The sequence below is a fragment of the Pygocentrus nattereri genome, chromosome 6 (genome assembly GCF_015220715.1).
Source record: "Pygocentrus nattereri isolate fPygNat1 chromosome 6, fPygNat1.pri, whole genome shotgun sequence".
Lineage (NCBI taxonomy): Eukaryota > Metazoa > Chordata > Actinopteri > Characiformes > Serrasalmidae > Pygocentrus > Pygocentrus nattereri.
This window is the reverse complement of record NC_051216.1, coordinates 23,476,875-23,548,963: the sequence shown is the minus strand read 5'-3', so window position 1 is coordinate 23,548,963 and position 72,089 is coordinate 23,476,875. Positions and strand designations below refer to the sequence as shown.

The 72,089-nt window shown below is 40.3% G+C and overlaps 2 protein-coding genes across 3 annotated transcripts in view; both read right to left on the bottom strand.

The window, feature by feature from the left end:
- Positions 1-16,823: 16,823 nt before the first annotated feature.
- On the bottom strand, positions 16,824-45,771 carry kcnj3a (potassium inwardly rectifying channel subfamily J member 3a). Of its 2 annotated transcripts, XM_017692201.2 has the most exons (4): positions 45,098-45,771; positions 44,223-44,909; positions 40,652-40,868; positions 16,824-18,727 (listed from the first exon to the last, which is right to left on the bottom strand). In XM_017692201.2, the coding sequence occupies exons 2-4, from the start codon at positions 44,901-44,903 to the stop codon at positions 18,129-18,131; spliced, it is 1,497 nt and encodes a 498-aa protein (XP_017547690.1). In that variant the 5' UTR covers positions 44,904-44,909; positions 45,098-45,771; the 3' UTR covers positions 16,824-18,128. The 2 variants fall into 2 exon arrangements, with proteins under 2 accessions (XP_017547690.1, XP_017547689.1); XM_017692200.2 differs by lacking the exon at positions 45,098-45,771 and having other exon boundaries at positions 44,223-45,052.
- A 25,046-nt stretch (positions 45,772-70,817) lies between these two features.
- Positions 70,818-72,089, bottom strand: part of galnt13 (UDP-N-acetyl-alpha-D-galactosamine:polypeptide N-acetylgalactosaminyltransferase 13) — a 50,238-nt gene continuing 48,966 nt past the window's right edge. Inside the window, exon 12 of the mRNA XM_017692422.2 lies at positions 70,818-72,089. This exon is cut by the window's right edge and continues 1,193 nt beyond it. The gene's annotated coding sequence lies outside the window, so the exon portion shown is untranslated.

Here is a 72,089-nt window from a genome sequence, read left to right as displayed (position 1 = left end):
GAGGGAGAGAGAGAGAGAGAGAGAGAGAGAGGGAGAGAGAGAGAGAGAGAGAGAGAGAGAGGGAGAGAGAGATGGAGAGAGAGGGAGAGAGAGAGAGAGAGGGACAGAGATAGGGAGAGAGAGATAGAGAGAGATAGATCGAGAGGGAGAGGGAGAGAGAGAGAGAGAGAGAGAGAGAGAGAGAGAGAGAGGGAGAGAGAGAGAGAGGGAGAGAGAGGGAGAGAGAGAGAGAGGGAGAGAGAGGGAGAGAGAGAGAGAGGGAGAGAGAGAGAGAGAGAGAGAGAGAGATGTTAGTTACTGTGCACTCATCTCAGGGCTTCCTCCATCTGTCACTGAGGCCAGAGCCAGAGCTGCCCGGCTGCACTGTGGTCGTTATAACTGGTAAGAAGATGAATGAGAGCAGCTCTCCGGTCTGCTTCAGTATGGCAGCCCTCACTCCACCCAGAACAGTGAAGACACACTTCGCGCACCACCAGCTCTCAGTCAGAGCACACAGCCCAGACGGGTCTCTAAATATCACCAGAGCTATTTCTGATGTAATCAAGGGATTCTATTTCTGTTTGCTACTCAGATGTGAATGTGATTGGAATGTATTCAGGATTTCAGATTGTAATGACAGCAACTCAGTTTCACCATCTACCTTTCTTACAAAAGATCGCTCTGTGCTTACTGAATGTGGTTATCTAATATCTTCTGTATCTGGCAGTGTCGAATGCATATTAGCATCTCCAGACATTACTCAATACAGTTTTAGCTGTTTGCCATTGTTACACGATGGGCGATAATCACAGATAGATGAAAACTGAGTGTGGGTTTGGATCAGAGTGTTATTTGGAACAGATGGGCAAAATTGCTGAGCAGAGTTAGAGGGAGTTTATGGCTGAAAATGATACAGCCAATATTTCCTCCCTGCTCTTCCAACTGCTTGAGCATAGGCATCATTATCTAGATCTCAGCGTACAGTTTCAGTAAGGACTAAAGAATTGGCACAGATTTAGACATAAACTTTCACAATATTACAAAAGCACTAAGTACAATAGTAAAGTAAATGAGCCATTCAGTTATATATAATATAACTGAGTGAAAAATATAGTCTGCTGTATTGAACAACATCAGAAAAGTTGTGCAACACTAAAATTTGAAGCTAAAGTATAGTCCACTGCTACTTTGGCTTCAAAGTAACATTTTAGTTGAAAATATGCAGTGTAATGCCACTGACCTGATCTTTTGCAACACTCAAAGTATTTAAGGCAAAACTAAATGATTTAAGGCAAATTAATCAGAAATACAGAAATAGAAAAGCAGATTTAACTGAACATGAACTTTTCAGTTAGTCTTTCCTTTGAAGCATCCACACAACTGACATTTTATGTTTTTGTTACTAGATTTATTATTAAAAATAATATTTATATAGCCCTGCGATGGACTGGCGACCTGTCCATCGTGTATCCTGCCTTCCGCCCGATGACTACTGGGATAGGCTCCAGCACCCCCCCGCGACCCTGATGGAGAAGCGGCTTAGAAAATGGATGGATGGATGGATGGATGGATGGATGGATGGATGGATAATATTTATATATTTATGTTTAACATTACCTGTCCAGGGTGTATCCTGCCTTCACCCCCCCCGCGACCCTGAGGGAGAAGCGGCTTAGAAAACATCACATGCTTCACACATTTGTGGGTCACTCTGCTGGTCATCAATGTGGTCATATATATGCTTATAGCGTTAGGGTTAGGCTTAATTATTAAATCTTTTTTTTCCTGATATCACAAAAAACACCACTTTTATCTGCTTATCCAGCCTATAGCAGTTTAGTGGCATTTATTTAGTTTGTATTAGGGAGTATTTAAGGAGTATTTTCCCATGGACTGCTTTTAGAATGAGGTGCAATACAGAACAGCCAGTCAGAACCGAGATCATTTGCATGTATGCATATGTCTTAAAGGCACAGTAACAATAAGAGACTAATTCTTAGGTATAACAAATTTACAAAATGAATGATGTTAATAGTAGTTACCAAAGAAGTAACCGTTACTGAGTAATAAGTCTTAAAATGGATAACATAATTAGCTTAATTAGTGGTTCAGCAGGGGAGCTTTCTTAGGGCATCTGAGTTGTAATTTGACACATTGATGTTTATGAGACACAATGAGTTATTGCCTTGTTTATTAATCAAGCCACTCCTGTGAGTTGCTCTTTGGCACAAAGCTAACTTTCCATACACACACACACACACACACACACACACACACACACACACACACACACACACACACACACACACAGTTCCTTTGGTCAACAACTTTCCATTCACACACCTCAAAATTACTTTTCACAAATAAATGTGCCACACACACATACACACACACAAACAGTATATGCTTACAACACACACACATGCACTTCTTACATCTCCCTTCCTCACACATAGCCATAATTGCACCTGCACACTCTAATTTAACTATCTCCAGCAGAGAGGGCGGCAGGTGCAAGACAGGGCATTGACAAGAACCCAGAGATCAATTAGCTCATTTACTCAAGCTGATATGAGTGATTACCTGTGGGAGGCAGCCTGCAGGAGCTTTAATTCGTTTCCTCGCGGCACTGCCTAACTAAGATTATCATTTTGGGTCATGCTTCTAATGAAACTCACCATTAAAGGGCCTCACTTCCCTGTGACCTAAAGTGAACCGCACACTCAGAAACAAGTAGAACTGGATGTCATATAAATGAAACATCCCATTCTGGAAGTGTTAAGTCACGTAAATTTCCCAAAAATGCACAAGAGGGCACTGATGAGATAAAGGTAACATTCAGCACATCAGTTGATGTCCTCAGTATTTTAAATAAGAGATGTCTTAAAAGGTTCCTGACTTTAGTTCTCAAGCAACTACAAACACCCAGAACTGAAAGACTTCTGACTAATATTAACTTTAAACAAGGCTTTATTTTAAAGATTTGCGCTCAATGACTTTGAATTTTTGTCTGAATTATGATTAAATTATTACCCTTTATATTGTGTATAAATTTCACGATGAATGGATTAAAAGAAATGACCTAAAAGGTCTCGGAAAAAAAGTCTGGTTGCATTTACTTACATTAAAAGTAAAGGAGCTTTTTTCCTACTCCTGCAAAGTTACCATTGTGGAGATATGAGGTTTTCTTCAAACAGCGATATATAAAGTTAAGCAAACACTTCAGCCAAGCACATCAATATATCTAATGTGGGATGAAGGAACCATGGGTTCACTTACATAATTTTAAGTGCGTACTCCCAGATTTTATTTGTCATTTCCTTCTTTGGAATTTTTGATTTACTGCTTACTGATGATAAACAAAGTACATAAATGCTGGGCGTGAAAGTAAAAATAATCTTGAGAAAACATTGCATGAGTAAAAGATAAAAGTCCTGTACTTGTTCAGGCCCTCGCCCCTCATTGCTCATTAGCAGCTCAACACAGTCACAAAATATCACAAACAGAGGGCCAACAGCGCCCTACCTAATCTGCTCAAATACTTACAGTGAAAATATTTCATTATATTATATTACATAGATGTAAAACATCACAGTCAGCTAGAGGGCCTGGATAAAGAGGCTACAGCATAAAGTGCTGAGAGTTATTTTAGTTTAATCTTTTTGACTCCATGCAGTAGGACATTAGTTAGCTAGACTGCAAAAGCCTGTATAATGTGTGCTGCTCTATGATTGGTTTATTTCAATCTAAATTGCATCATATTTCTTTTGATGTTCTAGACTTTTCCATTTTCTCTCTGTTCAGATTATTGACACATGATACAAAAAAGAAGGAATTTTTACTTTGAAATGGATATACTTCAATGAAGGACTGATTCTAGAAAAAAGATGCTTAAAAACAATAACAAATTCATGCACCTCGTAAATGATTGACACTCTAACACTAAATGTGTTAGATTTAATCATTATATACTAGGGTAGTCAACCTAAACATTATCTCAATGGCCAGTCCACACGTCCCCATCCATAAGAAACTGCTCTGCTCTTAAACTTATCATCTCTCCACTGTTTGCCTGCTAAGCCGCTCTTATGGTTAATATTTGCTCTGCCCTGCTTTTGATTTTTATGGTCTGAGTTTTAGAAATATCCCTCTAAATATAGAAACAGGACAGATTGAAATGTGGGCTGGTTCGTGACCATCATAGTTGCAGCACTCTTTCAGACCACCATATTCCACACACATGTAACTTTCTTTGCTAAGATTGAAAAGGGAGCTGTGTGTTACTGGAGGTCCAGCAACAGACTAAAAGTTAGAACTGCTGTCTCATTCCAATTCCCCTCTGACGTCCTACTGGTGGCCTGAATAAAAGGTCAGTTCCTTTAACTTCATTACAGAGAGCAATCTGCATGTTTCAGGCTCAGTGGCCTCTATAACTTGCTCTTAGCAAATGTGCAAGTTAATGGTGCTGTGAAAAAAAGAATGGCTAAAAAATGGCAGAGAACATGCTGTGCTGTGCTTCTCAGTTACAAAAAACTTGGGGAAAGAAAAAGTTCAGAAATGGCAGAACGACTTCCAACAGGCAAGCACATGCTCCTCATCTAGAAAATGTTTGCAGGCACAAGACAGGTAAAGTTTAGTCTTTAATTTTTCATCAAAATAGCAGGATTAGGTGTAGCTGCATAGTTAGTAAGGCATAGTTAGGACAGTGAGGCAGAGTTAGATGCAGAAGTAGTCCTTGTGAAAGCTACATGTCTAGTTTTAGACTATTATTACTAGGGGTTCGTCCTCCTTCTGCTGCAGTAACAGCCTCTACTCTTCTGAGAAAACTTTACACTAGATGTTGGAACTTTGCTGTGAGGATTTGATTGCATTCAGCCACAGAAACATTAGTGAGGTGAATGCTGGATCCCAAAGGTATTAATGGTGTTCTATCACTACAGAGAACACGGTTCCACTGCTCTACTGTCACGTCAGTTGTTTCTGGCACTCCTGTCCTGCCTGCTCCAGTCTCTGATGGTAAGAATTTGCTCACGGACTCCAACTCCCGTTGTCCCCTTTGTTCCCTGTTGTACTCGCTGAGTATTGTTTGCGGTTCATTTCCCAACTCTACAAAGCGTTCTGGTTATGATTGTGCATTCTGTATGTATGACCTTTTTGCCCGTTCTTCCATTTATGATTTTTGCCTTGCGTCTGATATCTATCTGCCATGCTTCGAACCCTGGACTGTTTCACCACTCTGGTATGTTTTGTATTTTGCTTGTCTACCTCACTTTGAGGCCACTGCCTGTTTTTGACCACTCTTTTGGATTTTCCCTTTTTAATAAAGCCTCATTTACCAATCCACGCTTGTCTTCTCCCTGCCCAGTTGTGACATCTACAGCCCAGAGCTGGATTAGCTTTGTGCCCCTCTAGTTGATGCTCCACATTGGCCATTGGCCATAGCTACTCTAGAGTGTCCCACATAATAGGCAGTGCTTTTCTATGGAGATTATATGTATACATACCTCCAGACCTTCAGTGTCTGTGTTGTGTTGCCTTGCATCTAGATCTACTTTTTTCTTTGCTTAAATCAGAGGCTTTAGAGTTCACATTCCTTTTTTACCCTGACACACGTGAGTGGGTTAATCAGCCTGCTGCTGCCCTTGATTACCTGTCTCAGGTGTGTTGGGAGCTTGAATAGAGCAAAACTGTTGATCAGCTAGAGGTCCTCAAGGACCAGCTTGAAAGCCTTTGGCTTAAAAGACTATTTATTCATGCACTGTGCACAGACACCCTTTTCCAAAAAGCAATTTGTAAACTGCTTCCAAAATGTAGAATTATGGAATGAGTTCAGCCTTCCGATTAGCAATTGTGTGCCATATAAAATCTTTTTGAAATATTAATCATGTTTTCTTGTTTCATTTAGGTGGATGTGGTGCAGCTTTTAAATGTTTTGATTTTTAAATCAGTTTTAGCCTACAGGTAACTGGAGAGAAAATGTGATAGGTTCAGATGACTTGAAATTTTAGGAGTGAAGCTCATTTTAAATGACATTTGCTTGGATGTGTGATTTGGCCACACTAACCAGCTGGTGCATTACCCGCTTTCAGTGTGGGGTGATGTTAGGTGTGTGTTGTGAGACAGAGCTAAAGCTCACTGTACCTGCCCACCCCGACATACACTGACGGTGTGTTTGCTCTCAGTCTCTGTGCTGAGGCAACAGACAGGCAACAAGTTTTCCTCACAGTAGCCTTTACAGCGTGAAAAAAAACGTAGCAGCTCCATCCTGAACTAAACTGTTTTGTCTAATTAGCTCCCTGTTGATAGCGCCTCAACAACACGACCTGCACTGAAGCTAAAGTATAACTAATGCATTAAAGCGACAATTAACAATTCATACAGAAAAAGAGAGGGAGAGAGGGAGAGAGAGAGAGAATTGGAAAATGAGAGAAAAAAGATAGGAGAAAGAGAGAAACAGAATCAGAGTTATTGAGTGAGTGAGTGAGTGAGAGAGAGAGAGAGAGAGAGAGAGAGAGAGAGAGAGAGAGAGAGAGAGAGATCAAGAAAATGTGAGTAAAAGATTGACAGAAAAAGAAAGCAGAGAGAAAAACAAAAAGAACACAAAAAGGGAGAGAGTGAACAACAAAATAAGAAAGAAAGAGGGTAGAGAGAGAGAAAAAGAGAAAGAGAGAGAGATGGAGAACTAGAGACCAAGAACATGAGAGAAAATAGAATAAAATGTGAAGCAGAAGGAGAATTAGAAGGAAGTGAGAAAGCAAAAGGAGAGAGAGATGAAGTGGAGACCTAGAAGGTGAGAGAAAAAGAGAAAAAGGTGAAAGTGAAGCAGAGAAAGAGACAAAGAAAGTGAGGAAGAAGGAGAGAGAGTACCAGAAGAGAGAGAGAGATAAAGGGTAGAGGGAGAAAAAAAGGGCGAGAGAGTGATGGAGGAGTAGAGAAGAAGAACGCAAGAGAGAAAGAGAAAGAAAGAAGAAAAGAATGAGAGAGAGAAAAAGAGAGAGAGAGAGACAGAAAGACCGAGAGAGAGAGAGAGAGAGAGAGAGAGAGAGAGAGAGAAAGTTGGTATGAATGCATCACCTTATGAACTGGAGACTCTTCACTCTTTTGATTATAAGACAGGGTCATGCTGTTGAAATGCTCTTTCATCTGTTATTCATCGGCCAGCTATGAGTGTGTGTGTGTGCGTGCGTGTGTGTGTGTGTCTGTGTGTGTGTGTGTGGAGTGGTGTGTGGAGTGATCGTGCATGTCTCATAAGCTTCAAGAGGCAACAGAGCACTTGTGTCAGTGAGGTCACAGCCGAAGAGCAGAATGAAGAAGAGCATACACTGAAATAAAGACAGTGAATAATCCTGTATTACACAGGCACAAACAAACAAAGTTAGAAGGTTCATCATGCACATGGACATTTAGAGAAGAAGACACTGCAGAGACAGACGAGGAGAAATAACAAGAAAATGGAAGAGTGAAAGGTCAAGTGCATACTGTATGAGAGAGAGAGAGAGAGAGAGAGAGAGACTGAGAGAGAGTTGTTGTCATAGGATGCCATTACTATAAAAGCTAAGCTACTATTAACTCTGTAAAACAATTGCTATTCTACATGAAAGCTACCCTTCAGAGATGAATGCTAGCTACAGTCGTAGCTACATGGCAAACGTATACTGCAGCTGCTTCATGATTCATAAAAATGAATTACTATTGTGCTGTGGAGTGGCCACCTTGTGAGGCTTTGCGTGTACTGCACAGCTTTCTAATAAGATATTTGAATATTTCTTATGTGTTTTTGTATTTTCTCAAGGGTGTTGTGTGCATGTGAATGTAGGCTCTGAGTATTGTACTCAGTGGTATTGTTGAGTGGTGTGAATGTGATTCGGAGCTACTGTTGTGTAGGTTCATGCTGTATGTGGTAAACTACAGTACTGTAGCCATGAAGAGTCACGCAGGGTCTAGAGCCTTAGATGGAAAGAGCCATTGACTGTATATGGCATTTTCCCCCTCTGTGTAGAAGAGTGATTCCGCCCTCCTGTTCTCTTGCCTTCATATCAGTTGCAATAAACGCTGCATTATGGCCACAAGCTACGACTTTCTGATATCTCTCCTCTCTATCCTCATACACTCTGAATTCGACAGGGTGAAAAGTTTACTGATGTTACAAAATCTGCTCATTGCATACAACTGCAGTTCCACCAGAGAGGTCTAAATCCCCAAATCTTACATAGTGCAGTTTTAAACTAATACACGGATAGCCTGGACTGCTTCAACATACTGCCCTTGACACAGTCATACCAATAAAGCTACCTTGAACTGAACTGCGGGGTGGAGGTGGAGGAAACACAAAATTTTTAATCAAATCCAAACTGGGAGCCTAAAACTCTCCAGTCTTGAAGGAGAGTGACAGCTTGTGGTTGCTAGGTAACTACTGTGGAAAAAGGCTTGATCATGAAGTATTTAGAGCAGATCATTAAGAGTGAATTTCCACTCAGAAAGATGCCAAAGAGTCATAATGAACAACAGCACAAAAGTTAAGAGGAATGCAGTTGAACTCTATTTCATTACTCAGTCATTCAGTCCTGCCGTTCAGTACAGGCCTGGCTTTTCCTAATGCTGTAAAAAATAAGTAACAAAGGGATTGTAACAATACAATCACAGCCATTTATGAGTATTGTTCATTTCTTGCATGACTGATTATTTCATAGTATGTGGAATCACTCTGAAGGGATGTGTACAGAGGACACAGGAATGAAGAGGTGAATTTGTAAAAAGTGAAGCAAGAAAGACGTGTGTTATTAGAACATGTGGACTGTGTGTGAAAAACAGTGCTTTGTCATTTACTGTCTTCTGAAACAGTACTGTTATAGATCTCTCTTTCTATCCCTCTGTTTCTGTTTTATCCCATCCCTCTCTCTCTCTCTCTCTCTCTCTCTCTCTCTCTCTCTCTCTCTCATCTGCCCTCTAAATACAGCCAACAGATGGGGGAACAAATGTGATGTCATGTTTTTGGGTTGAAACGCAGAAATATTTCTCAAGGCTGTGCTTATGATGAACTCCTCCTCATTGCGCGTGCTGGAGGGAAAGAGACGAGAACATAATCTGATTATGCCGTGCTCGTATCGGTTGAATAATGGCACGGATATATTGCGTAATGTGGATTTATACACAATGGTTGAAGATAAACAAATGTTGTTAATTACGCACTGATTAGTTCAGCCTATATATGATAAAAGCACATTCTAAGATAAATGAATTTCAAATGAATACACACTAATCAGTACATCAATTCCAGCTTATGTGCTGATTAGAGTATACTCAGTTTAATACGTTACAATCTACTTTGGTACAGGAAATGTCATCATTCGTCTTCTTATGGAACATTATTACACTGATGTAAACACACAGAAAGTAAACAAATTAAATTATCAGTATAATATAAGCCTAACAGTGGTGTGAGGAGTTCTCTAGCAGCAGGGTTTGAGTGTGCTTTTGTGTGCATGACTGAAGATACAGAAAAGAGAACTATGAATGACAGAGAGGGGGGGGGGGCAGAGGGCTTGTTTTTGTTTATTTTTATTTGACGTATGCACGGATATGTTTGTCTGCCTTTGACCTTGTTTCTAATTATGTCTTCCTCTCTCTGTGTCTGCTGTAGAAGGATTATGTTCTTTCTGTGTTATCTTCTTTCAACCAGATGTTTCTTCAGAGGCGAGGTGATGCTTTAAAAGGCAGCCATTTAGACTGGGCACAATTTGAGGTAAGATTTATGCTCTGCAGGTGAGCAACACAGTATTATTTTTTTCTTTTAAATGACATCACATGACATTGTACAATGCAGTTTATATGGTGTACCCGTTTGTCTGGTGAGAAATTTCAGGAGTCCAGCCCGTTGTAGCTCACACTCGACATGTCATTTGTCTTTCTCATCATATAGCGCTGAGATATGAGGCAACAGAAAGTACCAATTCGTGCTTTTTCTCTGCCTCTTTTATGCTCTATCTCTCTGTCTTCTGTAACTGAAAAGAAAGAAACTCACAGACAATAAAAGCTGGTTCCTAAATATACAGCAAGGCCCAAATCAGAAATAAATTAGAAATGTTAATTTTGTTGTGATGAGATGAGATAGAAAGAGCTTTAGGCATCAACAACCACCAACTATTTCATAGCACACAAACCCCGCCTTCTTTGCAAGAGTCACTCTATTCTGAGCAAATACAGCTTCTTTAAGGTGCACCGATTGAGGCATTCGATTGAGATGCTCTGAAGTTGCTGCACATGAGTCTGAGGTCACCATTGCACAACTACACATGTTAGCTAGAGTGGTTTAAAGCCCGTCTGCACTGTGATGGAGCTGTGAAGTGAAGTTATCTAGAACTAATCTTCCAACACCTGACCTGATAATGCTCTTGTAGCTGAATGCAATCAAATCCTTACAGTGATGTTCCAATATCTAGTGTAAGGTCTTCCTAGAAGAGTAGAGGCTGTTACTGCAGCAAAGGAGAAAAAAACTCCCTATTAATACCCTTGATTTCAGAAGGAATGCTGGAGGAGTGTCTACAAACTTTTGGACATATAATGAATCAATGAGCAAGCTTAGGAAATGGGTACCAGTTCAGAATAAGACCACCATTATAAAGGTTTTATGAATAGTTTAAAATGACTTTATTATTGGCCATTAATAGTTTATTATTAGGTCATAGACACTTTAGAGATCAGTAATAAGTGGTTATAGCACATTCAAAAAGGGGCAAAAGTAACCTCAGATGTATATAAATATCTGATAAAGATGATGTAATCATGCTGACTAATGGAGAAGACAAGATAAGTAACCAATGAGAACTGAGGTTTAACAGTGTGAATGAATGTGGGCTCACTATGAGGCAAACAACACGCCACTGTTGCCCTTCCTGTGACAACTCAAGTCAAGTCAAAGTTTATTTATTTAGCGATTTTTACAACAGATGTTGTCACAAAGCAGCTCTACAGAAAAAAGTCAGGGTCTAAGCCCCCATGAGCAAGCCAGTGGCAAAGAAAAACTCCCTAGAAGCAAAAAAAAGAAACCTTGAGAGGAACTGAGACTCTCAGGGGACCCATCCTCTTGTCGACACTGGATAGCAAACAATAACAGCAGAAAATAAGGTTTGACCATCAGTATAAGATACAGAAGAGGGAAATCAGGAAAAGCAATGGCTATGATTAAAAAATCCAGCAGTATCATCAGGAAATTCAGCAGTATCATCACGAGATGTGATATGCGTGTGTGTTGTAACATTTTATGTCTTTATGATTATATTTAATAATAATTATTAATAAACTACTTTTAAACCATTCAATAAATCATTCATTTAATTATATATATATATATATATATATATATATATATATATATATATATACACACACACACATACATACATACGTACATACATATATATTATTATGGAAGTCGTATTCTTCAACCGTAGCAAAGTGATTGACTCAGCTTCTCACACTAATGTATGTAATATTCTGTAAGTGTAGAAATGATCTGGTCACAGATGTATAGGTGATCTAGGATCAGGAATATTACTGTGTGTGTGTGTGTGTGTATTGGTGGGTTATGGGCCGCAGGTGCACCCCCATCTGCACTCCCCTCAGCGGAAGAGGCAGCTGTTGTGGATGAGATATTCCCCCATGTGTCTGGCTCTGAGACCAAACCTCCACTAATACCATCAACATCACTGCACTGATGATTAGGTGCTTCCTAAGTCTGAGAGGAGAGAGGGAGGGATGAATGTGTTGATGGATGGATGGATGCAGAAGATGGGAAGGAAAAAAGGAAGTACAAGAGGAGTACATGTATATTAAGTATGGTGTGATTTTAATTGAATTAGGCAAAAGGTAAAACTCTAATTTCAGTGAACACAAATTCATTGACATTTCAGCAATGTGTCAACAAAATGGTTTTGCTGTTGTTTTGGTCTGTGCCGCTTTCTGTGGTAGTTCTGATTGTAACAGTCACCTGACTGTGGTTTGAATGGGGATTCATTTCATGAATGTTAAGTTTGAGACTGAATTAATTATCCAGCTTTCATCTCTCTGCTACAAAACATCAGGACATTTATTTGTACCATCAGTGGGCAATAAGAACACATACCCCAACAATACTATAAAGGCTCTAAGATATTCACTGCATTGCAATAATAACTATAATAATAATAATAATAGTGTTATTATTATTAGTATACTTTGTTTTAATGTATCCACGAAATGTATTTTATTGTTATGTATTACCATCTAATTATAAATATTCAGTACTGTACAAAGTTCAGAGACCAAACTTGATTCATTTAATTTCCACTAAAACTGGCCAATAAGTAGAAACTATTAATTTCTGAAGAGATAATTTGAGCAGATTAGATATAAAATAATTCCCTAATAAAAGGAAGAGGGAAGGAAAATGAAAGAAATTCAGGGGTGAAATTATTTTAGAATATGGGAGTCCTAACAAATATACATGACCTGGTAGACCACCAAACTATCATCATCAGATAAAGAGTACTTAAAGCTTTCATCTAAATCAAGCAAAAATGTTGAGAGTGTTTATAATAATTGTAGTCAAAGCAAAATGCTAAAACATGCTGGATCACATCTGTGATATAACACTGAACAAATACCAAAGTATTGAGGTATGAATTATATCAGTGTTACCAAATGAAATGAGGTCCATGCAGGGCCCACATGTTAAAGCACTGCTAAGGCTAATAATAGCAGAGCAAGAAACCTGACATCTGTATTCTCTTCATCACTGCAGGGCCAGCCATGTTAAGTCCATACACTCCTTGAGGACCACATGCATTCTGAATTAACGTCATGTCCTTTCTGAACAGGCTTGACTTCTGGCTTAGGTTATCCAACTAATGGAGAAATCCTGCCTTGTAAAATACACCCCTCAACAGTTCTGAGCACACATGATAATATTAGACTCAGGATGAAACACCACTGACTGTTCCTTTCAAAAGTTTCCAACAACACTACTCTTAGGAGATATCATTTAGGTCACTCAGATTTCTGGTCACAAAATCAAGGGCTTTCAGAAATAAACTGAGCATGTAAAGGTGGTTATTTGGGGCATGACCACTGTGGCGGCGTGGGATCATGATTTACGCAAGGTCTGCTCAGCCAGCAGTCAAGAGGAGAGCAAGTGGGCAAACACTGCAGCATCACAGAGTCAACATTCTAATTATAGCATCCGTGTCTGGCCTATCATCTGTGATATGGAAAACAAAGCTATGATAAGTACACACTGCTGCCCGAGAGGACGTTTTACAGACAGACAGACAGACAGAAACACAAACCTGCTTCAGAGTCAGTCTATTTAAACATTACGAGGAGACCCTGATCGATGGCTACACAGGACTTGTTTGAATGGCGTCTCAGGTGACTTAACCACATTATATGGTAAGTGAATTTATTGGGCTAATCAAGGGGTAATAACAGCCATTTCCTATCAGAGAGAAACAGATATTTAGCATGGCAAATGGCCGGACTCACTCTTAAAGCTATGCTGCCTTAACAAGAGAATGGAACAAATAAACCACAGAAACAATGAAAGAAACACAAAAGGTGAGCACTCAAATCAGAATAGCAGCAGGACTGTATGCTCATATCATCAGGTGACTGTATCTCCAGTGTTGCCATATCAACTGAGTTTTATTTAAGGGTAATTCCATCTATTTTTCAAAATTCCTGCATAATTAAATTGATAAGATGTAAACAAAACTATTGATTTGAGTGATTTTAAATCCATGTATGAGGGACAGGTACATTCGAGGCACTGTGAAGCACTGATATCAGCTATTCTTAAAGCTATTCTGTTTTAGATAAAATGAATATATTTGCATAGTAGACATTGTGACTCCTGGTTTCTGTCGCTATCACTGTAACATCCAAGTTGCTAAGTTTCTATATATTTTCAAGTTAAACCACTTTGAATTACTTTGTTTACATCTCAACAATTAAATTCTGCAGAAAAATGTGAACATTTTCTCATTGAGCTGTATTTTAACAATCATGCCATTACTTACCAGTATAAACCAATCATTTGTAACCTTTTATGGCCATCATGTAATTATATGAAGATTCTCATACTGACAGCATGTAGAGAATACCAGTTGCTACACACAAAGATAATAAACCATTTTATTTGTGGTGTTAGCATTACAGTTCAGAGTTGTCATCAGACTGATACCCAGAGCAAAAGAGACCACCCATTATACTCCATCAGGCCTTGTGTGTACACTCTTACTATAGCCTATAGTTTACAGTACACCACAGGCAGGGTTGGATATGGCTATATATATATATCCTAATGTACACGCTATTTGATAAATATGCTGTATATTTTTCTGTAGATATGGTTTATGTTTATCCCCCAGCCATCAGAAAATATATATAAGTCCATACACTGATGCCCGATCTCCTACACGAAACCTTAATCTCACTCACAAAGCATGCAGGATGGGTTCTTGTGCCTTACATTGTGTATGCAGTACTTGACCTAAATAAACTGGGAAGTATTTGTTTCTATACAGTACTGTGCAAAAGAGACCAGTTTTATTTAACTTACAGTTAAAATAGCCATTACGTTATTCATGCGTCACAACATATTTCTGAAAAGATTAGATATAAGATGATCCACTTGAATAAGGAAGGGGAATTCCCAAGAAAACAAATAAAACAACAGGCATTTAGAAAAGTTACTAGATAATAAGAGTTATAAAGTAATGAGATTAAAACAGAGACAAATTGTGCTTCGTGACAACCGTGCATGACCTGGTAAACCACCCAAACTCCACCCATCAGATAAACAGTGCTTTCATATTTGAGACAGGGGAGAAAAACAAAGCTCCACTATAACTCTAGACAACTCAGAGCTATGAGTCTGAAAGGATGTGTAGCTGTCAAGAAGCTGTTATTGAGTAAAGAAAAAGGAAGAGTTCCAAATTAAAGAAAGAAGCTGCTGGTGTTCTAAAAACAATGAACTGACCACTCCAGAATCGAGACTTCAACATCACTTATAGTGTTTGGGAATACTTGTATAGTAAAGAAGTGGAAAATGTAGACAACCTCTAAGAATGAACTTTGGAGGTGTGGAAAATATCCCTGCAGATTGCTTTGAAAAACTGATCAGTTATGTGTATTTGATCTGTTAAATGTTTCTGGCTTTTTCTGACACTGAAAAAGAAATAACTTGTCTTTAATGGCTGTTTTCACTCAAAAAATCAAATAAGGGGCAGTTTCTAACTTTTGCACAGTGCTGTATATAAGAACTTATGCAGGATTGGATAACGCGATCTTGGGAATCGGGCACTTAAAAGGTCACACAGTATCCAGGGTACTGTTCTAAGACGGACACCAGTGAGCTACAGATTAATTCATCTGATCTGGTTACCAGAAAAAAGAAATAAAAACATTGTGCTTTATCTCACTGTGAATGGCTGCAAACTGCAAAAGAGAGATAGTGACAGAGAGAGAGAGAGAGAGAGAGAGAGAGAGAGAGAGAGAGATGGCTACAAAGTAAGACCTTGATCTCAGACCTGATAGAAATAGATATATATTCTCTCTTTCTGTCGGGTCTACGATCAAGGTCTTGCTTTCTAGCTTTGTACACATACATAGTGATGCATACATAGTGAAGGGGCATACAGAGCATACAGAGCAAGACGTGGATCTTTTCAGTAAATAAAGAGTGCGGCATGGTGGACTGGTAGGCTATATAAAATCTAGAGCAGCTTTACTTGTGCTGATCTTGGTACATGGCCATATGGCGGCCATGATCTGAGGGGATGCAGTGTGAAAGCTTTCATACTTTAGGCCAGGCTCTATCTCCCCTATCATCTCCTCACCGTGGGACAGTAAATGGCAGTAGGTGCAGAGATCTCCATGGTGATAAAGACACGGGCTCAGGGGAGAAAGAGCTGCTCAGTCAGGGTGCATTAACAGGATTTAGATGCCACTTCAAGACTTCAGAGGATCAAGCAATCAAGCACTCTGATGCACTGATCTACCTGCCAGTTCAATCACAGAAAAGAAAAAGAAATTGAGGAAGATAGAGAGAGAGAGAGAGAGATAGAGAGAGAGAGAGAGAGAGAGAGAGAGAGAGAGAGAGAGAGAGAGAGAGAGAGAGAGAGAGAGAGGGAGGTAGAGAAAACAAAAAAACTTTGCCATAATGTGAGCTGATACTTATTTCAGTGGTTATTAAACATAGAACCCTTCTGTCATTTTTTGTTCTAAATATCCATAAGTGCTATTTTATGACTAGCTAATATAATTCTACAACAGTCTGAGTACCAGAGGGCTACAATACCTGCAAACTACCATAATGACTTCAAAGCAAATCTGGAAAATTGATTAAAGTTCTTGTAAAACAGTCTAGCATAAGGCATTGAAGTAATGGTACTGAAACATGATATATTTTAATCTGCATGGCCAGGATCAGGAATGAGTTGTTTAAGAATATGGTGAATGACACAGCTGAGGTCCAGAGAGCTGGGCGTTCCTACATCATTTTGTTTCTGACATACTTAACTATAAGGAAATGCACTGATGCCAATTTAGTGTTTCTGCTTTCTCTGAGATTTACAGTACTGAGCAAAAGACAGAGACTGTCCTTCATTTATTTCATTTCCAGCCAATGTCCATTACGTACAAATTATTCATTTTCAGGAGGTATTTCTGAGGAGATTAGATGTATCTTATGCCACTTGCATGATGAAGAGGAAAGACAAAAGAAAATAAGTGAGTTTACAAAACTGGAGTGCAAACAATTATTAAAAGATGTAGAGAAAATGGGATTCCTAACAACCATGCAAGACCTGGTTAGACCACCAAAACTGTCACCATCAGACAAAGAGTCCTTAAAATATTCATCTTTAAGAGAGAGGAGAAAATCAAGCTCTACTCCAAAAGATTCACAAAAAATCCACTGTGGGTCTGAAAGGATGTGTAGCTGTCAAGAACTACAGAGAAAAGGAAATGCACAAAAAAGAACAAGAAAAAGAAGCTGGCAGTGTTCTCACTCACCCCCAAACCCTAGCCCAGATTTCAACATCACTGATGTGTCTGGGATTATTCAGACTGTAAAAAGCAGAAAACGCAACCAACGTCTAAGACTGAACTTTGGATATGTGCAAAATATCCCTGAAAGTTTCAAGAAAAGAACGGAAGCTACACCCTAAATACTGAAAACATTGATATTATATTTAGCTGGTGACTGGTTGTTGTTTAGTTGTGTGATTTTCTGCTAATAGCTTATTTACCTTTTTATGATTCTGAAAAAGGAATAATGGCTTTTACTTAATGGCTGTTTTGACTGGAAATAAAAGAAATATGTCTCTGATATTTGCAGTTCTGTATGTTAATGAATATTAGTTAAAAGGTGAATAAATCACTTGTAGAACTTGTTCTTCCATAACTCAGACTAGTTCAGGATTATGGATGCCCATAATGACTCACTTTGTTAGCTCATGACTGATAGTTTCAAAATTCATGAAGCTGCACTTAGCTTGGATTTTCTGTGAATGTTCCTTGAACCCCTCTTGTAGAAGAAAGTACCATACTCTGTCTTATGAAATTCAAAAAATAACTATAGACAAACTGAGAAAAGAGAAAGAAGGTAATATATTTAAGGCTAACATTTGTCTGTATTACCTCTCTCTAGCAAAACATGCATTTTAACAGAATCTTAGGAAACATTTTTTACACTAAACAACAAAAACTGAATGAGATTAAAAAATATCAGGCATGTATGAGGAGCCATCCACTGCATAACCTTATGGCTTCATGTTCAGTCTGTGGTCATTTTCTTGGCAGATTTCATTCACTGTTCGAACGTATTTTACACAAATCGTCATGCCTGACAGACAGAGAAAATTTGCATTACCATGCACTTAGAGAGTTTCATACATGCCAGATTGTGCTTATAATCACAACAACCTGAAAGAATATGCTTACTGCATGTGAATCCACACACATGAGCACATGTGCTGCGTTACGTCGTCCTACTGTATAGGTATAGTAGGCAAATGTGTCTACACTACATTTTCTCAGAGTATTAGATTTTTGTTCTTGTGTAAGTGACCTAAAGGAGAAGAGCAGTACTTATGTCTGGGGCGCAGCTTCTTCTACGTGAAGCGGTCTGAGTTCATCTTTCGTAGTTTGGGGGGTAGGTGTCCGTCCATGCGCCCCCCTCCACCGCCCCCTGCTAACCGCTGCAGTTTGGGCGGTAAGTCCGCCACTGATTGGCTAATGGGCTCGGTGATGATCTTGGTGGCCTTGCAGATCTGTTTTTCCTCAGAGACCCCAGGCACTGAGCTGATGCGCTGCAGCTTCATGGGCAGGTCTCCCAGGCTGTAGGTCATCTCTGAAGCAGTGGAGCTCATTCTGAGTAGCTTCCTTGGCAGACCATCCCGACCCGTCATCTTCTGCAGCTTGGCTGGGAGTTTGGTGGTGGTCTCTGTGTCCTCCAGCAGCTCCAGGCAGTCCAGAGAGCTGTTCTTCTCACCGCTGTTGCACAGCGATGGGGCCATGAGTGGGGAGGACATGAGCAAGGCCTCCTCCTGCTCTTTCACGCTGTAGGGAGGTGTAGGAACCTCAAACGTGGCGTGGAACTGAGAGTAGTCCACCTTGAAAAAACCCTCCTCCAGGGAGATGACCGGGAAGAAACGATGGCCCCACAGCACCTCGTCTTCTGTGTACGACGTCCGTGCTTGGCAAGTCATGCCTGTCGGGGAAAAGATAGAGAGAGTGATCATAAAATATACAGATGACAGGGATTAATCAAGCAGAAATAAAAGCCATGTATCCTCCATGCCTTGCAGAGTATTACTGTTTAAAATTCTAGAGGTAGCCACCATCACGTAATAAATATCCTACACAGTTCATCAAACAGAAATTGGAAACTTTCATGACAAACGCGTTCACAATGATAGAGCAGCGCCATTGTTGAAATACTGAATATCAATAAAAGATGTACACATGGGAACACACTCACTCAAATAATCAATCACAGCTACATATTCTTACAACTGCGGTGGACTGCGCGTATGTTCATACAGTCTCAAAGGTACAAAATACCATTACAAGATGACATGAAATTCCACACTATACACAAGCATCTTTGAATGTGCATTACTGTGATTACTGAAGCATTAGCCAAACTTGTCAAAGGAGCTTTTCACTTGACAACCTTCCGCAGGAGTTAGCAAAGAAACACAGGACAAAGAGTCCTATAGAGATCTATAGTACAGTGATGTATCGTTAAAATGTAAATTCAGTCAGAGTGGTTTTATGTGAAATGCTGTTTTTGAGACACTAACAGAGTCAGATTTGTTCACAGTGGTGGTGACTGGAGCCAATTTATTGCCTCTAAAAGCTGCCTCAAAGAAAGTTATTACAAAAATGATAAGGACTATCCATCCATCCATTTTCTAAGCCGCTTCTCCGTCAGGGTCGCGGGGTGATAAGGACTATTCTGGCCTAAAATGTACTTTTTAAAACACATTCATGGAGAGGTGCTGTGAGACAAAAGAAAATTCCCAAAGTTCCCAAAGAAAATGTATTGATTTTTTTCTATTTTGTTTCTACCACTCATTATCAACAGTACATATAAGAACTGAGATGACATGTTGATTAATAAAGAAAATAGCTATATCTGCGTTGTGGCTCTGGTTCCTGTCATCACCACTGAAAAGAAATCTGAGTTGGTAAGTCTCTACAGTGCACCTCAAACCATGCTGAATGCCTCTGTATATATATCACAATAATGGTGATAAATTGAAAAATAGGCGACATTCAAATTCAACTAAGCTAGCACTACTTGTGAAGTTGGACAAATAAAGGATTATAACATAGGCTACAGAAAATCAAGATAGAGAATCATTTTGTAATCCCAACTCGGCATTCTGAGTTAAAATCGAACAAAATTGTGAGGTGCCTAGAGATTCCCCACTCTACTGGAAAGGCACAACTGTGTTAAGTCATTAGGCACAAAGGAAGAAGCAATAAACACACCGATATGAGAAAAGAAATAAGAATTCAGTGAAACTTAATGCATGCAAATTTTTCAAATCAATTTTTATTTCACCACATTTTCTCCTAATTTAGTCATCAGCAAGTTCCCAGCATTATAAAAGTTCTTGTTCACTTTAATGTCAGTATAGCCTTACACAAGATCTTTTCAAACCCCCCCCAACAGCAATGCACCAATGTTGAGTCTCTCAACACTTAGCTGAATGGAGGGAGCTAACTGTCTTCCCTCCCAATGACAATGCAGTTTAATGCATCCCCCTGGACCCACGAGCAGGCAAATGGAACAGCTGGGACTTAAACCTGAATCGCAGCTGCAGCATTATTAAGCAGCTTTTCTTTTTTCTTTTTCTCATCCTTTAAAAAAGGTAGTGTTATGTGATGTTATAGCACAGAATCTAGACCATTCAGGCTGCAGAGGGTCTGATTTTTGCACCTTGACTTGGTTAACTAATACAGCACTTCATATATGCTCTGTAGCGTGAACGCTGGTTTATTTAGGTGAAATGGGTACAATTTGCCCTGCTGACATTCATAGTCACTGAAGTGATGAATTCCCTCCTATTCCTTTTTGAGGTGAAACAATACAGCCTGCTCTCTGTATCTCAGCAAACATTCTCTCACCAAAGAACAAATTCAATTACTGAACCCCTCACTCATAATTGCTTGGGTCACAACAGCCGATGAATGCAAATGCAGCCACTGACAGCACTCTTAATCTTTCACTCCTACAGCCATTGAAGCTTCATCCTGACCTTGCCAAGTCAGAACAAATGGCAGAAGATTAAGATAATCAAATTACTTGAGCGGAAATCCCTAACAGACCTGATGAAAGGCCATGGCTATGAAAGGACTGGCTTTATGAGATTAGGTCAATAAAAACATCACATCATCTTCATTTATATTTGATATTCAGTGCTGGCATCACTAATTTATGCACAGCTGTATGCAACAGTTTGAACACCCCCAGTCAACTTCTGCTCTGTTGATTTTCAAACTGAAAATAAATGAACACATCCTCACTGCATATGACAATTTCTACGTATCTGCTGAATTTAAGATAAAGGCAAAAAATAATGCACAAAACATAAAACTTGCCGTAACTTTTGCACTGGCCACATTTAATGTTTAATGTTTCCCCAATATGTAATGTGGAGCGAGGGGGCGGACACATACGCTGAGATAAGCGAGATTTATTAGGGGCAAATCCAGGGTCAGAGTCAAGACATTCAGGTTCCAATAATTGATACCAAGTTCAGGGTGGACAGACATAAGTGAAAACTAAAAAACAAACCACAAAGACAGTCCAAACAGCATCAAGACAAACCAATACAAAAGACCAGCCAACACAAGGGGCAAACGCAGGGCTTAAATACACAGGGATAACGAGGGACAGGTGGAGGCAATCAGGGGAGGAGTAACCAAACAAGGGGCAGGACTTGAAAACCAAAACAAACGCACATGGAAGATCAAAACAAAGGCAAACATGGAGTAGTGGGAGGAGCCAACCGTGACACAATAGGTTAAAATTCTGCAAGTAAACAATAAATGTGCATTAAAACGTTGATAAGTGTGTTTTTCTATAAGTGCGATCACTTAGTAAAAAAAACAACCTTTGCATACAACCGTACAGTCTGCGATGAAAAAAAATCAAAACTCTGCTTTTCAGTGAGACGGTTTATCTTCTCCACTCACATCAGGTCTTTTCAGTGGCTGAAAGAAAGCAGGAAGGATACTTGGACCTGAAAAATCTAACTCAGCCAAATGAATGAAATGAAACCTGAGCTTTGCAAGATAAACGATAAAATTACACAGGCATTCTTAGACATTCACTAAAGTCAGTCTCGACTTGCTTGCCTCAAACCTCAACACAGAAATACAGAAGGCTAGAAAAATGGAAAAGCTATAAATGGAGAAAGTAATATGAAGGGATCAAATAAATCGCTTCCTCACATGAAGAGCAGCAAAGGCCTTGTCCTATCAGTGCAGTACAGACTTCTTTATTCCTGGACTTTTGCGGATTCAGTGTTATAGCGATACCACTTTCATGAAGTACAAAATTACTTTCAGAGAAGGCAGCCCTATACTCATCAAAAATCCATTTTGCTTTCGTGGCTGTTCCGTCTCGCCGTCTGTAGTGTGAAATATTTCTAAGCGAGCGTCCAGACAGATTCCGCTTGCAGGCCATTCATTTATTCATTTACACAAATTGAACAAAGAGACATTTTATGACAATAACAGATTTCAACAGCGCTAGTAAAAACACAAGCACTACAAATGTCATAGACTTACTCACGGCCATCAGCTTCATTACCTTTTATTGAGCGTGAAAGCTCTCACAAGCCGAAAGCCATTCATAGAGCTGGAGGCGTATTCTATTTAAAGCATCTACGGTAAATGCTTGTATTATATATAAACCTTAATTGTCTTCTTCAGAATGCTCTAGCTTTGAGACTTTGTGCTTATAATAGGCAGCTCCTCAAGACAGTAAAGCTCTCTTTCGAAGGATAACAATTTCCACAGTGCCACTGTGAGGTTATGGCCGTACTCTCAAGGTCATGAGACGGCGAGCTGGGCTAACAGCGCTTTAACACAAAGCCACATATGTGTAAGGATGAGCACACAGCTCGGTTAGGGTGTTCACATCATTTCTGCCTCATTGCTCTGGAGACCAGAGCAAGCAGCTCAGAGCGCACAGAAATATTCTGGGATGACTAAGACGGCGTGTTGATTGGGACTGGAAGCAAATAAGCCAACTGATGCTAAGCGCAAAAAACTCAGACGGCCATTAGCTTTGTGCTGTCTGTTTGCCTGCTACCTGCCAAGGAGAAGGCAGGGATTATTTACCAGCACACTGCCCAGGAATATGACACATCACAGGCAATTTGTCTTTTGCTACATCTAAAGGAACACCTGTCATCGAGAAAAAGACATTGCTCAGCTTGACTCTAGGGACAGAGACAAAAAGGAAAAAAAAAAACAAGACTGTGAAAAAAGGAGAACGTACATGGAAAACAACAAATCCATAAGGCCATAATAGCACACGACTACCACGCTGAATGTGAGGGTTTAACTAAAACAATAACAAAAGCATCTGTTTGACATTTATTATTTATGATGTAACATGAACTTGACAAAAACTAAACCTACACTACAGCAACAAATTAGTACAAATCAAAACAAATGATAATCTCTCTGTCTCTCCCTCTCGCTCTCTGCCTCTCTCTCTCTTTCTCTCTCACACACTCTTTCATAGTTTATAATTACAATGTAAATCAAATACATCGATGCTCAGTCACTTTATGCAACTGATCTATCTGATGTGTATAACGGCTCTGTTAGACTATAGGTGGTAAAAGAAGAAAAAATAACATCAATTTATTTCACTCAGGGGGAAAAGGACTTATGTAATCATGGCTACACCAGTGTGTTTCTATGGAAACCTAATCCTACCAGCATGCACATGTAAAGCTGCTATGATCAGCGATGTTTGGGTCTCGCATTTTAAGGTGGTTTTCAGTAAACGTACACAGAGACACACACACGCGCGCGCTTTGCACAGTTATTTCTTTGAGAGAAGACGGCAATTATGACTATTTACTTTAGGAGACTGGCATTATATCCTCCAATAAACTAACCCAACATAATGTGTTTGTGTTTGGACAGTGCTCTTTAGCGCAAACCCAATAAATCTCTGAAAGGGTAGAGCTTAATGACTCCGCAAGGCCATCACCCCCCATCCTCTCCCCCTTCTCCTTCCTTCTCCTGTGCTGTAGTCTCAGATCACAGTTCCAAACTCCTGAGGCTAAAGTGGCAAAGAGTCAGTGGTAGATGACAACAGAGAGAAAATTAATCAAGCAAGATTCTTCCCTGAGCTCTGGATTTACCCTGCACACATATTATTACAATTACAGAGCACCTGACTTCATTTCCACACTGCTAAAGAAAAGAGAGATGACATAACTCCCTCAGCAACATCCATGCACACAGGAATTACTGCTGATGTGAGAGTCAGTGCATAATTCTTCCTTTGAATAAAACCACCAAAATGTTTAAAATGAAGAAAATAGCATGAAGTGCAATTAGAATGCAAAAACACACACAGCACACCTCCTTTTTATTTCTAATGATAACCCTAGAAGATGGGTTTTGAACTACGATTCCTCTCTTACAGTTTCCTCATGTTCTTAGTGAATACTGTCACTCTGGAGTCTGGACTAGGGATTGAGCAATATGAAAGTTTTTTTAATCAACTGATATGACTGTCAGTTACTGACTGAGACTTGTCAAATATGACTCAACACTCACATATGACTCAAACTATCAAACTCAGAAAAACAAAAGAAGCCCAGAAAGCCTTCAACAACATAAATATTATAGTGCAGAAGGTGAGCATCCAAGAATTCTTAGTCACTGGTCATTTTTACAACCTTTCTCAGGGTCCACAGTTATTTCTCATAATAATCAGCTAATCTGCACTGATCTATGAATTGCTGTGCCTGAGGCAATAAGCAGGTTCAAATTTAGGCAATGATTTCATGGCACGGACATATTAAATGTGCTGTGAGAAAGAATTTAAAAAAAAAAAGATCCACAAACCACCCCCCAGAAAAACAAAGAATGGCTCATATGAAGGTACAGTACAGTAAATTAACCATATATTATCAAACATGATCATTTACATATGCCCAAGCTTCCTCCCAAAAAGATGTTCTAAGTGGTCTTAGTGTTCTTCATAGCAGCATGCCCAGATTCCCTTGTGTGCTAACAGGCTTTTTAAACACTCATATTAAAATCATAGACATGTCCCTCCCAGCACTGACATCAGAAACGATTTTCCCCGAAAAGACCTCAGATGTCAGTTGTATGTCTACACAGACAGAGGTAGATTGGGTTTCTGTGAGGTTGAAGGGCTGAGATGGAAACCATGACACAGATTCTCAGAAATGCCCTGCCAGCTTCACTAGCACACACAGCACCGATACAGCCTTTTTCTCCAAATCAAAGGCAAGAACTGAGTCCTAGCATGTTACTTATCTAAATTCACCCAACTCATTTAGCCATAATGCAACTTTACAAACATGCATAAAGCTTATAAAGTACATATTTGCTTTCCTTTGGCTGCTCTGAATGTAAGAATTATAAAATACAGACACTGTATTATAGACACAATATTTAATCTTTCTGTGTGCAGTACTGTAGTGCTGTAGGACCACATATAAGGACCACAATAAGAACATAGATTTTCAATAAATTACAGCAGAGGGATATGAAGATAAGTGAATAAACATAGGGCTTCTATGCAGCAAAATCTACAGTGTTGACGTAACAAGACCTACAGTTCTTTTAAGTCCAGCCTGACACAAATAAACACTGTAAGAGTGAATTCAGCACTGGGGATTTTGCTGTGTGTGTATTTGCAACACTCGATAGAGCTGTGAGGCTGTGTGGAGTTAAGAGGGAAAGAGAGAAGAAAAGAGATGGCAGGAGCAATGACATGCTATGGGGGAAGGGCTGAGAGAGAGAGAGAGAGAGAAAGAGAGAGAGGGAGAGAGAAGAGAGCATGATTAGTGGAGTAGTCGAAAGATGACAATAGGGTTATCAGTGCCATACAGTCACAGCACAACACATGCACATATATATGAATACTTTCAGGTCAGAACAGGTCAGACAACACAACACATACTTGTCGCAATATACTATTTATGATTTATTCTTCAGTGCAAAATGTTTGAGAATGTTTTTCATCCATCCATGAATTGCAGAGGTGCTTAATACATCAACAGCCAATGTACACTATATTTCCAAAGGTATTCACTCGTTTACCTTCACACGAATATGAACTTGAGTGACATCCCATTCTTAATTCATTGGGTCTAATGTGATGCCAGCCCACCCTTTTCAGCTATAACAGCGAGTGTGATTATTGGAATTTTTGACCATTCTTCCAGAGGCGCATTTGTGAGGTCAGACACTGATGTTGGTTGAGAAGGCCTGGCTCGCAGTCTCCGCTCCAATTCATCCCAAAGGTGTTTTATCAGGTTGAGGTCAGCACTCTGTGCAGGTCAGTCAAGTTTTCCACACCAAACTCACTCTTTTACGTATTACTTGTAGATAAACTGGAAAATTTATGTAGAGGCCTGGTTTAACAACTTGCCCTGCGATGGACTGGCGACCTGTCCAGGGTGTATCCTGCCTTCCGCCCGAAGACTGCTGGGATAGGCTCCAGCACCCCCCGCGACCCTGACGGAGAAGCGGCTTAGAAAATGGATGGATGGATGGTTTAACAACTGATAATTTAGTGCTCCACATTTTAGCTCATGTATGTACTGACGCATGTCTTGTCACTAGTGCTTGGGATTTCCATTTTTTTAAACTCATACAAACAGCATAGTGGATAACCTCACCACCACATTTAACCATTTCCAAATCTCTCCTCATGGAAGCCCAGTATTAACTGTACATGTTGGCTGGAGGCTTTTTACTGTATTTATGTTAAATTGCATCTATTGTAATGATGTAGTATTTTTACAGGCAAAATCACACTGACAACTGGTTTTAAACAATGTTCTTAGGTTTCAAAAATTTTTCACTTTTTATATCTCAAAACAGAAGGTTAATAGTAAGTCAAGGCAACTGGACTTGTGGTGCTGTAGTACTTGCAGACACTTCACTACTCATCTGAGGGGCTACGTGAGTTCATATTCTGAGTTCACAGTGTGTGACCGACACCTATTTTGATGACTCAGAGTCATTTCCATATATTCATATTCGTAGTCTTATCAAGCACATTAATATACTTCGTGTCAGGAATTCACTCTCACTTTAAATACATGCAAGATAGTTTACACAGGGATAGATGACAGAGGCTTGTAAATCATGATGCTCATAAAATGCGGAAAATGAGAATTTAAATACATTAACCAGCTATAAAGGATTATACATGTAATTCAGGACCAATAATACAACAAATAGGAGCTCGAGATCATGAAATTGTAAACAGCTAAATCTCCTAGAGCTGGTTTACAGTGATATAAACAAACAGCCGGGTCTTTATAACCGAGCACCACTAAAATACACACTCCCTTTTTAGTGTTACTTTAACTAAACTCTGAAAGTACGTATGTAATGAGCACAAAAAGGAAGAATGTCAGCATCCATTTTTCTGACACTGCCTTTTCGAAAGCTTTGACAGGCGTAGCATTACACTGGGACAAAAATAGCAGCTCACCTCCAGAAGGACTGCCTCACGAAAGTGGCCACTTTGGCGAACAAAACGTCAATGTGCCTATGTGTTTATCCACGATCGATTAATGTGGTCTTCAGAGACCCACAGACACGATCAATCAATAGTGCCAGTAACCCAAACATTAAAAGCAGATTGCAGTCTTGATCAAGGCAGATAAGGCATTTAAACTACCAACCCACCAGCCTACCTCTGCTACCCCTGCCCTCAGTGTGCACATTAATGCAGAGATTGACAGCTTTCTAGTAACCCTGCTGAAAAAAATAGCACAGACCAACATGGTCTATGCTGGTCTGCTGTGGGTTTAGCTAGTCACCCCAGCATGGTCATGCTGGTTGACAAGCGTACCAGTGTCAAAACACAACATATACTGGTTTTGCTGGTGTGCAGAAATGCTGGTCTATGCTAGTTCTTCTAGCTAGGAAGGGGCTTTAAGAAAAGCATCACAGTATTCTGTTTTTCATTTAGTAGTATCAACAGTAGGCCTGCCACAATCATCACATTTTAGCTAACAATTAATTGCCATATTAATAATTGCAATTAACTGCTTGCCTTCTTGTTCATTGTATGCAACAAATAAAGTACATGGCTAAAGTGGCCACATAGCTAACATGCACCATAGCTGTTGATACTTGGTAACAAACACCAGACAATTGTTTGTGCATAACATGCCTCTGTAAATATGTTTTCTGCTTTCCTTTATTTAGACATATTTTTTACAACCTACCACACTGCTGTGAGGATTTGATTGCATTCAGCCACAAGAGCATTAGTGAGGTGAGATACTGATGATTGATGATTCATTCTGGACCACAAATGCCACTCCAACTCATCCCAAAGATGTTAAACAGAGCTCCATTATTCCAGAGAATGCAGATCTACTGGTTTTATTATCCCTCTGTTGACCTTAGGCTCATGTGCGGCTGCTCCAGAGCACCCCATTCTATCATAATGCATTCCTGCAGGCTGGTCCAACTCAAAATAGGAGAAACTTACCTTCAAACAGGTTGGTCTCATTTCCAAAAGGGGTTTATGTTCTATTAAACATCTTGTTATTGGTCTAATACAAATGATTCGGATGATGAGAATGCCTTTGTTGTCTGAGGCTAAATTATTCAGTTAATTAAATAATATGAACATACTTACATGTGCTATTAAGCACATACGACTGATGAACACATGAGAATAGCAGGAAATATCAGCGTCACAGACATTCCCTGGCCTCAAAGTCACAGAAATAAGACATATAAATAATTAACTTGATTGCACTTTATATTTAAAAAAGCTAATCTGTATAGATCACCTTTAGGTTTGGCCGACTAGAGTAAAAGTGCTGGTAGGATAAGGGTTCATTTCAATATTCACACAAATGCATATCAACTTTGACTTTTAGACAGCTAACATGAAATCTCAAGAGAAAGGAATTACATTAGATGATGATGTGGATCAAACCCAGATTTAGCCCATTCACGTACACTTATTTTAGATTATTAAAAAAATAATAATAATCAAATTGCCATCACAATCTGTCAATTTACTCCACATACGATCAACAGTAAAGACCATTTCTAATTTTATCATCAGAATAATTCTGTTTGACAACCAGCAGAAACACTGAACCAAGCAAAAACTAACCGGGCTTTTTAATCACCAATAGTAAAGCATTCCCTCCCATCTGGAGCTGTGGTCAACACATTTGGAATTCTACCCCTCCCTTATAGCATGCATTAATACCTTACTCCATTCTACTGGCAATACTTTTCTACGGAGTTTATACAAGCTGTGTGTGTGTGTAACTGAATGGCTGTGTCAGCAATGGGATCACCTTAGAGTAGCTGAATTTAGAGTTCAGTGTTGGGATACTTTGAATATTTAGATTAGCTTGCAATTACATAAACAAATTAATGCAAATCGCAAATCATTAATATTGTCATTAAGAAGTACCCCACTAAGATACATATTGCTAATTTCATACACTCATTTGGGGCATATATTAATACCTAATTGTACCAATTCATTCATATGGTATACAAGACAGTTACATAAGCATATGATAAACGTTCACTTCAATCAGGATGCTCATTGTAAGTTCGCTCATTATAAGTCATAAGGCACAGGTGATCCTTGAGAGAGAGATGACTGAAATATAAATATATACAGCTGTTAGGGGTTACCTTATAAAACTGTTTCATGATGATACAAGGCCTTTGAGACCATCTCAGCTTGTCATTCAAAAGCTATGGGTCCTAAAAGCTGTATTATCACTTCTATTACCTATGTGAAACACAGACTGTTTATAGGCTTTGAGAACAGCTACAGCAGCTACACTGCTGTGCCAATTATTTCCAGTTTCTCTTCCTCCCTACACAGCTCTAGACTGCCTGTCTGCTGTGTTACGACAGTTTCCAGGGATGATATAGCGTCCCAAGCAAACAGGGTTCACGTGGGGTCTTGCGCCTCACCTCCACTGATTTATCACCATTCAACACATCCCTGACAAATCCCTAAAGACACAATTAGCTGGCCCTTTCTGCAGGACCCTGCACACAGCTCACACACTGCCTGCAACATGCCACCATGCCCAGCTCTGTTCATCCTTTTGTCATTTAGGAGGAGCTCTTTCTTCAGAGGCATAATTACAGAGCAATGACGTTTGGTTTGTGTGTAGAATCACAGTGGGGGCTGGGAGAGTGAATACTGACTCGATCTCAGGGGGCGTCTGAATGCATACAGCTGTACAGAGTAAGCTGAATAATGCATGCATAAAACGCCTTCTAAAGATTCATTTAACTCTTCCACTTGGCATGAGGAATGTTGTCATACTAGTAGCAAATGCTGAAATAGATCCACCACCCATTGGATCGACATTTCTATGCCACCACCAATAATAACATCCACGAGAGTGTGCTAAAAACAGGGCCTGGTTCATCTGCTCAACATCTAGAATAAGAGCTGAAATTTTTTTGGCAGAAGGAGAAGGTTATATTAAGGCTTGTGCTTTCAGCCTTATGAAAGCCTTTATCAGGCTGATCGCGGAGCAGCAGAGCAGAGCCACGTTTTAACTTGGCATTTATATGGAGCTTTATCAGACTGATCTCAGTACAGCTCTAAATTTGAACTTTGCCTTTGTGGGGATCTTTATCAGTCACTGTAATAGGATTCTGCACTGAACTGCATCCTTGCAGAACACACAGCAGAGCAGAAATGCAGCAGAAAATTCGTGGGGGAATTCTCCTTCATGAATATATGAATTCTGTAGTCATGGGCAATTCCAGTAATGAAACTGTTAAAGACGAAGCCTACATCCAAACACAGAATGCAATTTCATGCATTCAGGGGCACTTGATGTGATATATCAGAGGATGGAAAGAGTTCAAAAGTGGCTGAAATATGACTTACCAATTAATGGGACACATTAATTATTGACATGATATTAGAATTACACCTGATGATTGAAAAGAAACCTTAGTGTCCCATTTTAGCTAGCACATGCACTAATGCATCTCCAGTCTTTACAACTGACTCAAATAGATGGCATAGTGGAAAACACCACCGGGCTTTATTCAATTTCTCTTCAAGACAAGAACGGCAAATCATTCACCTCTAAACGTGGCTCTGAATAACACTGTCTGCTATATGACAACTAGTTTAACAACGTTTCTGCAGTATGGCCTTTTTCACTGGGAACAAGCAAACACAGCATTATGCTGCTTGACTGTTTTAATCCCTAGCATAGGCGACTATTTAATACTATAAGCATGCATAGTAGTAATTGACCTTGAGAAAAATAATGAGAAAATCATCTCTCTTCCACCATGCACACTAATCTATGCTTAGGGCTGTAAAAAGTAGGTTTATTGTTAATTGGCCAATATCCATCATGGTATGATGTTAGTTTTTATAGCACCCAGGCAGTTAAATATGCCTAGGTCCTAAAGTTACAGTCAAAAGTAATCTTGTTTTGTGTCTAAAACTGGGTAAACTCCAGTCCTGGATGGCCAGAGTCTAGCACAGTTTTCTATTTTGACACAGATTTTTCTTCACAAACACAGCTGGTTTAACTCAGCTGTTAACTGCTAGGTTTAGTTGCTGTGTTAAGAGCAGGAAAATCACCAAACTATGCTGGACAATGGCCCTCCAGGATCGCTGTTTGCCACCCCTGGACAAACATTTTTTATTATCTCTGGACATAGTAATGGGTGGGTCATTTTCTAGTCATTTAGGGGATGTTTTCACACCCACCTTGTTTGGTGCAGACCAATCAAACCTTTGGTTTGTCCATTTTGTCAGGTGTGAGCGCTCCACTCGTACTCAGGTCTGCACCAAACAGTTGGAACATGTCAGCTAAAAACTGCAGGTCTCCCTCCACTTCCAAGCAAACCCTGGTTCTGTTTTCTGCTGGTGGGAACATGTTTTTGTGATTCTTTGCATCTTTGCTTCAACATTACTAGATGCTTTTCTCAGTGCACATCAGAGCTGTACTGTCCACATAATCTGCCTGCTTAAGGTTTGACTTTCGACAAAGTCTCATGTTCCTGAAGCATGAGCTGCTGCTAATACATACAGACAACAGCAAAACAGTTGATTTTGTCCAGTGAATCACAGAATGTATTTTTGATAGGCATCAAAAATTTGTTTGGTTGAATTCAGTTTGATGCATAATTAAACCAGTCATCATAAAGAAGTAGGTTTACTTTTATTGCACTTATTGTGATACATGTAGACATTGAGAGTCTTCATTTTTATGCAACACAATGGGTATGATGATTTTATTAAGAACATTAGTGAGGAATCAATCTCAAATATATAGTGTGATAGGCTAGTGACAGTTAAAATAAAAATAGTTTGTTCAATGGAGGTACATGTGAAAGTAACAGAGTGCATGTATCCCTGCATTACTTCTGAGCCATGAAAGAAGACAAAGAAAACCCACGTGAACTACCTGCAGCACTTCATCCACTGCAGTGTGAAACCACCCGAAACAAATGAAGAAGACACAATGTCACAAAAACCCAAACTCTTCTGTGGACTTTAACAAACTAACTAGTTGCAAAATAGCCTTAGCTACAACTAGTGGATTGTTGTCATCCTCATTATAGTGAAGTCTCTGAGACATGGTGCTTCTTAGCTGGCCCCCCACCTTTTAAGTAGGCCACCCTGAAATGAATTTCTGTCTACGCCACTGATCTGTATCAGCATCAGCCACAATAAGGGGTTAATTATCAGCTATTGTATTGGCCTAGGAATACTTTATAATGGTGCATCCATAGAAGCAATACATCAGCATTATTTCAGACATGTACAGCCATTCAGCCCCGCAAAGCCTATACAAACTCATTACACATAAACAGCTACTGTAAGTGATACAAACGACATGAGAGAGAAAAGATAATCTGTTGCATATGTCAACAGAAAGGCAGAGAGTTGCTGTGGTGCAGGGATCTTCCCTCAGAGTTGCTGCTCTGACCCGAAGCGCATCAGACTTAATTGGCGCTCCTGCTGTCACCTGTTCAGCGGAAGCCCGCCACAGCAGGGAGCTCATTTTAACCCTGTATATTACAGTACACTGTGGCTGCACAATGAAGGGAGAGCAGTCTAATCACTCACAATGACTGTCAAAATCTCTCTCGCACTCTTGCCCCCTCACCCACTTCCTCTCAGTCACTGTCTAAAAGCTCAACTCTTCCAACCCCAAACTATTCGTTATGACCCATCTGCTGCTCTGGTTGGTTTATAAAAGCAACTTGCCACCTTTTTGCTGCATTCCAACAACCCTTGAGTGAAGGCAACTGGACACAAAAACTCCACTCTGCACTTATTTTTCTCTACTCTTCAGTATTCCCATCTCTATTTTCATCAAACACTGACCGCAACCAGCAGCTGACAATTAATATGATCCGCTCCATCAAGACTTCATTAGTAATGTATAAACTGAAAAAAGAAAAAACCTTACTGTAACATGACTTACTGTTCTTCTGTCTAAGAAACCAGATCAAGATCAATCTTGGGAGAACTGGTGCTCAATATTCAAAAAAACTGGGACAGTGTGTGAAATGTTAATAAAAACCGAAGTGATTCGTAAATTCTGTTTGACCTAAGCACAACAAAAAAAGATACAAAAACATGGCATTCAATGTTTTACTTTACAAATAATTTTTTTATTAATATTATATCACCTTTCCCTTAACAATTTATGGACTATATACAAGTTGATCCAGCTTTGAAAGCTGAATTTTAAGCCATTCTTTCATTATGCAGGTCTTCAGTTTCACAACCATATATTGTCTTCGTTGCACACGTTTTCAATGAAATACAGGTATGGATTGAAGGCAGACCTGTTACAGAACCATGTTGCTGTAACACGTGCAGAATGTGGCTTGCCTTTATCATGCTAAAATAAGCATGGCGTTCCTGAAAAAGACGTTGTCTAGAAGGCAGCATATGTTGCTTCAAAATCTGTGTATATCTTTCAGCTTTAATGTTGCCTTCTTAGATCTGCAAGATACCCATGCCATGGCCACTAACAGACCCCCGCACCATAACAGAAACTGGACCCTGGCTTTTGAACTTTACACTGGTGACAATCTGGGTGGTTCTTTTCTTCTTTGGCCTGGAAAACACAGTGTCTATTATTTACATACAAATTTAAAAGTTGACTGAAAGTAGACTTGCAACGCATGCTAAAAGGTGCATTTGTTCATTTTAGGTGAGCTCACAAAAGTTCTGGATGTTGACATAAAACTTCCACTGTGCACAGCACAGTCTTAACTTGCAAACGCAATCCATAATCCATTGTTGTTTTTGACAATGATTTGTCAAATTATTCCCTGGGGTCATGTCATGATATCCATCACAGAAGCATGCAGGTTTCGAAGGATCGAAGGTCACATGGGCTGAGGCTTATGATGTCTGTCCAGTACATGATCATTTTCCTGAATGGAAAGCAATTCTTCCACTCTGCGTAATGATCATCAGTAACCTCAATAAACTGAAAGACTGAGAATGAAAGCAAAGTTCAAGCTGAAAATTTGTTGTTATGCTTTTCATCCTAAACGCTTGTCCCTGAAGCTGCTCTGGCAGCTGTTGTTTTGTGTATATACAGCATGTGCCTACCTGAAACCCTAATTAGACTCATTCCCAATGTGAGTGCTGCTCAGACACATGCCCCAGCCTACTTATGCACAGCAATTTGAAATTCATATTCCTCTTTCAATCTCTCCCACTCTTTCTCTCTCTCTCGCTTTCTGAGTGTGCAGGTTAATATTCACCAGCTTTGTGTGCTCGCTCAATATTCTGTCTGACAGTGAACACCAGCAAAATTCCAACATGAATATTGAAAATGAATATAAATTAATATATAGTGAATTATGTACACACAGCAAAATCTGAAGGTGTATTACTATGTTTGACCTCAGCATGATGTATATTATTAAAGATAACTGTATAAACAACAAAAATAGTAACCTAGCCTAATATGTAAATCTCTCTCCAAGCACACCCAATTAACACGAGATGGTTTAAGCTCAAAAAAGAACGGCTGGGCACACACACTGATGTATGGCCACAAGCACACACATGTGCACAGCACACACACACAGCCCTTACAGTATGGGTTCCATCACATCGGCATGCCATAGATAGTCTCCTACCACCCACACACCTCTCAGCAGGCAAACACACAGACACAGCACACACAAAAGAACGAGAGGATTGCTATTTTTCCTCAACATGGCAAGTGAATTGTGAGAAAGAGGGGAGAGGAGACAAATAAAAGAACAAGGGGATAAAGTGAAAGAAGGGAGCGAGCAAGACGGCTCTGAGCTTGGTATTAAGTAAGCATGAAGGCAGTGTGAAAATCCTGCCTTCAGCCTTTTGTGGCATTTTACACACCAATACACACCACTAGCCATTCTGTAAGTGCTTGTTAGGCTGTATATTTGCAGGCAAATGATCAGTCTCGCCTATTCTGGAGTGCCTGTCCTCTGGGCAAAGCTGGTTTTGATTCAGTATTAGTGGCCAGCTGTGTAAGCAAGCTTTGATTTACATGGAAGGAAGACAGCGTTATTTGAAATAATGATTTAATGTCTAGTGGTGGTTGTTAGTTTAGCCACAAACAAAGGAATGTCAAAAGTATGCTGCTCTCTAAAAGGCAGAGGCTCCTGAATATGTTGCTCATCATTATGTATTCTTAAAACATTGTAAAAACTTTTCACATTCAGCACTGTACTAAATCCAATTAGGCACTACTAATTATGCATTCTGTGCAAGAAATCATGCAACTGGTCCATCTACTTTAAATACTGATGATCATCCTGAGTACCATCAAATTTTTTTGGGGGGGGCTTGGGGGTGTGGTGCTGGAGCCTATCCCAGTGGTCATTGGGTGGAAGGCAGGATACACCCTGGACAGGTCGCCAGTCCATCACAGGGCAGACAGACAGACACACACACACACACAATCACACTTAGGGGCAATGTAGCATGTCCAACTGGCCTAACTGCATGCCTTTGCACTGTGGGAGGAAACCCACGCAGACACGGGGAGAACATGCACACTCCACACAGAAAGGACCCTGGTTGCCCGGCCGGAGAATCGAACCCAGGCTCTTCTTGCTGTGAGGCAACAGCGCTACATATTACATATCACTGCAATGACAAAATGCATCAAATTAACTCACATATGCAGTATCTGCATTATCACATGGAGCTTTTTAAGGTGTTCATACACAAAACTGATGTAAGTAAATACCAGTATTTTGTTATTTATATTTTGCACAATAGTGAATAGTGCTTTTGTATTTTTTTTTTATTTGCTTATACAAGAATTTACACAGAAAAGACTTGATGCACTTCATCATTATTTACTGCTTCTTGCCTCTTGTATCGTCATTGTAATATCCATCAGCTTTAGTGAACAATGCATTTTATGTCCATAATGTGCAGCCCTAGTAGGTTTCCATTCAAAAATGCACTTTCTGTCTGGTTAAAATTTATAATACTGCATTAGATCCCCTTTGGTGTCATTTTATGAGAAGAAAGTGGAACAAATCAGTCCAATCAAAATGTCAGGGTTTTTTCCAGCATCCCAAAAGCACATGTTTATGCTAACTTTATATTGCTTATTAAATATCATCTGATCCTGTGATACTTTGACATCTCTGAAAAAGATCATCCTGATTTCATCAATAATGCCCACCTCTAGAAAATGTCTGCTGTTATTCAGATATTTTCATACATTTTATTTTCAGGTATTTTAAGGTTAAGCAGACCCTTGCAGGTTTAAATCTAACACCAAAGCCCATGAACTAATAAACTAATCTGCTGCACCCAGAAAAGAGCTCAGTGAATGATGATCAAATCAGAGTACACTTGCTATCTCAGAAACAGCTTTTCCACCAAGTCTACAAAAACTCCAAGTCTGTGAATTAGCTGAGCTTATGCAGTGTGACTTCGGGAAAAATGCCAGTGTGGTCTTATGTTAATGTCTCAGCCCTCCGCTTAAGGAGCCCTGCATTTATCATCACAAACTTTCAAATCATCATGACAGTCACATAAGCACCCTGCTTTTCTGCTGATGCTGTCAGAGCTTTTCAAACATACTGTATTTGCTGACTAAACGTAGGTTCCCAAAAATAAAGGCTTCCTCTCAGAGCTGTGAAAGCAATGCATATACACAGTGAATGTGGCAGAACTGAGGTGTTATAAATCCCTCTAGACATGAGGAGCTGCTGACTAAATTTGTCAAGCATTAGTTTACAAAATATTTCAAACCTAAGGTAGCAGCCTGGCTGTCTGTTCATTATGCATGTAGCTCACTTCTGATCACTGTTGGAGAGACACAAAGCGAGAAAACTTCATGATGCATGAACATCATCACTCCTGACGTCTCCACAGTTGCAGTTAGGGATGCACTGATCCTCACTTTTTCTCTCCTGATACCAATTCAATAACGCGTCCTTAAACTCGGGGGATCAGCTGTTACAGAGTACCGATCCCATACTAGGGCCACTTGGTTGGGATTAGTTTTCAATAGAGAGGTGGGGTAATGTCATTTGACCATAGGAAGTCTGTAATGTTTATCATCAATTCACACAAGATAATAAATATCATTATCAATTACAGAGATGGGAGGGGCTACCTGAGTCTCCACTGCCTTGACTCCAAAAGAGAGTATAAAACATTTCAACATTGACCTTAGCCACTGTTTCATTTTTCAAATATTCTGCTCTTCCGTAATACAATAAATACATCATCAAATATTTAAAATCAAATTTAAACATGTGTCAGATACCAATACATGTTTTAAGCAAATATCTGTATTGAATATGGGTCGGTCACATTTGCTTAATCCAGTATTGGTGCTAAAGCAATGCACTGGATTGGCGCATCACTATTTGCAGTTACATTAATGTGATATCAACAAACTGAGAAATGATTACCTTAGTGCAGTGATTCAATAATGTTGCTATGCATGTTTTCACAGCTGACAGCATTTGATCCACTGAACGATTACAGTTTACTGATTCACTTTCAACACCTTCTCCTCTGCCAAGGCTTATAAATATATTCCTCTTTACCTAGCACATAAGCTGACAGACGGCACAATTATACTACTCAAGTACATAAAGAAATCTTAACTAATACAGATGGCTTTTTCATTTCAAGCATATCATGTACTCATACATAATGCATGGGAGAGGGTAGGCAAGACCACTACACCATGCTGTTGTAGGCTTGGTGCGACATGGCTAAAGCACCTTGGCCTGAAGCAGCACAGCAGTGCTTGCTATCAGGTACAGCTGGCGTTTCAAACGTGACCCTGAGGTCTGCAGGCTTCAAAACCTCAAAACCACATGCTGCAAAGCAGACTGTCAATTACTGCCTTTGAGGCAAAAATACACAAGACTCCACAGGAAAACTCCTTGGATATTCTGCACTTTAACAAATGAAAAGTCATTTGTTGTCAGCACAGAATCCATTGCAATACACTGAAATTTAAATATTATTGCTGCTTTATGTCTAAGAATTAATGAATGAACAGCAGTTACTCTGACAAAACTTTACATGCATGACAAAAAATAAGAAAATGATTCTGTAACCATAATGATTCCCTACCTATGTGACACAAAATGTTTCTCTTTTATCCTTTACTGCCACCGCAGAGGCACGAAAAATTAAAAGAGCACACTGAAGAGTCAGCAGCTCTCGTGCGCTGTCACTGTATTTTTAAATCTAAGACGTAGCCATTCACAGTCTCTCTTGCTGTACTGCAGTGTGTGTCCACAGGCACAGCAAGACAAAGTGCTTTGCACACACTTTTCAGGGTTTCTAAATAATCAGAAGTTCAGTGGCTGTGCAAAACCTTGAGAGCACACAGGGGGAGGTGGGGGCTGGGGGTGGTAAGAGCAGGTTGCCATGGAAACAGAGTTACAGTGACCAGAAAACCAGAGCGTCTTGGGATCTGGGAGTTTCACTGTACATCGATTTTTAATGGAACATTGTTTTCATGTCACAACTTTTTCATTCATTGATTTCCTATTGCAGAATTCCCGTTCATCAGGTCCATTTGGGAAAAACACTCTGCACCAATTAACCCGAGACTGGTCGAGTTCTCCTCGGTGACAAGCTAAAACATTTTCAGCAATGATACATGTAATGGTTTCATAAATATCCAGTGGCATTCCGTGCCTCTTTATCTTACCTCCACAAGAATGACGTGCCAGAATGCAAAGTAAAGCAGATAACTTAGTCAGTCAGTGCCAACTGTATTAAATGCTACGCTTCAGGATTTCGTTGGCTTTATCTCACAGTCGCTAAATCCACGCGCCAGAGACTACAGGAGCTTCAGAAGCAGTTTAAACCATTAAAGGCGACATCAAACTCGCTACATAGTATTATCATACAGGCTTTGCTCTCTTCTCCAATTAAAACCCATCTCGACATCTATGCTGACTATACCTTGACATCAAAACACACCACAAACAGACCTAAGGGAACTTAAATGAAGGAAATATGGGTATACACATTTTATGCTTAGATCAGTCAGCTGTAAAGACTGCATAATTTATTAATTTGCCTTACTATTGCTTAAGCTATTCAGTGCTTTTCTCAGATCAGATTTATCAAAATGGGAAAAATAAAATGTATTTTCCTCTCATCTGCCAGGATTTTTCGTTTGTATTGCCAGCAACAATGGCAGGCTCCAGAAACAAAAGCTCACTGAATCTTACATGTACACTGTATGGCCAAAAGTATGTGGACACCCCTCCTAATTACTGAGTTTGGGTGCTTCTGCCATACCCATTGCTAAAATCAAGCACTATCATGCAATCTCCATTGACAAGCATTGGCAGTAGATTGGGTCATGCTGAAGAGTTCAGTGACTTTAAGGATGTAACCTTTGCCTTAAGTCAGTTTGTGAAATGCCCTCCTAGATCTGCTCCAGTCAACTGTTAGCTTGTACTATTATTGAAATGATGATGACGACGATGATGATGATGATTCTATTATTATTATTATTATATTATTAAAGGCAAACTTTCAATGTTAGGCACTTTCAATGTTAAGATATACTTTCGGCCTTGTACTGAAGCAAATTTAAAACAGCAAGAAACAACAAAACAGTCGGCATGCTCTCAGCCAAACCAGTGTTTCTCCAGCTATAGGCAAATAGCCTTTATTTTACAGGCAAGAAACTCCTCACCTGTTTTATTACTACTAATTTGCATCTTCTTATTTATGCTTGAAAAGAGAATGAAATACATACACCATTGAGTCTGACAAAGAAAATTTCATCAACATCTCAAAAGTCTTGACACTACTGTGAGAAAAGTACTCTATAAAAAAAAACAGAAACACTTGATTACCTTTGTAAAGAGAGCAATTAGTCTGTGTTCTAATTACACAGAAATTCAAGTGGAACTGATTTCAGATCCAATGCCATCTTTATATCTAAACCAAAGAACAATTAGCACAATAACCCAAAATAATTTGACAATACTGCACACACAAATACGTGAAAGCTGATATTTTAAGGCAGTTCTATCCAAGGGTGGCAAGATGCTGGCCTGTTGGCAGCCTTAAACGATAAATTCATGTCTTTACACTCTTTCATTAAAATGCAGGACTATTTAACCTCTGTTTCATGGGCCTACATATGCGTCAGGCTGGTGGTCTTTATCACTGCCCCTGAATAACATGTTTAGACCAGCACTTTATCACACTGATCAATAAAGCACAATCAATCAGATTTAGTCAAGGGTCATCACGGCCTGCTCAGTCCACCTACACTTATTCACAGCCATCTGTCATGACTTTACCGCCATTAACCTGAAAGGAAGAGACAAAAATTGAGTGCAGGAGTGAATTGCTTACCTGTCGTTTCTACTATTCCCTCCAGAATCACCACTATTTCAAACTGCTCTGTCTGCATGGAGCGCTGGGAGAGCTCGTAGAAGGGGCTCTTGCTGTCAATCACATGGCAGATAGTGAGTGGAGACACAAGGAAGAGCTGATCAGCCCCTGTACTGAATCCAACGTCCAGTTCCAGCTGATCCAGAGGCAGGAACTCACCCTCGGGCGTCTGCCGAGACTAGGAGCACATAAGAGTGAAAGAGAGAGAGAGAGAGAGAGAGAGAGAGAGAGAAGAGATGGAAAGATGAGGAGACAAGGAGAGACAGAGAGAGAGGAAGAGATGCACAGACAGAGAGAGGGAGTAAGACAAGAGAGAAGAAGGGACAGGATGAAAAAGGTGTGAAGATGGAGAGAAAAGAGAGAAAGAGGGAGCAGGATAAAAATAGAGGCAGAGACAGGAAAAGAGTGAAAGAGATGGAGGTATGTAGAGCGATAAAAAAGATTAAGGTTATGAGAGTGAGAAGTGAGAGGTATGAGGAGGTAAGGGGAAAGAGGGAGTAAGAGTGGGAGAAAAAAGTGAAAGAGATCGAGAGGCAGAGAGAAAGGAAGAGGGAGAGAAAGAAAGAGCAAGGTATGTAGAGAAATACAGAGGGGGAGTTGGAGACAGAAAAAGAATGAAAGTGAAGGTGGGACAGCAAGTAAAAGAGAGAGGGAAGAGATGAAAAGAGGGAGAGACATGAGAAAAGTGATAGCATGAGGGAGAAAAATGAAGAGAGTGAAGCAGAGAGACAAAAGGGGAATAAGAGACAGAGAACTACCATTTTATCGCAATTGATACAGAGACTACTTAAATCTTTAAATGTTCTTTACTTTTGCTTCAGTGAAGCAATACTGTAACTAAATGTGACCATGTCAATATTGAACTGAAGAGAGAGAGAGAGACAGAGACAGAGACAGAGACAGAAAGAAAGAAAGAGAGAGAGAGAACGACAGATACAGCAAGACAGAGAAAAAAGAAAAAGAGGGAAAAGCAAGGAGGAAAGTGACAGAGGGAGAGAAAAAAGACAGATTGATATTCAGAGAGAAATAGGGAGAGATACAAAAGACAGTGAGAGACAGTGACAGAAAGAGAGAGAGAGAGAGAGAGAGAGAGAGAGAGAGAGAGAGAACAAAAGAGAGAGAGTGAAACCTGGCAGTTGACTAACGGTCAAAGGTTAACAAACCTCTGTGCTAAAGTGTCCTTCTCTAACGTTTTTAATCAGGCACTGATAAAAGCAATGAGGGTGCCAAGCTGGAAAAGATGCTGCAGGACATGATAAATATCTGATTCATATGTAATGTCACTGTTGCATAATGGCTGTTACATCACTATTCTTCCTTTTACCTACTGTTGTAAGTAAGTTATAAGTAAGTTATAACTGAATATTTCACTCTGACGAAGACAAGTAAGTGGATTTTCTTTGAGAACAATTTATAGCCCAAGAATTGCTGCACTATGAGACACTCAGCCTACACAGATTCTATCAGATCTAAAGCTATTAGAGACGCAGCAGTTTCAGGACAGCTTCTGACACGTAGGCTGAGTAAAAGCAGCTCTAACTGTTAGTTAAGTTGATCAATATATTAGCTACGCTGCTTCTTTAGCATCAGAATTCAGTAACCAGTCGGATAAACCAACATAAGTCATCTTCTTATGATCTTTTAAGGTTCACCTTGGTGAGTTAAAGAGATGTGAAGCTTAAGACAAATAAAGTTTCTTTATCTTTTCAGTGCATTTCTTTTAATTGTGTTTTATACTATATTAATATTAGCATGGAGGATGCATTGCGACTCAGGAGGATAGGCAGCTTAGATGAATGAATGAATGAATGAATGAATGAATGAAAGTTTCATATACACTATCATATTTTATTGTGCACCTTATATATATAAGACCCTATATGAATAAAAGTATTATTATTACTATTATTATTATTACTATTATTATCATTATATCATTGTATCACAAATATAATACTCGTTCCCTTTCAAAAGATTTACCACTGAAAATCAATACTGGTCAATATCAGTATACCAGTTTAGACAATACATTGCTCAGCTGGGGCTTTGCCGGCCAATTTTAGGGGGGCTATAAAGGGTCAGTCTCACTATCATTATAGGTACGCCTCTGTTGGCCAAAAAACATTCTGCATAACTAAACTGTTAAATAGTAAACAAGCCTTTGAGAGTGGTTTAATCTGAAATGCACAATTTAGAGAAACTTGCCAGATCAAAGTTGTTCACAGTGGTGGTGATAGGAACCAGACGTCTGAAGGTTAATGCCTGGAAAAGAGTTAACATTTTCATGAAATGTTTAGGAATGTGCTGCTTGATGCCTGAGACATTTTTTTTGCTTTACGATAGTTTTGAGAGAAGCGTTTGGCTAAACTTATTTTTAAACATATATTTACGGCGGAGAGGTGCGTGCAGCGTGCTATAAGGCAGAATTCTCCCCTGAGAAGATGTATTTATTTATTATATTTATTACTTTGCCAATTATCATACATCATCTATAAAGCTTATCCTTCTGGGTTGCGGTACCAATTACCATAGTAACATATAATCATTTTGGATCGCAAATAAAATAGCTATATTTGTGTTGTAGACATTGTAACCCCTGTTTTCTGTCACCACCACTGTAAAAACTTCTTTCCTTACAAATGAACACTTTTAAATCAAACTACTCTCTCAAACTACTTGTTTACATCTCAAGAACTGAATTATGTAGAAATTCCCCTTTAATAAAGACATGTTTTTTATGTCTTTAGTGTTAATGTGTTCATTCTACAGTGTTGAGATCGTCTTCACTGTTTTTTCTGCTTGAGAATGCATGTAGAGATGGTCTGGTAGCAGAATTGGGGGTTTGCTAAGGAACAAGTGCAGCTGGACTAAGTTGTGAGATGAGCTGAAGGAAATCATTAAAGAATATTCATAGAGCTCTAGGTTTAAAAGGGAGTTTAAGCTTGTTTTTAGACTCAACTCAGTCTACTTTAAGTCCCTCTCTGATTTTCTTAAAGGGGAATTCCGGTCACTATTCAAACTTTCTGGGTAATTACATGGTTAAGGCGACAAGAAAGTCATTCAAAGTGGTGTGATGTGAAATAATCTGCTCTGTTGAAACATACTGAGTAAGAACTATTCACAGTGGTGGTCTCTCTCTCTCTCTCTCTCTCACTCGGTTTTGGTCTAAAATAAATGTTTAAAAGCCATTCATGATGAAAGTGTACATGACGGGCGTTATGAGGCAAAATAGTCTGAAAATAATTTTTCCCATTTTTTCAGGGTTACCACTATTCTACCATAATCATGTTACATCACTGCATGTGTACAAAACCTAGAAGACACATGTGGGCTCACTGGCCATTTTGGCTAGTTAGTTAAATGGCAATTTTAGCACTGTAGATAACCCCTGGCTCCCACCACCATCACCACTTGAAGGAAATCTAAGTTGTCAAGTTTCTCTACACCACTCTGGATTTCCATCTGGACTTAAACTATCGGTGGAATTCCCATTTGGAGGGTCCGCGGGTGGTGTTCCAGCAGGAGCACTTACTTTGAGCAGCTTGCAGCGGATCTGCGCGGACACCATGTGACTGTTCCTCAAGTTGCCCACCCTGAACATGAGGGTCAGCTTGCCGTCCCGCATGGAGATGGCCGCGTGCTCGCTGAACATGAGCGTCTCCGCGCGCTTCTTGGGCTGCGACATCTTGATGAACATGCAGCCGATGAGGAAGGCGTCCACGATGGAGCCCAAGATGGACTGGAAGAGGAAGAGGATGATGCCCTCGGGGCACTTGTCCGTGATGTAGCGGTAGCCGTAACCGATGGTGGCCTCGGTCTCGATGAAGAAGAGGAAGGCCGAGGGAAAGTTGTACACGTTGGCCACGCAGGGGGTGTACTTGTCGTCGTGCGCGCGGTTCAAGTCGCCCCTCACGTAGGCGATCACCCACCACATGGAGGCCATGAAGAGCCAGGCCACCGTGTAGGTGAGAATGAAGATGAACAGGTTCCAGCGCCATTTCAGGTCCACCAGCGTGGTGAAGAGGTCGGACAGGTAGCGGCTCGTCTCTCCGCCCAGGTTGCCGTGCTGCACGTTGCAGCGGCCGTTCTTGTCCACAAAGCGCTGCCGCTTCCTCTTCTTCTCCGGCGCGGGCTGCTGGAAGCCGGAGCCGCCGGACGACGACGTGGTCACTATCTGGTAGTCGTCCCCGAATTTCTTCCGAAGTGCGGACATAATAGGCTGCGGGCAGTCAGAGAGGCAGCGGGGACAGAAACAAGTAGAAGACATAAGAAAAGCAGAAGGCAGAGCTGCGTGTTACACAGAGGCGCCGGACGGGTAGAGAGAGCCTGAAGTGTTCTGCGCCTCAGAGCCAGTTCTGAGTGTTTGGTGTGAGAAAGAGAGAAAGGAGGAAGGAAGAAGAGGCTTACCTGTGTTGGACCATGCGGATCCGCTCCCTCCTCTCGCAGTGCGGCTCAAAGGGGAGTAAATGTGTACTAGCTGATTAAAAATGGATCGCGATGCATGTCTGCTCGTTAGAAACGGCAGCAGCGCTTCTGACTGAAAACACGGACAAACTCTCCTCGCGACTGCTGCTCGCTCGTCTGCCCCCCCTGCCCAGCTCTCTCTCTTCTCTGCCTTTCCCTTCCCTTTATCCCTATCTCTTGGGCTTTCTGTCTTTTCCTTCCCCTTTTGTTATCTCTTTCTCTACCTTTCTGCCTCTCTCTCTCTCTTTCCCTAGCTTTCTCTTTTTCTCCCCCTTATGTTCTCTGTCTCTTACTTTTCCCTCTTTCTCTGTCACTCTTTTAACTGTCTTTCTCTGTTTCTGTACTCTTTCACTCCAGCTCCATCTTTCTGCCCCCCCTCTCTCTGCCTAGCTCTCCGTCTCTTTCTCCCCCTCTCGTTTTCTACCCCTTGCTTTCCCTACTTCTCTTTTACTGTGCTTCTCTATCTGTCACTTTCTCTTTTTTCCTTGTTCCCCTCTCTCTTTCTCTCTGCCTGTCCCCCTCTCTCTGTCTCTCTTCTCACAGTGATGGAGAGCTACTTTCAACACCTACCGCAGCCAAGACCTCAAAGTTGCCAATGGATCTCTCTCTCTCTCTCTCTCTCTCTCTCTGTCTCTCTCTCTCTCTGTCTCTCTCTCTCTCTCTCTCTCTCTCTCTCTCGCACACTAAAACCACGTCAGCTGTGAGGAGGCACGTGGAGGGAGAGAGTGTGAGGAGGGAGAGCGCTGCTCTCTGTGATCAGTGTGGAGAGTGTGAGGGGAGTGAGCAGGTCCTGCGTTATTGGTCTCTCTGTCAGTGCTGATAAGTTTCTGCCGCACTCATTGTCATCTCGTCCTGGAGTCGCTGTGGTGAGTTTTCCTGGACGGGCCGGTCTTAGTGCTGGCTGGTTTACGCTTGACTTGCAGGGCGCCCACTGGCCTTTACCACAGCGTAGCCTGGGACTGTATTACAGGTGTGCGTGACTGGCTGGAGCGGAGACTCCGCTCAGAGAGTCTGTTTTGTCACTTACTGGGGTGTTCAGATGATGCTTTTAAACCTCTTAAACCTGCCAAAAAGAATGCATTTGATTAATGCATCTGATTATCAAGCAGGTGAACACAAGTCAGCGATTTGAGAGAACACAAAATACTAAGATGCCTGATAAACATTTGGAAAGAGCGTGTAATGAAGAGAAGCCTCTATTTCATTATCAGGTTGTGATGATCTCTTTGTGGAGTTCTCAACAGCTCTGGCTGTAGGAAAAACTAACTTCTCCTCATCCTATGTTGGGTGGCAGAGATGGCACCCTCAGAGATGGCATCCTCAGCAGTGATCGGTCGGCTGTGGATGATGTATTGCTCTTTTTCAGGAGTGCTCAGAGTTGACATTTTTTTGAAATGCGTTGCTCAGGCTAGCGGAGTGTTTTTAAGTCATGGTGCATGCTGCTCTGTAGACAAAAATGGAAAGAAGCACACATAAGAGAGTTTTTGAAAAGGTGTAGTGTGAACGCCCTTTAACATGGACAAGAACGGCCTACTTTAACTCAAAAGGCCATTTGACTAACATGCACAATGGCCAACCAAACCATTGAGATGAGAATTGTCAAAACTATTACAATATGCTGTGACAAAAACCAACCTACATGAAAAAAGTGGTATCATCAGCAAACACATGAGAATATCTCATATACCAGCTGACGTTTTCCACCAGACTGGTGAAAACTGGTGCGTGGATGTGCTTACACACAGATTGTTAATGAGATCATAAATGACAAAAAGTCTGATCGCTCTGGACATCTTTGCGATATATCTCAGGTGGTCCATATACCTCTGTAGGCGAAGCGTCAGAAGCCAAGACTACCTATAGGTTAATGGCACGGCATGTCAGTGACATGTACCCATATGCAAAAAACAAGCAAACATGGGCATGTACTTTTATAGATTTGAAAAGCAGTTCAAATACACTGCAATGCATGCTGGAATACATTCCAAACACTAAAATGTCTTTCAGAATATATTGCCATATTAACCAAATATGTTTTAAAATGTGTGGTGAAATATTTCACACAGAAATGTACCATAGAAAAATAAAGGTATGCATTTATCAAGTACATTTGAAAGTGTATGAAAATAGCCAGAATACTGTTTAATGCACTTTACTGCTTGGAATACCAAAATCAAGTGCTGTAGGTATTGATACACTGTGAACGATTTGATATCTTGTTTATTTGAAATACATTTTGTGTGAGCGATGTCTTACCACATACATACAGTAGTTAATGCAAAGTACAGTGCAAAACACAGAAGTCAGTACCATTCATTTAATTACTGTATGTTTAGATATGTCTGTAACCTTTGTTAAAACTACATGTAATTGAATTAAATTGATAACAAATACAAATCAAAGTATTTTACAAATATATTGAATAAATACACTTTGTCCATTTTCATGTACGATCTATACATTGGGATGATTATTATTATTATTATTATTGACATGTCCAAGCTGAACTGTTAAAATGCCCACGTGTAGTGGCTCATGCCTTCTTCAAGGCTTAATACAAATGAAGTAAAGGAAGGTGTATCCACACACCCAGCTAATCAGTCAGGCACAAACAGGTGCCTATGATCAGTCAGAAGAAAGGTGCCCCAAGTAGACGCCACCCCATGCAATTTCATTGGCTAAAGATTCAAACCAGTTGATTTTGCATGGGCAGAGATATCTCTCAAATGTATATAATATAAAATACTATAAACATATATCATTTTAAAAATACATCAATTACAAATATAATGTAATTGTTCTTGTGAACGTTTGCAGGAAAATGAGAGGCATTGTGAAGATCCTGTTTGGCTTAGTTAAGGTAGATTGGTAGTAAACCGCACATGTAAATTCAAATTGGCTTGTATGTTCAGCCTCTGGCGTGCCCCCCTTGAAGGTTTGCATGGGCTTTTATGTTGTAACTAACCTATGAACTTGTCTGTATCTAACCTTAAATCTTTATTGTGCTTTAACATCGTTGCGTTAAAGAATCGCTAAGAAAACAAATGACTAATTTCTCCATTCAGAAACAAATCAATACATAATTACATTTATTAGTGTACATATAAAATAACAAGCATTTGTAACCTTTTGGTTAGGCTCCACCCTTGACTGCCCACACATGTTGAACCTGTTACACTCTGAGGAAACACCCGTTTTTTTTTTCCTTCATCATTCACAGTCTATTTATAGCCTGGGTGGACGTCAAATGCAATTTTCTCATCAAAGGAGAAGAATGGCTAGCCACCTATATTGCCGTACCTGCCTAATTTGATTTGTGTTGACAGCCTGATTTAGCAAGGCCTTGGGAGGATAGATGCACTTTGAAGAATCTCGACTCTTTCTCTAAACAGATAAACCCTCAGGCTCTTATCTAAACAAACAGATAGGCAATAAAACATATTGATGGACTCTATAAGGGGATTATTTCTGGATTTGTCCTTCCAGTGCATATACACAAATGCAAATACATCATATTCATAGCAGCACACTTACAACATGGCTGTGAGAATGTGTCATGCCTATGTGATTGATCGCTTTAAGACGGAAAACTCCTCCTTGACTAATAGATTACTGATTTAGGTATGTTGATGGGAAGTAGTAAAGAAGTGGAATCTGCAGACAGTGCTGAGACCTGCCCCTCTCAACTGGAACAGCTAATAAGAGAGCTGTCTTTGTTTATAAGTACTCAGAGAGACAAAGACTGATCTCTCCACTTTCTACTCTCTTTTTCTCTCTACTATGGCCACCCTGTCTCTCAGGCAGTTCTCTTTTTAGATCACTTTGGTGCCCAGTTATAGCAGAAATGCTCTGATAAATTATACAGTAACAGGTCATCCTGGATGCTCTTGTCCAGCATGCATATGTGGTAATTCAAATAAAATGCCATGAAGAATTTAGTTGCACACAAATAAACATAACTCATTATAGAGTACTGTGCACCACTCTATTTTTAAAATCCCATTGTATGAGTATGTATGAGCTATTTATCTTTAGGTGGCATAAAAAAGGCAGAAGACATATATTCAACTGAAAAGTATACAGAGTCTTTAATAACTATACGTAATATATAAATCTCCTGTATTCAGCGTGTCCAACTTTTTCCTTTATTACAGCTTCCATTCTTTTTTGGGGGACTTACTTTCAGTTTTGAAGAAATCCACATGGATGTTTTTCCGCTCCTCCAGTGTACAGGCTTAAAAGTTGGTGGCGGTTTCCGCTTCTTATAATCCAAGTAATCCCAAACACATTCAGTGATATTGTGGTTTGGACTCTGGGGTGGCCAGTCCATTGTTCTGAGAACACCAGCAGTTTTGTTTGACTCACAGCGTTGAATTGTCTTCTTTCACAGTGGTAGGATGGTCAGAAAAAAGTGGATTTTTCTCTACTCTCTAAAATAAAAGTTACAGTTTATAAAACAGTACTGTTTATCTGATGGTGAAAGGTTTTGGTGGTCTGCAGGGTCTCGCACAGTCCTATTTTCTCTGCATCTTCTAATAATTTTCTGTACTCTAATTTTAGACATGCCTGCCTTTCAATTTCCTTTGAATTTCCCTTTCATTATGCAAGTGTCTTATGTCTAATTGCCTCAGAATTTTCTCCTGAAAAATGAATAACTTGTACTTAATGGCTGTTTTAACTGGAAATTAAACACATGAAGCATGACTTTTGCACAGTAGTGTACGTACACAGGGCTGGCAATATCTGCAAAATACTCCACCAGTGAACCAATGCTGTGGAATTTACCAACCAAGCAGTGACATGTGGTATTAATGGTTTCATTGCATATTTAACACACTCAGTGAAGGACTGTAATGCATTGCAAATGCTATTTATTGATTTGTGAATCCACTGGGTACATGAATGCAAATGATTTATTTGCCAGCTTGCAAGGCTTATAAAGCCAGCAGCAGTAAGAATTTATGACTATTACGGTACAAATTATGATCAGTCGTTTATTTGCTGCTAATAAGGGGTCATTATGTACAGTGCACTCTTTCATTAACTCTTAAATACGCAAATCTATGTACACTGCATAACAAAACATATTGTAAAGGAGCTCTCAATATTCAACATATGCTGGACAAAACAGTCTGCAAACAAATCACAATTTGCTAAAAATATGGCTTGACACAGATATTTTCCACCCAATTTGGCAAATGTTTTCTCAGCCTGGCCTTGGGCAGATCAATATGAGTCCAGCAGGCAGCAGGCAGCTTTACAGCACTCTCCATTTCAGCTGCTGCTGTGAGCACTCCCCACCCAAGGTCCTATTCAGTCATTATGGTACTGCCTACTCACCACAGACCTGCTCTCCAGCATGCACTGAAAACAGTGCAGAGGCATAACGCAGGAGGACATGACTATAGGACATGAGCGCACCACTTCAAAATTGGTTTACTATACATTGTGTTTGGGTCATTTGTATTCTAAAAACCAATGTGTTCAGGCATGCAACAGAAATGTCACATACTTAGATTTTATAGGCTACTCTATGGACTCTATGGACAGTGCCTGAAATGTTTGTAAACAACATATCGCTGTTGTTGGAACAAAACCTCATACCTCCAAAATGGCAACTTTACAAGAGAAGGAAAAACCTACTTTACTTTTAATGTAGGCCAATGGAAACAGACTTTTTCGTAAGGCATTTTGAGTTATTCTAAATAGTGAATTCAGTTACTTTAAGGTGCATACATTGCTGATGCAACTCAAACTCCATATAAAAGCACCGCCAGTAGAATGAAATGCTCACCATGCTTAGTGCCAAGCATCACATCCACTCTTAAAAATAAGGAGGCCTAAAAGGGTGCTTCTCCAAAGAACTTTTCAATGAAAGGTTTTTCAGAGACCCAATTTGTATACATGAGATGTGTGAGTGTGAAGAACCTTTTGAAAATTCAAAGAACCTCCACACAGTGCACAGGTTCTAGAAAGAACCCTTAAATCAGTGTAGAACCTTTACATTATGCAAAGGTTCTTCACACTCACACATCTCATTTTCAAACATTTAGTTGGAGGCATCACTCAAAGAATTCTTTGTGACACCTTTATTTCTAGGAGAGGGATATAAAGTCCCCCAACACTTGGCTGTGGAGCAGTGGAACTGTGTTCTCTAGAGTGATGAAGCACCATCACCTTTGGGATGAGTCTGAGTGCTGTTTATAATCCATAACGAATCATTTAACATCAGTACCTGAACTCACTAATGCTCTTGTGGCTGAATGCAAGCAAATCCTCACAGCAATGTTCCAAGATCTAGTGTAAAGTCTTCCCAGATGAGTAGAGTCTGTTACTGTAGCAAAGGGGAACAAGCTCCCTATTAAGACCCTTGATTTTAGAAGAAGCATTGGATGAGCAGGTGTCTGCCAGCTTTCAGTCATACAGTACACCGTGTACTACTATATATTCCTTTATTCACAGCAACAGTTTTTCCTGTTTATCTCAATCCTCCAATTTTCTTTTGTGATTTCCACTCATATTACATACATGCAGATATATAATTAACACATGATGCACATTAAGTCAGCCAGTTGTGGTGGCAGCCTTGTTATTCTAGCAACGACACTGGGTCATACTGTAAGCGAGGCCCTTTAGAGAAGCATCCAATTAAGAACTCTTCGAATTCAGCAATCTTTGTCAGTTCTGTTGGAAGGCGTAAAATTCCCATCAGTTGCCCAGGTCTTGAGGAACCCTTTTTGCCAGATAAAGAACAGCAACACATTGGGCAATGGGACCAGTCAGAAGTTATTTAATGAGTATAGGGTGAGACAGGGTCAGTTTTACTGGTGCTCTTGTGCTCATTAGTGAAGAGAAGAGGCTCTGATGTTTGCTTCAGAGCCTCTGCTAATGACCAGCCCTAAACAACACACTCTCGCCTGCTGCAGTCTCAGCTGAATGCTTTCAGATGAATACCGGTTCATTGTCCGAGTCACTGAAATACATCACACCTCACAGCTTTAATGCAGACACTGACAGATCTGTTTTTTCCCCATGCAGACAAAACATACAATTGAACATCTTTGCATTTGAAGTACAAATAATAGGCAGAGGTGACACTGCCGCCACACCATTGCATTTTAATTAAATTTTTTTCGTCTTGATTTGACACAGGCTAAATTCTCACTCTGGCCTTTTGTACTCACAAAGGACATAATTATGGCACCTTAATTGTGGTTAATCTGGGGGGACTTTAAGACCTATAAAAGCTTAGGGCCTCGCAGAACAGTTGTGTCAACCCCTGAGAGAGGGAACTGTGCTCTTAGCTCCCAGCATTGCCCCTAGGTAGCACATGAGGACAGACAGAAGCGAAGCCAGTCGCTATGTGAGCAGTGGCATATGGTGCAGAGCGCCTCGCTATTTATGGCCAGCCTCCGGCCAGAGCCGTGACAAGAGACTCTTCCACCATAGCTTCAACAGAACGATGATTTTAATTGTGAGGGTCTCCGCTCCTGCTTGGAAGCAAGCAGTGAATTCAAAACTGCCTCATTTTAACATTTACATGGAGATTAGAGGTTTAAACACAGATATTTACTCAAATGGTGAGTGCACTTTGCAGATCAATATTGCAAGTGAAACATTTAGGGAACCTGCCAGAGCCTGGAGGTAAAGATAATGTACCACTGCAGGGATTCAAATAAAAGCAATTGATCACTCCAAACGGAGTTACAAATGATATGTAGCTACTTTTCAGATTATTGTAGCTACTTTTCAGATTATTTCTGCATATTCAGAAACATCTATTCATTTGCAAATCCACTGAGCATCATTTTACAGTGATGACCCTGAATACCTCTGCTCTCCTCCTGATACAGCATTGCCGTCCAGGCGCTGATGAAAGAGATTTTGATATTGGTGTGTAACCTATTTCACCAAAATGGCCCGTGGCATCTGATAGGAGGGCATGAATTGATTTATTAATCTAATCAGAGAGACATAAAGGAAATGCAATCATGGAGCTCCAATACTCCAACAGGAATGTCACAGAGGGTCACTTAGCCAATCACTCGAGAGCATTGTCTCTTATTTCCCATCGTGCACTATAATCACTCTCATCAGAGTTATTGCATGGTCTCAAGCGCCTTCATAGTAGCCTTTAAAAAAAGGTCTATTATGGCCATTTTTACTGTCTCTCCAAAGCTTATTAGCTTGTTTGAGGCTGGCTCTTGGACAGATGCTGTGATTCATTGTTTTGTTACCAGAGTATAGATTACCAATAATGGCTTACAGAGGACACTGACAATCTCTCATCTTCAGAGGAGAAATGCAACAGAAACCTTGTTTTATTCACTTTTCAGGCATGCTCAAACGTTCTTGCTGCAGAGTGAGCATTTTTTCCCTCGTGAGTAAGGCAGAGGAGAAAGCCCATCTGTTCAGTAGCGTAACAGAGTGAGAGCAGGATAATGATCAGCCTTTGACAAGTGAATCCATCAAACATCACCCCTTAGCCAATTGGACAGGCAGAATATGTGTTTCAGGTCTGTTGGTTGCTTTTAGTTTTGTTTACAGCTTTGGTAAAAAAAATCTAATTTCGCTGGTCATGATATTCTCGCTACCTCTCTAGCGTGTGATTGGCATTTGAGAATACAGAGTTAATCAGCCTCTTTATGAATGTCAGTGTAGTGCACGCTTCTACTACAGCATACACACTTGAAAAAGATGGTGCTTCAAGGGTTCTTTAGAAAAGAAAATGGTTCTATATAGAACCATGAACACTCTAAGAACCCTTTGCATGATTAAAGGACTCTTTGGATCGTCAGAGTGATTTGAAAAGGGTTCTATATAGCACCAGAAAAGGTTCTTCTATTTTACAAGCTTGACATTGTCACAATAGAGGAACCTGTTTGGTGCTATGTACAGCCATCTTTTTTTAAAAAGTTCTATATAGAACCATCTACAGCACATTCTTCATCAGTCTGAAGAACCCCTTCACCATAAAAAGTGCCTTTTAATCATGCACAGGGTTCATTTGCATTACCAAAGCAATCTTGCAGAACCTTCTCTTTTAAGAGTGCAGGCTGGCCCTGCACTGGTCTACTTGTCATATTTAATGCAAGGTTAGTTGGGCAGACCTGTTTTCCTTATAGATGGGAACTAAGATGAAGAAAAAGAAGTAGACACTGCACTGCAGCCAAGATAGCATAATGCAAGTGTACTTGATTTATAGTATGATTCATCGTCATGATTCACGCTTACTATAAATATACCAGCATTTACACACATCCAGGACTTACTATAGATCAGGGGTCAGCAGTCCAAATGTTAAGAACAGCCATTTTGCTCTTTTAACAAAAATCAAATCTCCTTGGGAACCACATTTTATGCCCATTTTACCATCTTGGCTGTAAATACGCCTCAGCATGTGCTAATGTACTAGTACAGGCTAAAAAATGAAATATAAATGAAAACACAGACTTACTTTGCTCTGCTTTAAGCTTTAACTTAGATATAGCCATTTGTTTCTTGTAAAATGTCTCTCAGTGTTTTTCAGGAAGCTGAAGGCGCTTCTCATTTGACAGCTTCTTGTTAAAATTTTCCCGTTTCACCTTATATGTATATATGTATTACAGTATGTAACTGCTGCAAGGTGGAACAGGAGAATTCACACGAATACGAATACGACTTCAGCTTCACGACTTTTAGTCTTTGACCATTTCTCGTTGCAGATTAAACGTATCAGGAAACCAGCTGGAGCGCTTATGAATGCAAAAAAGTAAATTTGTCTCTGAATTATGGATGTTCATCTTAAATTTTTGTCTTTGCCATTTAGTTAGCTACTGGCTAGGTGAGAATGTCATTGCTATGGTGATCAGCAGTCTGTGCGCCAGTCTTCAGGGTGAAATGTTGGTGAATAAGCATTAGCTTACATTAACTCAAGTGTTTAAAAGCATTTAGTGTTAAAACTGTGTTAGACTGATCAGCAGGGCTTTATTTTACTGCAAAGGATGATTATTTTATTTTTACTTAAAAATCTAGCCCTGTGGAGCCGCAACAGTTAAAGAGCCTGGAGCTCTGGAGCCTCATGTTGCCGACCCTTGCTCCAGATAAGCTGAATGTACTTAGTAAGGCCTTTGGTGTTCATTTCATTTAGCACTTATATATGTATATAATATATATAAATTTGATAGACACTTCTTAAAGATGAAGGCAAAAGCAGTGTTAGGAGGTTTGCTTACCCTGATAAGGAATCAAACCTCAGGCTGCTGCATCCAGAACAGATGTGTTATCCACTACACTACACCAACGTCTACAACTGACCTCTGTATTGTATTCTCTTGTCTGCATTTTTCCATGATTTGCTCCTGTTCACTTTGTGAAATGGCATTTCCTGGCCTGCAAAATGCATCTATTAGCAGTGTTCTGCTTTTATAGTAAGCTGGATCCTTTCTAAATCCATACTGCATATAAAATTTAAGGGAAAGCACCACTTTCTATTTGGTGTGGTGTTATATGGTCATCTATAGACACGGCATGCTGTATATCACTGTTTTAAAAGAACAGTGATGTATTATATAATTAAACAGACAGTAAATCGCCTACTGCAGTGTACAGCATTCTGATTCACAGTTGTCATCTTGACACTGTATACAGTTAGAAGAGATGCATGAATCACTCCCTTCATTGAGTAACTTTTTAAAGGCAATAATTTCCTCTCCCAAAAACAATATAACACAGATGCACTAGTATTTAAACTCACTAGCGTGATCTTATTTCTGTCTGGAGACATGTGTTTGTGCTGTCTTAATTTTTCATGAGCAGAATGCAATTTGCAGTTGTAAGCCACTTCTTGGAGTGTGTCAGTCAGGTGGCAGGAGGGAGAGTCACGCTGGTAATGGCCACTAATTAAAGCTGCTTTTCATTTCAGGGACAATCGAAACCTCCAGTCCCCTCTACAATTATGAACAGGACTTCCTCCGAGAGTGGAGGAGAGAGAGAGAGGGTGAGAAAGAAAGAGGGGGGAAGGGCGGCGAGAGAGGGAGAGAGAACATGCAAGGCCTTAATTATCCGTACCTCTCTTTCTATTATTGCATTCCTTCCAACTCAATGGAGGCATGAACACAGAGGCGAAGGAGACTATAGGGATGCAAGCCTTCGGCCTGACAGTGATACAGTACAGTGCTTATATAGCTAAAGCACAATCCAACACCACCCACAAACATACAGTCAAAACGTGTTGCTAGCTTCAAGGACCTGTAAGTGCCGCAGGATGTAACGATTCACAAAATTCATTTTTTGATTCAATATCATACAATTCTGTATAAATGTGATACATTTTTTGATCTAAAATAAGGAGTGGCTGAAAATGTGACGTGTGAATATGCGAATGTTAGAGATGTGTACTCATGCATCTTCAGTATCAGGATAATATCTGGATGAGGCCAGTGTAAACGCACACAAGACATATTTAAAACATACAAATTCGATCCCTTAAACCACTTAAGGTGGTGGTCTGAGACATATTTGGGCCATGTTATTACAGTGCAAATGCATGCATTCGACAACCTAAATCCCTTTCAGTACAATCCAAACTCCTCCCCATGCAATACATCACAGAGCATGTGATCCATGTCTGCGAGGAGGATAATGGAGGACGCACTTGGTTGGGGAGTGGACAAAACAAAATGCTTAATATCGATATAGACAGACACTACTGTGCAAAACAATCTACAGACAACTTAGAAGATAAAGAACCTGAACGAAGATAAAGAAGCTGAAACTAACATACAAATCCAATAACTGAATTCCGTGGGCAGCAACCAGGTAAAGAGGCTGAATGGATAAACAATTAGTAAATGTTTTTCACATGTGAAGCAGATTTGCATTATCCGCCTCACACAGCAGTCAGGTTTCAGTCTGACTAACTGGAAACACATTTAATTAGGATACAATCCAGATACTTGTCACATGAAGTGACCAGATGTAAATGGGGTCATTATTAAATATGTAGACCAACAATTCAGTCAAACATCACAGTCTTGCTTGTGTACACGACACCTGTTGTAAAAAGCGCTATATAAATCAATTTTGCTTGCTTGCTTGCTTGTTGACTGAATGTGGGCCCATTGTTAAAGACATGACTGAAAAGGCAGAAATAGCAGCCCTGTATTACTACCTAATTTAACTTTTCTAGCAGAAGTTAGCTAACTCATTAGCTTATCTGAAGAGGCAACCTTTATTACTCACCTAACATGAAAACCTACGGATTTGTGCTTTATAGTGTCTCCATCTAACGCTGCAGCCACAAGCTGTAGCCTATTTGAGCAGCATGCACAATGATTACACTGTAATTACATATTATAATAACAACAATGTTAGAATCATTGGCAACAAATACTAATTGTCATTATTTTACGAAACTGTTTTGTTGTAGAAATATCACACACAAGCTGGAAAGTAAGAAAGTGAAAGAAGAGAGTGCAAATCTCTTTGTTGGTGCTCGTTGTCTCTCACATTCTCCATCTCTGGAGGGCTAAAATTATTCAGTGGTTATTATAGAGCTGATATTTAAAGAAACACTGATCAAGTCTAAACATGAAGTGCGTCTTATTAATTGCTGCCACCAAGTGGAGCAATATTGGCAGGCCTGGATTCCTTCCTACTTTTGTTTTCCTCCCAGCTCTGACTGGAGGATCAACTGCAGCCCACAGTTTACAGTCTTCATGCTTTAGAGAGCTCATATGTGTGCCCACTTTGAACTTCTAGTTAGTGATCTTTAAATTTTCAGGCAAACAATTACTTTCTTAAAATTCCTCTATTCTTCTAAAAAAGATGATTCTAAGTAGGGACAAGTCTATATAGAACCAACTCTCATTTGCATGCTTAAAAGTGTCACACTTCGGACCAACTTGCAGTTCGAAACGGACTGCATTTCCCAGACTCCTTTGCTAGAGTACCTGACAGCGCAACTTCCCACTGACTCGGAGTCTGAATCGAACTACACTACCCACAATCCCAACGGGGATCACATGACTCCTGATTCTGTTAGACCAACCTATCAGCGCTCACAATCATCCGATTACTGACTTGATTCACATGTTTGTCACATGTTCTAGGTAGAATATAAGCCCGGGCTTTAGAAATATTCATTGCGAAGTATTGTTTCTTGTGAACTTACTGAGCAATTTCTCTGCTTGTGTTTGCTTGTTTTTTGACCCTTGCTTGATACCCTGTTTTCGGATTTTGCTTGCCCCTTTCTGTACCTCTGCCTTGGACGCTTTGTGTTTTTGGAACCTTTTTGCCTGCCCTGCGATTACATCTCCTACCGGCCCCATTGGTTTTGTTTAGTGATCCTGCTGCACCTCCTGGCTTTGACCCATGCTTGTACTCTGACTATGCTTTTGTCTGGAGAAAATAAACCACATCTTATTCTCTTAATCCGCATGTCTGGATTCTGTTATCGGGTTACAGAATACTTCACCAGCCATACATATGGTGCACTCAGAAGTGCTTCAGAAGGCGTTGACAGAACAAGGGCAACCTTTAGGTCATCATCAGCAGGTTTTGTCTGGAGCGACATGGTCCCTCAAGTCACTCGCGAACCAACAGATTGAACAGCAAGCTCAGCTAGCCCAGTTGGTCGCTAGAGTCAAGGGACTGACTGGGCAAATCCAAAATTTGAGCTTCCCTGCTTCAGCTACTCACGCTGTGCCCGCTGCTACGACAAACGATAACAACAGTCAAACATTCCCAGTCAGCAAGCCAGATATGTTTGGGGTGATCCTGATAAATGTCAAGGTTTCTTGTTACAATGTTCAGTCTTTTTCAATAATTCACCCGCTAGCTCCGATTCTGCTAAGATTTCTGACAAAGCTCTAGAGTGGGCCACGGCCAGCTGGGATCAAATACTTTGACTTTCTTTAGCCCAGTTCCTTAAAGAGTTTAGAACCATTTTTAACCATTTTGGTTAGCAGGGAACTCTTAGCTAAGACAGCAAGGAAAGACAGCATCGATTGAAGAACCATCTCTGTCTGTATTGTGGTTAAGCTGGACATCAAGTGTGCCAGTGTCAAGCTTGACACTGGCACACTTGATGTCCAGCTTGACCACAACAATGCAAGACACCAACCCCTGGACAGCCTGTGGAGTTCTCTCCACGTGCTAATGTGGTGAGTGTGCCCACAAAGGAGTTGGTTTCTAAATCTGTCCTGTTGCCTGTTACTGATTACTGTCATCCCCATTCTCTTGTTCTTTCAGCGTTGATCCATTCTGGAGTTTCATGCATGTCAAGTTGGTGGAGCAGCTTCAGGTTCCTGTCACACACTAAAGAACTCTGTGTTCTGAGTGGCATCGTTAGATGGAGGGCCAGTGGGAATGGGCACAATCTCTAAAATCACTCTCCCAATAGAATTAGTGCTCTCCATAAGGAGGAATTGGCATTTTTATTTCTCGAACAGTCTGAATTCCAATTAATATTAGGATTACCCTGGTTGGAAAAACACAATCCTGTTTTTTCCTGGTCCGGACGCACCACAACCAAATGGTCTGATTATTGTACACAATCCTGTCTCACTGTGCCTTCTATGGCCATTTGTTCCACCTCTATAGAAAGTCCTGAATTAGAGAAAAAGTTGATCATCCTCCTGGAATATTTAGATCTCCAGGAAGTGTTTAATAAGCACAAGGCCACTGAATTGCCCCCTCATTGGTCTTATGACTGTGCTGTCGAGCTGACCGAAGATCCCGTTCTCCCGAAGTCCCAATTTTATCCCCTAACCCAAGAGCAAGAGGAACAGAAAGCCGTGTACATATATATATATATATATATATATATAGAGAGAGAGAGAGAGAGAGAGAGAGGAAGCGTTACAACAAGGTTTCACCCGTCCATCCATGTCCCCTGTAGCATCCAGTTTCTTTTTTATCAAAAAGAAAGATGGTAGTCTTCTTCCATGCATCGATTATCAGGCCCTTAACCAAATTTCTAAACCATATCCTTATCCTCTGCCTTTGGTTCCCGTAGCACTAGAACAACTCCAAGGAGCTTGGTATTTTACCAAGCTAGATTTGCACAGTGCTTATAATTTGGTTAGGGTAAAAGAAGGTGATGAGTGGAAGACAGCCTTTGTAACCATTAGGGGGCACTATGAGTACCAAGTGATGCCTTTCAGATTCTCTATCACCCCCTCGGTTTTCCAAGCGTACATTAATGATGTACTTAGAGACATGTTGGAAAGGTATATAATCACCTATCTAGATGATATTTTAGTATATTCCCCCAAACTTGAGACACATGTAAAGCATGTCAGATCTGTCCTACAATGCTTTTTAGACAATCATTTGTTCTTAAAAGGACAGAAATGCACATTTCTGGTCATCAATCAGTAGCATTACTGGGATACATCATAAGTCAGCAATGGGTGTTGATGGATGATCACAAGGTCAACGCGGTAGTCAAGTGGCTTGTACCTACTACCGTAAAAGAACTACAGATTTGCCAACTTTTACCGTAGATTTATTCATAATTTTAGCAGCATTGCAGCTCCTCTGAGTTCTCTGTTAAAGGGAAATCTGAAGAGACTTTCCCTCAACAGACAGGTTGAGAGGTCTTTTGAGGATCTTAAGAGAGCATTTACAACTGCCCCTATCCTGAAACACCCTGATCCATCTATGCCATTTATTGTAGAGGTAGATGCGCCTGAGACAGGAGTAGGAGCAGTCCTATCACAGGGAACTGGATCCCCTCCAAAGATGTTTCCAGTAGCATTTTACTCCCATAAGTTAGCACCCACAGAGAGAAATTATGGTATAGGAGATCGTGAACTATTGGCGGCAAAGCTGGCCTTAGAAGAATGGCACCACTGGTTGGAAGGGGCTCAGCATTACTTATTAGCATTACATTACAGCAGTACTCACAGACCATAAAAACCTATACCTTAGAACTGGCATAAGACTTAATGCCAGACAAGCCAGATGGTCCCTTTTCTTTACTCGGTTTCATTTTAGTATTACATACAGACCTGGTTCAAGCAGCACTAAGGCTGATGCGCTTTCCTGCATCCACAAAGATGGCAATCTCACTCGAATCACCTGAATGTATTCTACCACCCGAGGTGAATATTTCCTCTATACAGTGGGAGATGGATGACGAGATCGAACAAGCGCTCCTCAATATAGAAATACCCAGACATTGCCTGCCACAGAGAATGTACATGCCTGAATCTTTCAGGGATCAGCTAATCACTTGGGCTCATTCTGCATTGACCTCAGGTCATCCAGGAGAGACTCAGTCTTATCAGCTTTTAGTGCAGCGTTACTGGTGGGAATCAATGCTAAAGGACATCCATTCCTTTGTTTCCTCCTGCTCCATCGGCTCCCAACGTAAGACTCCAAAGACTCTTCCAGCAAGAAAATTGATGCCCCTAACTGTGTCCAATATGCCTATGTGGGACCATTGCGGTTGACTTTGTCACTGATCTACCTGATTCACAGGGCGTCGTGGTTGGCTCCTGCCACTCCTCCATGTGCTTTTTGTTTACTTTTTGATTTTCCATGTGTGTTTGTTGCCCCCTTGTTTCGCTATTCTTCCCCTGATTGGTTCCACCTGTTTCTCACCTGTCCCTCATCATCCCTGTGTTATATAAGCCCTGTGTTTGCCCTGGTCTGTGTTGGTCTTTGTTTGATTGTGTTTGATTATGCTGGATGTTTGTATGCTTGTTTGACGTGCTATATGTATGTGCTGTTTGTTTTGGATGTTTTGCTTGTTCTGTTTGAAGTATAGTCTTTGGATCCTGTGTTTATTTCATTATGTCTGTCCTCACCTGTGTCTGCTCCCCATGGGCCTCCTGTTTCTCATGTGTCTGCTCCCCATGGGCCTCCTGTTTTGCCTGTGTCTGCTGTTTCCCATAAGCTTGCTGTTTCTCCTGTGTCTGCTCCCCGTGGGCCCCTGTTTCTCCTGTGTCTGCTCCCTGTGGGCCTTCTGTTCTGCCTGTTTCTGTTGTGTCCTCTGTTCCTTTTCCTTCGTTTTTTGCCCTCCTCTGTTCCTTGTGTTCCTGTTTAGTTCTGTCCTTGGTGTCTGTTTGGTTTTGTTCTGTTTTTGTTTGGCGTGCTTCAGAGCCGCGTGCCCAGGCGGGGGGGATCTGTCACAGTTGGCTCCTCCCACTCCCTCCATGTGCTTTTTGTTTACTTTCTGATCTTCCATGTGCATTTGTTATGTTTTGAGTTCAGCCCCCTTGTTTCGCCACTCCTCCCCTGATTGGTTCCACCTGTCCCTTGTCATCTCTGTGTTATATAAGCCCCGTGTTTGCCCTGGTCTGTGTTGGTCTTTGTTTGATTGTGTTTGATTATGCTGGATGTTTGTATGATGTGCTGTATGTATGTGCTGTTTGTGTTGGATATTTTGCTTGTTGTGTTTGAAGTGTAGTCTTTGGATCCTGTGCTTATTTCGTTATGTCTGAATCTTGTTATCTTCATCTTGGCTATTTGTACCTGGACCGTTTCGACCATGACCCTGGATTTGCCCAAAATAAAACTCACTTATCTCAGCAAATGCGTCCGACTCATCGCTCTGCATCACACAGGGGTACACTACTGTACTTACCATAATTGATAGATTCTCTAGGGGAGTCCAATTGGTACCTTTTGCCGCTATTCCCAGTGCCTTCCAGATGGCCCTAGCTATTTATGAGCATGTATTTCTTGTCTTTGGTATTCCTGAAGACATTGTGTCAGATAGAGGACCGCAATTTACGTTGCAGGTTTGGGCCAAATTCTTTGAACACATTGGGGTCTCTATCAGTCTGTCTTCTGGGTATCGTCCCCAGTCCAATGGTCAATGTGAAAGGGCTAATCAGGAATTAGGCAAATTTTTGAGACTTTTCTGTTTTGAGAATCCCTCTGACTGGCCTAAGTATTTGATATGAGCGGAGATAGCCCAGAACTCTGTAATTAGTTCTGTGACAGGTCTAATGCCTTTCCAGTGTATCCTGAGCTTCTAACCACCTCTGGCTCTGTGGACTGGTGCACAAACCAATGTTCCAGCTTTGGACGATTGGATGAAGAGGAGCGAGCAGGTCTGGAAGGAAGACTAACAGACGCGTCGAGACGGTGCTGCAGTGACACAAGGAGCAGGCCAATTGACACCAAGGTTTTATCCCAGTTTATCAACCCAGAGAATGCATGTGGCTTGCCACTAAGGACTTCCATCAGTCAGAGGGAAGTTGCAAGAAGCTGTTACCTAAGTATATTGGACCCTTTAAAGTGGTGAAAAGAATAAATGAGGTAACATATAGGTTAGACTTACCCCCTCGTTTTAGAGTTTCATGGTCATTTCACGTCTCTCTTCTCAAGCCCGTAGTTGCTATACCTATGCAACCACTGCCAGAGGTGATAGATGGTACCCCGGTCTGTGCTGTCCATACGTTGCTGGATTCCAGGCGACGTGGCGGGTTTCTTCAATACCTGCTGGACTGGGAGGGGTATGGCCCAGAGGAACAATGCTGGGTGTCGGCTAAGGATGCGTTGGATCCTGCACTCATCACTGATTTCCACAGTCGACACCCAGAAAATCCAGCTCCTCCAGGGGTTGTCCATGGAAGAGGTTGACGAATTCTCTCCCAGCCCATCTACGTCACTCTCAAGAGGAGGAGTCCTCGGTCCAGCACCTTGGCAGTTCTGGTTCAGTCCCTGTTCCTAGTTCTGGTGGTGGGTGTGGGTTATGTCCTGGTCGTCCTCGTACTGAGGTCCGCCCAGGCTATTTGGGGGAGGGTACTGTCACATAACCCCTCTCCTCACTCTGTTAGACCAACCTATCAGCGCTCACAATCACCTGATTACTGACTTGATTCACCTGTGTATGTTTGTCACATGTTCTAGGTAGATAGAATATAAACCTGGGTTTTAGAACTAGTTATTGCAAAATATGGTTTCTCATGAACTTATTGAGTGGTTTCTCTAATTGTTTTTTGACCCTTGCTTGATACCCTGTTTTTGGATTTTGCTTGCCCCTTTCTGTACCTCTGCCTTGGACTCTTGCTTTGTGTTTTTGGGACCTTTTTGCCTGCCCTGTGACTACGTCTCCTGCCTGCCCCTTTGGTTTTGTTTGCTTTGGGTTATGATCACCTTAGTGATCCTGCTGCACTTCCTGGCTTTGACCCATGCTTGTACTCTGACTACGCTTTCATCTGGTGAGAATAAACCACATCTTATTCTTTTAATCCGCATACATCTGGATTCTGTTATCGGGTTACAAAAAGGTTAACATGGTGAAATGGTTGAAAATGGTTGCATGTAGCACCAAAAAGGGCTCTGGTGTAGTTTCGATGTCAAGCTTGTAACAATAGAGGAAGCCAAAAAGATTATACACACAATCACTCACAACACATTCTCCATCAACCTGAAGAAGCATTTCACATTTCATATAGCCTTGTTGTCTTTAAAGAGCCCTTGGCAAACCATCATTTTTTTAAGTATGTGTAATGTAACACAGATCTTTGTTCTGGTAGAACATGTTTGAGTAGAACATGCTTTTTGTAACCTTCTTATATTCCCATAACAATGTCACCAATGAATTTTCACAGCAATCGGACAGGAATTTCTAAAGATTCATCCTGAATATTGTTTCTGTACCATAAAAGTACATTGTTTTTCATCATAAATGTATTTCAGCTGTTGAGCTCCTGTCTATCACATCATTCGAATCTATAGTATTTTAACCACTAGCTGTGCAATTTTAAAGCATGTAAAGCATAAAACCAACTCACAGTTAAAGCTGGCCAGGCTGAAGTACAGTCTCCACATGGTGGAGTTAGTTTTAATACAGTGTTAAAACTAAGCCTTTCAAAGTACACAATGAGAGCAATCCAATCCCCCCATATAAATTGGCAGGAGTTCATCTATTCACAGATTGATAAAAATGTGGTGTATATATTTTCCTAATTTTTTTTAAATACATGTTTGTATTGAATTAGTTGTGTTTGCATTAACTAAACAGTCGGGTTTCCCAAAAACATTTTAGCACTAAGATGAATCTTACATGGTAAAGCAAGCATCATATTGAACACTCTCTCTAGCAGTTAAGATGATATTAAGACTAAGATTGCAAACTGGGCCCAGACCTTTCTTACAACCACCCCCTCAGTCTGTTACAATTAACTACTACTATTAACCCCCCTTACGTGTTATATTCTATCTATTTGTAGGCCAGAAATATAGGCTTGTATTAAATGATATCATCCATCCATCCATCCATTTTCTAAGCCGCTTCTCCGTCAGGGTCGCGGGGGGGTGCTGGAGCCTATCCCAGCAGTCTTCGGGCGGAAGGCAGGATACACCCTGGATGGGTCGCCAGTCCATCGCAGGGCAGACAGACAGACACAGACAGTCACTCACACATTCACACCTAGGGGCAATTTAGCACGTCCAATTGGCCTGACTGCATGTCTTTGGACTGTGGGAGGAAACCGGAGAACCCGGAGGAAACCCACGCAGACACAGGGAGAACATGCAAACTCCACACAGAGAGGACCCCGGTCGCCCGGCCAGGGAATCGAACCCAGGCCCTCCTCGCTGTGAGGCGACAGCTCTACCCACCACGCCACCGTGCCGCCTAAATGATATCATTTGTCCTCAAATATTTAAAAAAAATATTCAGCCAAAACTAGAAAGTATTATGTTGTACGACACTCTCCCCTACATCATTTGCACATGAAGATAGTATATCACAATATCAACACAATCATTGCCAGCACAAAACTGTATTGAGTGTGTGTGTTTTTAGAGGAAGGGGGAGGGGCAGATTGGTTCTAAGGATGGCATGTATGTGTTTACGTTGTACATATGTGCTGAATAGGAGTAGAAGGGACGCTTTAGTGTGGAGGCTGAAGCAGGGTGTGTGTGTGTGTGTGTGTATGGGTGAGAGCAATTACCAGAGACCCTCCTGTTCCCCTGTACTGAGGAGTCAGAGGTGTTACACACAGCAGCTACACTAGACAGGTTACCATGGTCACCAACAGTGTTAATTATTACAGTAACCTCATTAACACTCATGAACTGCACTTAATGCTAATCAGGACCGGCAGGGCATAACCTCATGGATAAATTACTGAAGCACTAATTATTAGCTATGTTTACATGCAGCCTAATATTCCGATTATAATCTGACTAATAGTTCAATCGGAATAGAATACATTTATGTGTACACCTCAGTTGGTATAGACCAGGTGGATTTAGACCATTCCAACACTTATACTGACAATGTTTACTATCCAGTGTCGACCAGAGGAGGATGGGTTCCCCTTCTGAGTCTTGGTCCCTCTCCAGGTTTCTTCCTCCTGCCCTTAGGGAGTTTTTCCTTGCCACTGGCTTGCTCATGGGGGCTTGGACCCGGATTTTCTTTCTGTAATGCTGATTGTTCTGTAAAGCTGTTTTGTGACAACACCTGTTGTAAAAAGCGCTACATAAATAAACTTTTCTTGCTTGCTTGCTGCTTGAGGAGCGAGGAGGATTACTGAGCGAGGAGGGTAATATTGTAAATAACCGGATAAATTGAAGAATAATGACAATGTAAATGCCTGTATCTGATTACATGCACAGTCTGTAAGTTTAGGTACGTTCTGCGCATTTGCATCATAACAGAAGTTTATAACGATTATCTTGGTTCAAGCCAGAAACTGGTTTGCAGAGGAAAGTTTAGCAGGACAGATGGCTGTAAAGTATAAGAGCAAATGAACGACATTGAGTTCACAAGAACTATAGATCCAATTAAAAACAGATGGAAGTTTCTCAAATCACTGTATTACAAAGCTAAAAACCAGAATGGTAAAAGCAGCTCTGATATGTCCACTTTTCTGTTTTACAAAATTACGGAACAATTATTTAATAAGTACACGTCCATCCATCCATCCATCCATCCATTTTCTAAGCCGCTTCTCCGTCAGGGTCGCGGGGGGTGCTGGAGCCTATACCAGCAGTCTTCGGGCGGAAGGCAGGATACACCCTGGATGGGTCGCCAGTCCATCGCAGGGCAGACAGACAGACACAGACAGTCACTCACACACTCACACCTTGGGGCAATTTAGCATGTCCAATTGGCCAGACTGCATGTCTTTGGACTGTGGGAGGAAACCGGAGAACCCGGAGGAAACCCACGCAGACACGGGGAGAACATGCAAACTCCACACAGAGAGGACCCCGGTCGCCTGGCCAGGGAATCGAACCCAGGCCCTCCCCGCTGTGAGGCGAAATAAGTACACGTGAAGTACATTTTTCTGATTCTGCCACAGTTTTAAAGCAATAAAAAAACAAAAGTACGGCAACTGAAAATTTTACTGAAGTCTCACTCTGGCTGGACAGCAGACTGGATGCTCGTTGTCATGGTAACGTCTACGCTAAGTGTTACTCTATGCATGCACATCATTTTGGATCTGATTACTTGTAGTGTGCATGTAAACCGATATTTTCTTCAGCTTGTTGAGTGAAGGGAGTTATATAAACCCCTCAGTTTTAATCTATATTTGGAATGCATTCAGTTCGATTGGTTAGAATCTTTGCATGTAAACACAGTCACTGTCCATAAAATCTCCTCCAATTAAAAATGCTTTTTAAAAAAAATCACAAACACTGATTGAAGGCCCATATTCCAAATTTTTTTGTTTTATTTTTTTTCTTGAGATTCACTTATGATGACATGATCTACATATCATTTCTACATGAGCAATTTCCAACCTTTTTCCTTTAGAATTAAAGTGTTTTTGTTACTGTACCACTAATTTATGTAAATGATCTATGTTCTGACTGGCTGCCATGTACAGTGCCTCATTCAAAATCAGTGCAGGCTGAAACAGAGTATAACTTGAATGGGCAGATAAATGTAAATGTGTTTTTATGACATCAGAAATGTTTCTGCTGCTTAATTTCTATATAAAGACCACATTGAGTAGAAAATGACACAGAACATGAACAATGTTTATGTATTACATCAAACCATTATTTTAAAAATGTAAGCAAAAAGTGGTTCTTTATGATATATGACTAGTAAATAAACTGATATGTGCTCTTTAATAGCACACATTCAATCACCAGCGAACAGCAGTATTGAGTATTTGTTGCTTATGACCAGAGTTACTGCTGTAGCTGAGAGGGCAGCTTTTATAGTTTTCCCTCTAATGATAAATCATTATTATTGAAACAATGTGTAAAAACTGCACATGAACAGAGTATTTGCTCACAGCTCTGTATGCACAGTTCTCATTGCTTCTCAGCATTAAAGCAAATTTTTGTAAATACTAAGTACAGTTGTCTTCAACTGGTCCAGAGATGCGATCGAATAAGCCATGAAGATCAAAATGGACTATATTGCTATTCTGCTGAATTGTATTACTCTTACCTGCCTGTATCAATATGCTTATTGTGTAAATCACAGCAAGTAAAATAGACCAAACAACAGTCAGAAACTGTCAAAAATACATTACATAACCTGCAGTGATCTGCTAATGCTGTGGCACATTGATAACAGACGAGTATCCAACACCAGGTTCTTTTTCTCACATTTTAGAGCAACCAATCACACATGCTGGTAATGATAATTATGTTTTTCCAGAGAATGACCAATGGCTGGACAGGAATGACTCAACCCATTATGTAGACATTCGGGGCAACCTTAGGTTTCGCTGTACAAACCTAATTAGGGAATGATCTTTGTGGAGTTCCTCCCACCCAATTGTCCATTCCTTAGTCCAGATGTAAACACTGTTTCAGCATGAAGATGGAAGGTAAATGACCACTGGACTGATGACTGCATGTCTCTATTGGGCGCTGTAGATGCTGCTTGTGTCAGTTACAGAATGTGTAGGAGTGACTGTAAAATGCTAAAAAATATTTTCCCACATTTTATAGCATGGCAGGATATCAGGTGCATCAGGCCAGAGGGACAGGAGTGACTGGAGAGGCAGATAGAAGGTATCTTTACTGTATTTGACCTTGCTGAATAGCACTGGGACAAAAAGAAACGGAGTTAAGGAAACATGTTCAGTATAGTCTGACATACTGACACTGAAACTTCTCGCTCAGTTGCTTGAGCACATTTTCTGAAATGTTAGGATTATCAAATATTTAAGTACAATCACCACATCACTTTGTGCTGCGTAGCACAATAAAATGTTTCAGCTGAAAAACTTAAGCTTTCTGCTCATGATGACATGAGATAATTAGGTGGATAATGATACACCTTCTATCATCCTCCTTAAATGGACTGAAGAATGAGGAGTGGGAGGAGCTCGATCAGAAAGCATGGGTGGGTGATAAACCACTCTCTGATTGGGTCTGTATGCTAAAGTATAACACTGGGCCTCATTCACCAATATCTTCATTTTTCCTTAAATTTGTTGTTGAGAAAAGTGCTATAAAAAGCCTACATCAGATTAATAATGTGTTCTTAAACCGCAGAGTTCTTTGCACCAATGTTCTCTTGAGTGTGTGTAGATTCTGTTCTTAAATAAGAACAAATACCAAATAAGACAAAACGGGTTAATGAATGAGGCCCATTGCCCTTTAATGCTATAGAAATTGGTAAGTCATTTCAGTTCAGCCAGTGGTCAGTCTCAGAAAAAAAATCCATTACCGGTGTGCTAGATTTGACAGCATATGTGATTGATTGCTCACATATGTGACAATGAAGTTGTTATTGAACCTTGAGATTCTCTCGGTATTCATTTGTTACACATTACAGCAATGATAGATCATTTTATGAATTACACTTTATGAATGTTTGGTCTATTTCACATGTAAGCATTCACACAATGAGCATATTGATTAACTGCATGGAAAAGTAATTAAAAACATCAACAGAAAAGCAGTGTAATCCATGCTGATCACCAATGTTTACCCACTGCATGTCTGGCCAAGTTGAAGACAATAGTACTCAGTATTTCCAAGAATGCAACATCAGAATTCTGCGTGAATGCAATAAGCAGTGAGCTTTGAGCAGACATGTTATTGATATGAGGTTCTTCACATTATGTTTCAAGGTTTGTTTGAGCAATTAAGGAAAAACTGTAGTATTAACTCAATCTTCGAGCTCTATAATCATTTCTTTTACAGTGTGACTTTAACAGTGTGACTGAAGTAAAACCACTTCACACTTTGCAAAAACAAATGAATGCAGGATTGGGGCGGTTGGGGGTGGTCGATCACCTGGCTTTCTGTTGAAAATATGGAATTCATTACTCACTCAAGCCTATACGGCGTCCTTCATTCAGACCTAGGGGGCTTTTAAGAAGGATTCATCTCATTATCATTATGCATGCCCCTTAGGCAGCTGTTACAGTGAGGAATTAGAAACCATCACAACCACCGACCTGCAGACTCTCGAGTTGATCTGCTGGAACAGCCTGACAGATCACCCTCTGTAGAATCCATCCATGTGCTGCACTGAAGAATGTCAAGCTTTTAGGATGTGGAGCTGTAACGGTTACAGCTTTAAAATCAGGGCGTCTCATTATGTGGTACTATAAGAAGAAGTATGTAGTTTCTCTACATTGAAAGTGCTAGTAATAAAAGAAATAAATGGACATGCCTGTTAAAAATTAACACTAGCAAAATGCAAAGCACAGTAATGCCTGTATTTTAAGGAAAACAAGGAAATTACATTTTCCCGTTATCATTATGAAATAAAGGAAACTGAGTAGCAACATTCAACAACAGTGGTTTATTATGATTCACAGTTTCTGCTTGATATTCATCTATTAAATATGCATGGTAAAGTCAGATTCTGCCAATATTTGTTACTAACAAAACAAACAAACAAAAAAAAAACAAAACCAAAAATATTTTCACCCAAGAGCAATACAAAGTTACACATTTTAGAGTTGTTCATGTTTAAAGGCAATCTACATTGTATTTGTACCATGCACTTGATAAAAAGCCCACTGAGATGTTTAGCTTGTTAATAAAACAGTACATGAGTGGGAGTAACATGGTTCTGTTTCCTTTGGGTCGAAGTGTAATTATGAATTTCATCCCGTGATGTCTAAGCACAAGCATTTATGAAATTTGTCTGAAATGAATCATGTTTAACACACTGAACCAAACTCCTTTAATATTCAGTCTGTCAAATAGATTTCAGTTATTCAATACAGATCTTAAATACTGAAACAGAAGTGTCAATAAAGTAGTAAAGAGATCTTGGACTGAGAACAGTCACTTTAATTCTGCTTAGAGACACTATATCTAGTATGTCTAGAAACAATAAAACACACCAATGCACTTTGATAAGGAATTCTACTTCATAGAGTTCAATAGGGCTTTCAAGTGTCATCTTAAAAAAATAATTGATTTTATATATACAACAATGCTTAAAAAGACTGATTTCATATTATTTACAACCAGACAGCTGCTCCATAACATGAAAGCAGAGAACTGTGAGCAAAATTACAGCAAAATACTCAAAATTAATAGGCAGTATATTGAGACTGATATGGCAATGTTTCAAAGCTGCATGAGTCATTTCAGTATCAAATGCTACATTAAGGAAATGTGGCATATATACCTAAATTTGACAAAATACACAGATAACAGCCAAAACTAAGTGACAGAATGGAATGCTCTTGGTAAACACGCCTTAATGAAAGCATTATTTTAAAAAATTACATAAAAATTACATAAGCTACAACTTTCAGTCTTTTCACAATCTAAAATCTACAAGTTACATCAATTTTGGTTTATAACAGTTGATTTTTACTCAGAATTACTTTGTGAATCTAACATGTTCAAATTTGGCCTTTTTCATCTTTTTTGCAGTCAATTAAACAGACTGGGCCAGACAGACTCTTTAGAATCTGTATCTCGAGGAAACCTCAAGTATGGGATTAGGCATTCTCAAAAAACTAGGAACAAATAACAGCAGGTGATATTCTGTTATCCTTACTCTTACATGATATGCATCACAATTCCAACATGTTGCTGC

What these genes read in the sequence shown, in the direction of transcription:
- kcnj3a (XM_017692200.2), bottom strand. Translation starts at nt 44,957, where the DNA reads ATGTCTTCTACTTGTTTCTGTCCCCGCTGCCTCTCTGACTGCCCGCAG. An exon ending in TCCGCTGCAAGCTGCTCAAA is followed by an intron (nt 40,869 to 44,222) that starts GTAAGTGCTCCT and finishes ATGTGCTCCTAG; the next exon opens with TCTCGGCAGACGCCCGAGGG. An exon ending in GGGAATAGTAGAAACGACAG is followed by an intron (nt 18,728 to 40,651) that starts GTAAGCAATTCA and finishes TTTCCCCGACAG; the next exon opens with GCATGACTTGCCAAGCACGG.